This window comes from Notamacropus eugenii, chromosome 5 (assembly GCF_028372415.1).
Source record: "Notamacropus eugenii isolate mMacEug1 chromosome 5, mMacEug1.pri_v2, whole genome shotgun sequence".
NCBI classification, from domain to species: Eukaryota; Metazoa; Chordata; class Mammalia; order Diprotodontia; family Macropodidae; genus Notamacropus; species Notamacropus eugenii.
Window position 1 is genome coordinate 71,988,231 of NC_092876.1, and position 72,089 is coordinate 72,060,319.

Below are 72,089 nucleotides of genomic sequence, written 5' to 3' on the forward strand. Positions count from 1 at the left end.
AACAGGGTAGTGTAGAAAATGGGCAGAGCTGAGAGGAAACAGAGGCATGAGCCTCTTGTTTCTTTTGCGCAAAACCTCTCTGCCTTCAGTCATCCTCCCCATATATTTCTGTTCCAGTCTCAGAGGGTGAGACCCTTCCTTTTCCAAGTTAAACTCCCCTTGTATCATTGGTCCCAACCCTTCCCATCTTCTTTGGATGCTTGTTCCATCACTTATGTCTCTGTCTCTTTCTTTTCTATTTACTCACTGTCCACAAACACAATCAGATCTCCCTTATCCTAAAAAACAAAAATAAAAATAAAAACAAGAAAACAACCCTTCCTTTTAACCCTTCAAGCTCTCTTGTTGCCTCTAGGGTCCCTTTCATTGCCAAACTCCTGTAAATAATAGTCAACACCCATTTCTTTAGCTCTTTAGCTCCCCTCCCTCCCCATTCCCTTGCAATCTGATTTCTGACTGCATTCCTTGACTGAATCACTCAATTGAAAATGCTGAATTGTTTGATAAAAATGGTCTTTTGGTCAGTCTTCATCTTCCCTCACCTTTCTGCAGCTTGAGGTTGTGCTGGTGAGATCTAGTGGTTCTGGATACTCTCCCTTTTCTTGGCTTCCACAATGTTTCTCTTAATTCTCTGTCTTTCCATCTCTCTCTCTCTCTCTCTCTCTCTCTCTCTCTCTCTCTCTCTCTCTCTCTCTCTCTCTCTCTCTCTCTCTCTCCTTCCCTCATTCTCTAAACACTTTTTCTCAGTCTTCTTTGCTGAATCTCCATTCATCTCCCACTGTCTTTTAAGGTTCTGTCCTGGGTCATCTTCTCTCTCTACCTCCTTATCCATAACATCATCATTTCCTTTGTATTCAATTCTCTCTATTCAAAGACCTTCTTACCCAACATCTCTACATATAAGCTTTTCCCTCAGCTCTAGGGTCTCATCTCTAGATACCTATTGGGCGTCTTCACCCAGAAATCCTGCCTCCACCTCAAACTCAACACATAAAAGAACCAAATCAATTATATTCCCCTAACCCCAGCCCTCCTTCCAACCTTCTTATTTCCATTGAGTATGCCAGTATTTTGCCAGTCACCTAGGTTCAAAACCTCAGAATCTTTTTTGACCTTATATGTTACCTTTGAGGCATCTAGGTGGCTCAGTGGATAGAGCCCTGGGCCTGAAATCAGGAAGATCTGAGTTCAAAGATGGTCTTTGAAAGCTAGCTGTGTGAGTCTAGGGAAGTTACCTAACTTCTGTCTGCCTCAGTTCTTTCACCTGTAAAATGGAGACCATCACAGTATGTACATCCTAGAGTTATTGTGAAGATGAAATGAGATAATACTTGTAAAGTACCCAGCATGGTGCCTGGCACATAGTAGGCCCTAATTAAGTGTTTCCTTCCTTCCTTCCCTCCCTCATCCTTGCCAACCCTTATTGATTCTCTTTTCTCCAATGATATAACCATTGCCTTATTTCAAGTTCTAATCACCTCTCACCAGGACCCTGGCACTAACCTCCTTAATAATAGTATCCATACATCCAGCACCTCCCCTTTCCTATCCATCCTTCACATGGCTACTAAACAAATCTTCCTAAAGAACAGTTCCTACTGTGTGACTCCTCTGCTCAAACTTTCCATGGCTCCCCAGGCCTTTAGGGTAAAATAAAAAACAACTCTTTAGTCTGTCATTGGAGCCCTCCATAATTTAGGTCCAACCTGCCTTTCCAGTCTTCTTCCACATTAGTGCTCTCCATGAATTTCTATTTTCCCACTACGGATTGGACTATAATGGCTATCGCATGAACTCAACATTCCATTTCCTTCCTTAATGCATTTTCCCATGCTGCCTCCATGCCTGCAGGATGCTCTTTCCTCATCAGTACCTCTCAAGATCCTTCTTACTTCAGAGTGCATCTCATGTGGCTCCTTTTCCATAAGGAACCATCCTTGGTCCCAACCCCCACTCCTTTAGTGAAAATGTTTCTTCTCCCTCCATTTTTCCTGAAGCCTTTTATGTGGCTGTCTCCTTTCCCTCATCAAATGATACCTTGTATTATGCCTGTCCATGTACATGTTGTCCTTCCCACTGCCAAGTAAAATATAAGCTTCCTGAGAGAGGGGACCATCCCTTTTTTCATCTGTATATCCCCAGTGCCCAATACAATTATTTATATGTGCAATTCACTTAAAAAGGAAGGAAACAAGCATTTATTAAGTACCTACTGTGTGCCAGGCACTTTATAAAAAAATTATCTCCTTGATCCTGGGAGGGAGGTGCCATTATTATCCTCATTTTACAATTGAGAAAACTGAGGCAGACAGAAATTAAGTGACTTGCCCATAGTCACATAGCTAGAAAATGTCTGAGGTCAAATTTGAACTCAGGTCTTCCTAACTTAAGCACTGTAGTCACTATACCACTTAGCTGCCTTGATATATGTGTTGAATTGAAGTGATAGTTCAAGTAGAGGAATAATCAGGAATTGGTCTGATAATAATCACCCCTCAACTAGGTTCTATTATTTCCTGCACTATTAACTTGATGTGTGACGCTGGGTAAATCATTTCCCTCTTCTATCCTCCTCTGCCAAAGGGGAGAGTTGAGCTAGATGGTCTCTTCCAGTTCTGACATTCCATGAGCTTTGAATTCCATTCTTGGGAAAAAACGACACAGGCATGTCTGTTCCTGTACCCTGCTAGGGGCAGCTAGGTGGTGCAGTGAATAGAGCACCAGTACAGGAGTCAGGAGGATCTGAGTTCAAATCTCCCCTCAGACACTTGACACTCACTAGCTGGGTGACCTTGGGCAAGTCACTTAACTCCAATTGCCTCATCCTGGGTCATCTCCAGTCATCCTGATGAATATCTGGTCACTGGATTCAGATGGCTCTGGAGGAGAAGTGTCACTGGATTCAGATGGCTCTGGAGGAGAAGTGAGGCTGGTGATCTGCACAGCCCTCCCTCACTCAAAACAAAGTCAAGTACAAGTCATGTCATTATTTCTCTGATGGCATGGTCTTCTTTGGCAACGAAGGATGAACACACAAACTTCCCTGACCCCCCTATCTCCATGGTTCTGTGTATGCACCAAGTATCTTAGAAGGGCCTCAGAATGGGAGGGAAGTGGGAGTTTTTGGTCCTAAGAAAAATTAGCCACTGGAGCGTTCACGTTTCAATAATTGAACCAGTCATAGAGAAAGCTTTAATGCAATTTTAATGAAACCCTTCTCTGTTTCATATGGAAAGCAACTATACCTGGCCCAAAAGCCTGGTCCACCCAACCTTTTTCCCTCCACTTAGGCCCAGCGCTCCTGGGCTCCCCGTACCTAGCCCTCCTCTCAGGCTCCATCAGAGGGGCCATCAACCAGGCCACTCAAACCTTCATCAGAAGCAGTAGCCAACAGGGAAATGATTCTGAAGGAAGGAGGGGGCATGATTCTGGTCTAGAGCCTTCCAGACCTTACCACCACAGCAGTTGTGGTGAGGACATGACCCTATGCATTCAGTCAAGCAGCAAAACACATGAACTCCAGGGCTGGGGTGACTGTTGGTTCACTCAGTCACTACAGTTTGATTGCAGTGAAAGCTATTTGACCGAATTAACCATTGTGGGGCTGAAATGACTCATGCCGTTATTAACCAGATTGTCCAATGGATTCACCTAGGAGGCAGCATGGCAGCCATGCTGATGGAACACAGAATTTAGAGTCAAAGGACTCGGGTCAGAATCCCAGTTCCACCATTTATTATCCGTGCAACTCTGGTCACGAAGCTTTCTTTTTCTGGGCCTGAGATTTCTCGTCTGTAAAACGAGAAGGTTTAGAACAAATGATATGAAAGGTCCCCTCTAACATCGGCCACAACCGTTCCTCCTACTGATGGCTATCAACCACAGACCCTGAAGGGGTGAAAGAGACCAGAGTTCTACCGGGGTTGGGAGGAAAACAAACACATCTGGAAGGAAGCCGGACAGTAACGGGGGGGGCCACTTAAAGCAAAGAGAAGCATCTGTAGCAACGTGGCCGAGGGGAACAGGGAACTACGCGGCTCACACGGCCGAGTAGGGGGGCGGGGCCAGATCCTTGGCAGGCATTGCCACAGCTTCCTCATAGGTCGGCAGGAGCACCTAGGAGGAAGAGATAGATGGATGATAAATGCAAGGAAGCTGGGACTCATTCTGGGCCTCTGCTCCCCAGCTGGGTCCCAGCACCAGAAATTCCTAGAGAATCCTAGGATCTCAGAGTGTCGAGGGACTCTAGAAACCCCATATGTGATCAGGGGTGTTCTCTCCAACACCAACACCAACTTCCTCCAAAAGTCATTATATGACCTCTTCTTGAAGACCTCAACTCACAGGGAACTCATTACCTTTCAAGGTAGCCTGTTACATTGTCAGTCAGTTAACAAGCATTGCTTAAGTGCCCACCACATACCCACAAAATTTTTCTTTGTGTTATGCCTCACTATAAGTTCTTTCTATTTCTGCCCTCTAGGGCCAGGCAGAATAAATCAAATCCCTCTTCCATGAAGATAACCCTTAACTACTTAGGGACCTCAGTCTTGTCTTTTCTCTAGTCTCCTCTCTTCCAAGAGAAAAAAAACTCACTTCCTAAAACTAATAGACATATAACTTGTCCTATTTTAGTTGTGGTTCAGTTATTTCAGTTCATTCAGTTGTTTCCGAGTCTTCCTGACCCCATTTGGGGTTTTCTTGGCAGATTTACTGTTGTGCTTGCAATTTCCTTCTCCAACTCAGTTTATAGATGAGGAAACTGAGACAAAAAACAGGGTTAGTGACTTGTCCAGGGTCACACTAAGCTACTAAGTGCCTGAGGTTGGATTTAGACTCAGGCAGTCTTGACTCCAGACCCTGTACTGTGTGCACTATGGCACCACCTAGCTGTCCAAACTTGTCTGAGATTTCCTTCATTATCTTGCCCTCCTTCCTCTGAATATCTACCTTGTCAAAAATCTATCCTAAAATGTGTTGGCCAGAACTAAAAATACTCCAGAAGTGGTCTGACCAGAGCAGAAGAGAGATGACTAGCAACTGTTCACTTCTATATTGGGGATGCCTGAATTTCATTTACTCTTACAGCTGCAAAGTCCCAGCTGACTCATAACAAACTCTTGTGAACCACCAAAAAAAAAACCCCAATCTTTTCCCCATGAACTGCTTTCTAGTCACCTCCACCCTGAGAAATCTATTATTAGTGCACTTGAATTTGTTTCTTTTGTTTGATAGAAAAGTCTTCCTTCAATTGTTCTGAAATCTGCCTTCCCCCTCCCCCATGTCTCCCCATTGCTCCCAGGTCTGCACTCTCTGAAGTCAAGGAAAATAAGTCTAATCTTAGATACATATATGTATATATACATATGTGTGTGCATGGAGGCACATGTGTGTATTTACACATACATGTATGTATACACCTATATACATAAATATGTGTATATATGTGCAGTTCATTTTAAAACAATAGTAATTCAAGTGTAGAATCTTGCATTTTCCCCATTAAATTCCATTTTATCAGCTTTGTCCCATGCATTCCAACCTGTTGAGACCTGGGAGTAAACATATAGGCTATTGCTTAAATCTTTATGTCACCAGCAGATTGAATAACCAGGTCAACTATTTATTCATCCAAATAATTGATTTTCAAAATTGAAAACAGGACCCAGGAAGTCCTTATTAAGAAAGGATCCTCAGTTATTTGACCTGGGGTCAATATTAGACAGTTCAGTGTAGTGGAAAATCATTGGCTTGAAAGGCAGATTTCCTTCTAGTGCTGTGATCTGTGAATTTGCAAAGGCTGATTTCAAGTATTTGAAGGACAAACCAGGGAGTAATGGATGGAAGCTCCAGAGAGGGAGATTTAGATGAGAGATCAGTCAGGAAAATCTTCACAATTAGAAGTATCCAGCTATATGATTCAGTGGATAAAGCACTGGACCTGGAGTCACAAAGTTGTTGCTGTTGAGTGGTTTTTCAGTTGTCTGATTTTTTGTGACCTCATTTGGGGTTTTCTTGGCAGAGATACTGGAGTGCTTTGCTATTCCTTTTCCAGCTCATTTTACAGATGAGGAAACTGAGGCAAACTGAGGGTGAAGTGACTTGTCCAGGGTTACCCAGCTAGTAGGTGTCTGAGGCCAGATTTGAATTCAGGTCTTCCTGATTGCACGTCTAGTGTTCTAGGTACTGTCACTTGGCTGCCCCAAAGGGAAGAGGACATTAAAAATGTAGGTGGGTCCAGTGCCTTTTGAGAGACAAATGGAAACACTGGTTGAATTTTGTTTTAAGACTAACTTCAGGGGCACCGAGGTGACACAGTGGATAGAGCACTGGCCCTGGAGTCAGGAGGACCTGAGTTCAAATTTGCCCTCAGATACTAGCTGTATGACCCTGGGCAAGTCACTTAACCCTAATTGCCTCAAAAAATTTATATTAACTTCAGCTTCCCAGCACTCACTCTCTCCCTTCCCCTAAGGTTCCTGAAGGTCAAATTTAGAAGACGTAGAACTAGCCATTTCCATGCCAAGGATAAGCAGCACCAAACCTGCCCTCAATTCAGTTGAAGTAGGATAGGGAGAAGAGACTGAGGCCACTGGCATAAGGGAGGGAAGGAGGAGGAGACCAGACTTGGGAGGAGCTTAGTTAGCCAGCAGTCACTGAGAGGAGGAAATTGCTACCAGGTAGCAACCCATTTTGCTAATTTTTTTCTTGCTAATCAAGTTCCAGTCACCATATTGTTTTTACATTGCTACAGATTTGAAAGTATTAAAACACCCCTCAAATATTTCTACCCTAAAGCAAAACCCTCCTTGTCCCACCCTAGTTGTAGCTTAAGCTAAATGCTCACCTTGTGGAAGATGTTGGTATTGACTTTGTCCTCAACTCTATTTAGGGATTTTATGTACTTATAGCATCTCCAAACACATTTGAACATGTAGACCTGAAAAAAATTGACTGGAGTTCAGAGTATGAATCATAAAACCCCACATCCTGCTGGGGATGGGATGGAGAGGGAACACATTCAGTACCTAAGACCTCGGTGTAATCGATTTTATTGGATCAACACTGTTCTAAATAGGACTGACCCAGAATACTAAGAGACTTCTTTGGTTCCCTGGGATGGTGGGAGACAGAGGGAGGAAAGAAAGTCAAAAGGAGAAGCAGAGGCAAGGAGTTACAATGATAAATTTTCCCAGTTTCAGTAATTTGCCATGAGCTATCCTTGGGCCCCACCAGCCCAGACCCCTGGGACTCAGAATTCTATAATGTGCACCCTAAGCAGCTGTGGCAGAGAGGGAGGGGCAAGGCAAAGGGGAACATTACATACCTTCAAGATAAGGACAATGATGAATGCAATGGAGAATCCAATCATCAGCTTGACAAATTGGTCTTGAGTTATGCCTTCTCGACTTGGGAGATAATTCTGCAACAGTCACAGGGACAGATGTCATTGACTGTTATTTAGGGAACCATCTGACAACCTGAACTGAGCCACCATCACTTCTAACCCAGGATCTTGGCCATGCCTAAGCACCTTAGAGGTGGATGTCTATTTCATCTCCACCCTAAGTAGCTCAGGCCAAGGTCAACACTAAAATCCTCCAGCAAAAGCACTCACCATATGGTTCATGGACTTAAAGTTGAGGTACGTAGGGACCTCCATGTAGGAGCTGCAGAGGGTCAGGATGCTGAGACAGAAATCCAGCAACTGCAGAGCCATGAGGGGGACTTTGAAGGGCCCTTTCTGGAGAAGGAAGGAAGAAGAGAAAGGAACGAAGGTTGACGTTACTTGACAGACTAATCCAGGACCAGGAATGAACTCTAGGCACATAGTAGAAACTCAGCAAATGCATGCTGAAATGGTTCAAAGATGAATCAATAAAGAATTTGACTGTACTTAAACATTGTATTTCTTTGAATCTTGTTCTACTTGCATGTTCATTTAAAAACAGTGATAAGATGCTATGCTTTCTTGTTGTTGTTTTAATGAAGAATTGCTTTTTAGAGAGGAAGCATAACTGGTTTGGAAAATATTGTTTTCTCATTTCTCCTGGCTATGGGAAGGCTACCTTTTTGAATTTTGAGGCCAATGGAGCAGCTAGGTAGGATGCTGGACTTGGAGTCAAGAAATCCTGAACTCAAATCTTATATCAGACACTTAATAGCTGGTGTCATGGAGGCAGAAATGGCTCAGTGAGTTCACTGAGATCTGAGACCTGAGTTCAAATCCAGCCTCAGACACCTACTGGCTGTGTGACCCTGGGCAAGTCATTTAACTTCTGTTTGCCTCACTGCGCTGGAGAAGGAAATGGCAAACCACTCCAGTGCCTTTGCCAAGAAATCTCCATGGGCAGTATTGGTGTCCATGGGGTCACAAAGAGTTGGACATAACTGAACAACAATAAAAATGGACATAATAATCCCTACTTCTCAGCATTGTTGGAAGGATAAAATGAAATAATATTGATAATGCACTTTACAGATCTGAAACACTATATAAATGCTAGCTAACTGTTGCTACCATGGCTCAGGAGCTCCTGTCTGTCAGATAATAATAGAAAGGGAAGACATAGCACTTAACAAGGAAATAATCAGCTCAGTTTTACTAACCTACACCTAAAAAGCAGTAACAAAACCTGGCAGGTAGTGACCCAAGCCTATAATCTCTACTATTAGGCAGTCTCTTCCATCTCTGCCTCCCCATCTTCTCTTTGGGGGGGGCTACAAATCCCCAGTTCCTTTTACCGATCCTTAGGGGACCTAGGTTTCCAGGGTTCTCAAAATTTTGATCAGTCTTCTCTGGATGTGATGCTGTTGGCCAATGTTGTTCTAAATCATAATAGCTAACATTTAGACAGGACCTACTACATGCCAGGCACTGTGCCAGGCACTTTCTATAATTTGATCCTCACAACAACCCTGAGAGGATGGCACTATTATTATATCCATTTCACAGATGAGGAAACTGAGACAAGGGTTAAATGACTTGCCCAGGGTCACACAACTAGTACATCTCTGAGGTCACATTTGAACTCGGGTCTTTCTGACTCCAGGTCCTACACTCAGTGTAGTATAGAGCCCTCTATCTGCCCCACATCTTCTAAATGCCATTGGTGCCTAAGATTCAATCCAATACACACCAGATATGGTTGATGCTGCACCTCTACCATTGTTACATGAGATCACGTTAGCTTTTATTACTTCCATATCACACTGTTGACTCATAAGGAGGTTATAGGCATCTAAAACCCCAAGTTTTATGATTACTGTTTAACCACACACCACTTCCCCCCTTCCTACCCCTTCAATTCTATACTTGTGCAGCCGATTTTTTTCTTAACCCAAATGTCAAGCTTCACATCTATCCCTATTAAATTTCCTGTCATTAGAAGCAGCCCATCATTCTAGCCTGCCAAAGTCTTTTTGCATCCTAATTCTGTTATCTAACATGTTAGCTGTCCCTGCTGGCTTTGGACCATCCAAAGATCTGACAAACAGACCATCAATGCCTCCATCAAAGGGACAGTTGAAAATGTTGAGCAGAAAAGAGCTGAGCCATGACGCTCACCCCTGCTCGCCTCAATGCCAGACTCCACCTGACTGCTTAATTAAGGCATTTTTAAAGAAGAGTTTGAAGAACAAGGATTGAAAAAAGGGTGCATGCTTTATAATCTGCTGGGACTATCTCACACTATGATTTTGTGGTCTGACATTTTCTGTTCTAGTGTTCTATGGTCTGAGCTTAAAACCTTCCCAGTCTAAGGGAAGTCTATGGACTGTATGAGTCCATAGAAATGGACTTTCAAAGTGGCCTTCAATTAGCCAGAAAATTCAGATCGTCAGGGCAATTGATTCCCCCAAAGATTCTGATAGTTCAAAACATCTGAAATTTAAGAGAAGTGGGCTTACGTCTAACCTATGGTTTTTCTCTTTTCATTCACTACCCACACCAACTTTTCAGGAAGATTTTAATTCACCCACTTGCCAGTGACTGCCCTGCTGGCTAGTTACTTTGCTCATTAACCCTATCCCTTCCATCTGACTGCATCCCACCTGCCTTGCTATAGAACCAGAGACATCTGTCCTGTATTTTTTTTGTTCAACCAGGATCCCCACCCACACAGAGCTCCTAGCTCTATAACTTGCCCAGAATTGAGTTCAGGTAAGGAATCCTTAGGCAAAAATCTGAGAGTTGCACGCCTAGCCCTAGCCTGATCCTCTGCATAATACTGAGGATTTCTGTGAACCACAGAGAATGAATTTTTCTGGTATTAAAAAGTATGCATTTGCATTTCCCTTTTTTTGTTGGAAAGGTGGGAGTCTATGGACATGGAATATTACATGTACTGTCCAATTAAGTCAAGGTTTTGGCTTTTGTTTAAATACGTTTCCCCTTTGTCCCAAAGGAAGACTCCACTGGAAGATGGAGAGGAAACAGTACATTTTGAAAACTATGATATTAAAACAAAAGGCATAGCTAAAACTTTGAAGATGGTTTTTCAAATAGAAAATATAAGATGATAAAAATTCCTATGAATTAATACTGTTTAAACACATTTGAATGCTGTTGATGAGAAGGCCGATTTTCTGCTTTATAAAGTAGGTAAGTATACCACACATATGGCTTCCTCCAGGAAGGACATCTCAACCAAAAAAAAAAAAAAAAGGTTCTATTTCATTTAGAAAGACCAGCAAAAAATGCTTTCCCAATTTGCCATTCCCTTCTCCAGCTTATCTTACAGATAAAGAAACTGAGGCAAACAGGGTCAAGTTACTTTCTCAGGGTCACACAGTCAGTAAAGGTCTGAGGCTGGATTTGAACTTAAATTCTCCTGACTCCAGGCCAGCACTCTATTCACTGAGCACATTTACCATTTTACCAGTGTTATCATAAAGCATTCCTACTGATTCCAAAGACCCGAGGATAAGCATCAGTCAGAAGAGGATGGAAAGGTGGGTATGGGTAGGCTGTAACATATAAACAGTAAGAACTCCAAAATGGGACAAGATTAAACAGTAACTAATTAATTACATATCAATAAAATTAATTAAATAGTGTCATCAAGGATAAACATGGTCTGGTCAGGTGGAAAGAGCAACGGTGAACAGAGCACTCCACTGATAGCCTTGTGACCTCTGAAAAAATGGAGGAAGGGCTCCAAAATACCAAGTGGATCCCCTGGGACAAATGTTGGGGATGACATAGATAACAGTTGAGCTGTATAGGAAAAGTAGGCATATGGGAGTTTCAATCTGCATCATTGATGGGAATTTCCAATCAATGAATCTCCAGTGGAGTAGTGAGCCCAAAGAAATCATAGAAGAAAACTTTTACCAAAGAGAAAAAAATTTTTTTAAATAAAAAAGGAAAATGTGCTCTCACCAAAAGTCACATTATGAAGTCTTGTGCCCCCACGAAAATATATCCTGTGTGTTTAAGCTGCCTGCCTCACCGACCTCAGTCCTGTCATCATCCCGACCTCTAGCTATGGTCCAGAACTCCAGGCATAAACTGGTCTAGGAGGCTGGTTACTCACCATTCGACTACGGGAACCAAACTTCAGATAGGCAGGGAGTTCAATGTAGGAACCCAGCAGCGTGAGGAGACACAGGAGAAAATCCATGATTTGCAGAGACAAGAAGGGCAAAAGATGTCGCTCCCGGTTCTAAAGAAAATTTTAAAAAAAAAGAGTTTTCCAACTGCCAGTCTTTCCTTCTTGAAGAACAGATGCTTCCAGTCCTCACAAGAATACCACCAAGGAAGGAAGGAAGGGCATCAATTAACTGACTGATCATGAAGGAACCTTGAGTCTACAGAAGGGAAGGCCTCTCAACTTCTAGAAAGATCGAGTGCCTCTGGATGCCCAGCATGGAAGCAATGGATACATTGGAAAGAACACTCAGATCCCACATCTGAAACTTTCTGAGTAATCTTGGTAGTCATTCTGGACCTCAGTTTCCTCATATGTAAAATGATGGGTTGGAACAAGAAGGGATTTGGGGATCTCTTCCAACTCTCAATCTACAACCTCGTGATACTTATCACCAAGCCATGGAAATGGTCTGCAAAATTTAGTCTATTGCCAGTTCTTTTAGGCAAAAAGATTTTGGAGGGGGGTTTTGACCTGAATCATCCTAGGGATGGATCACTGTCAAGTCTGCAAATGCCTGTGACACTGCTCATTTATTGCCCCGAGCCCTTTCTGACCTCTTTTTCCACTTGGCAGACCTAGAACCAGCCTAGGCATCCAGGGCCATGATGTCACCCTGGTTGGGACAGAGTCAACCTCGGCCCCTGCCCTACATCATTCCTTCTTCCTCTTTCTGTGTTGTTCTTCTCCTCCATCTCCCAGAGTTACCTCATTTTAGAGTCTCAGTATCTTTTGCTGCTAAATATACTTGTGTCCAAAGTGAAAAGAGTAAAAGGACCTAGATTCTAATCCCAGTTCTGCCCTTTGGGCAAGTCTAAACCTCTCTCACTTGGTTCCCTCATCTACAAAATGAAGTGATTGGACTGTGATTTTTAAGGGCCCTCTCAGCTCTAAATCAGTGATCTTATGATCCTGTGAAACCACCCAAGCCTTCTAATTGTTCTTTGGTCATCTTTTAAGTTATGTCTGACTCTTCATGACCCCATTTGGGGTTTTCTTGGCATAGATGCTAGAGTAGTTTGCCATTTCCTTCTCCAGCTCATTTTACAAATGAGGAAACTGAGGTAACCAGGGTTAAGTCACTTGTCCAGGATCACGCAGCTAGTAAATGTCTGAGGCCAAATTTGAACTCAGGAAGATGAGATTTCCTGACTCCTGAACTGACACTCTATCCACACCAATATCTAGCTGCTCTGGAACCAACACAGGCCTTCTACCATCAAACCCTAAAATGATCTGTCCTTCTTGTTCCAGGCCCAAAGCCTTCATCCTTTTGGTTCCCTGGTATCATCCAATAATACTGCTAAAAAGCAACTTATCTCATGGTTGCTGCTAAAGTATGAGTAATAAGTAGATTATAAGTATTTTCCCTCCCAGAATTCTGTGTGTTTGTTAACCCAAAGGGATGACTATCTAACGGTCTAATCTCAAGCAATGTGACAGACAGCTTGAAATTATCTGATGGTAAGGGGAGCTGACTGTTTGATCCCTACTCCCTTTGGACTCCCTTTTTCAGGACCTCTCTCCCCACTGATGTCCTCTGAGGTACATTGTTTATTGGCTCTGTGTGTTTCCTGGGTTGCAAAGGCAGAGAGGAGAGATAGTTCCTCTTTCCAATGATGCTGAGTCAAAAGTCCCATGATGAGGCCCCACAGATGCAACAGAACACCAGCCCATTGTCAGTCTCTCCTCCATTTCCGGAGCATGAGATAGGAGCTTATCTATTCTTCCCCCTAGAAGTCTCGTGGCCAAAGAGAGGGGGCAAGTAGAGTCTGTGTGATGGGAAAGAAACCTTGGCCTTGCCTCCGTGGCCTGAGGGCCTGAGCCCTAGGCCAGGGGAGGTCCGCAGATAAGGGGGTATAGTCAAAGCACCACTAACCCACTATGTCATCTTAACCTAGCTATTTCTCTTCCTGAGTCTCAGATTTGTCCTCTGTCCAGTAAGGATAATAATCCCAGATCACAGGGTCATTGTGAGGGATTCAATGAGATTAGCTATGAAAGGGTTCTAAAAATTATTGGTGCTAGATATGTGTAAGGGCCTAGTGTTATTAAGATTAATGATTATCCCAGTCTTTTGATGAATTCCCACCATAAACTCATGACCAGGATGCCACTAAAGCTATCCAAGACCAATAAAGACAGAAAATGACTCTTGGGTCCAGTGGTACAGAGACTTTTTGAAGATTTGCTGGTGGACCCTTGGTCTAGGGCCATATCTTGGTGAGCCCCCAAATAATCCATTGCAGGTTGCTAGGCCTGTGCCAACAGGGTAGCTACAGAGAACTGGATTCCCACAGGAATATGGCTACTTCCTCCCCAGTGGGATCTAAGTGGTGGCTCAGTGGTCAGATATAACAGTGGCCCCAAAAGAAGCTTTCACACCAATCCCCAAATTGTTATTTTCATGGTGCTGTGTAGACATCCTTTAACACAGCTGTCTGCCTATAATTGCATCCTTAGGTCTTTTTCAGAATTTGGTTCATTCTAAACATGCCCCATTTCCGTTACTTGCCCATCCTTGGCCAAGTCTACAGCACCCAGGAAGTCAAGAACATTTCTCTTTTTGAGCTTTTGTGTGCCTGCTCTTTCCTCTTCAGTGTCCCAGCTCCCTGACAAGTATCTAGTGTCCCCAGAGGACATTGGTGGGACCGACCCAGGTCTGTCTGACTCCAAAATAATCCCTCCTACTCTCTTTCTTCCTCCCACAAAAACTTTCTTCTTGGTGGCTCTACTCTCAGTAATTGCCAGGAAACTAAGGCTCCCCTTAAGAAACTCACTCACATTTACAGAGAAATGAATAACAGTTTCCTGTGCTGTCCCACCCAAGGAGGTTTGCTTTGCAATAGAGAACACATGTCTTAATTCAAAGAAATGAATTTCCATTGATAGGATTTCAAGCATTCTGGTGGGCCAGCAGAAAAGAAAATTTGGAGTTAATGTGGCAAGGGCAGGGGGGATGGGGGTTCCCAGAAAGATAAAAAGCATTTTAGCAATTATTTTCTCATTTTGATCTCCACAACAACCCCCTAAGGCAGGCAAGGCAAGCATTACTTTATCCATTTTAAAGATGAGTAAAACTGAGGCTCAGAGGGAGAAAGTTAGTTGACCAAGGTCACAGGAAAAGTAAGGAGTTGAACCCTGGTCTACCGACTTCAAAACTCCTGTTTTTTGCACTATTTTAGTGCCTCTTAGTCAGTTAGATGAGATAGTAGGTAGAAGTAGGAGCTTGAAGATAAGAGAGCTTAACTTTAGATCCCACCTTAGACACTTAGAAGCTGTGTAACCTGGACAAGTCATTTAACCTCTGTCTGCCTCAGTTTCCTCCTCTGTAAAATGGAAATAAACAGCAGCCACTTCCCAGGATTATTGTGAGGATGAAATGAGGCATTACATTTAAAGTGCTTTGCAAATTTTAAGTTATATAGATACTAGCTATTAGTATTTCTTTGCACTCTATAGATAATCATCTATTGGATGTATCTACTTATCTATGTGAATTCTCAAATAATCCATTGTAGATCCACTCAGGTTACCAGCTCTGTAGTAAGAGGAGGCCACAGAGAAGGAGATTCCCTCAGAAAGATGGCAACTTAATCCTCAATGAGATCCAAAGTGGTTAAATATAATGGCGGCCCCCAGAGCCACCCAGCAGAGAATGGAGACTTGGAGTCATCTGTGCTTCCTACATGCACAGACACACACACACACATACACACACACACACACACACACACACACACACACACACACACACACACACACACTTTCCCCAGAATCGATGAACCTTTGAAGCCAGTGGGTTCTGCTCCACCGTGAGCTCTCCAGGTAAGTAAGCTTCTGAGCTGTCCAGCTCATCAGCAGGATAGAGAGGGGTTTCTGGTCCAGTGTTAATGGGTTGTACCACTGGCTGCCTCTTACCTTGAGTACGCCATAGAGCAGGCTCACACTGATGATGAAGAGCATGACGATGAGCAGGAAGCTGGAGGCAATGTCCGCTGCAAACCAAGGGAAAGGACAGTCAGGAGTCTGGAGTCAGAAAACCTGGATGCCAGTGAGGGTGCTGCCTCTTTCTAGCTCCGGGATCCATAGCTCAGCAATCTAATCCCTCTCCTCCTCAGTCTTTTTTCATGTGTCTAGGTTTTCTTCTAGTTCTGCATTTCTGTTCTGATCTGATTTGACCTGATCCAAGATGAGCAAGGTCAGGGAGTAAAAAGCATTAAGAGATCTAGGTTCTATTACTACTTTAATGTGTGACTTTGGGGGAGTCACTTCCTCTCTTTGAGACTCAGTTTCCTCACCTGTAAAATGAGAGTTGGAACTGAATCATCTCTAAGATTCCCTCTCTAACTATTAAATTGGTCCAATTAATCAACAAGCACTTACTGCACACCAGCCACTTCACTAGCCATTGGGGATACAGAGACCAAGGGAGAGATCATGCGCATAGAAAGGGTCTTTGAGGTCCCTTCCAGTGCTAGAGCTCTGATCTTTGGTATGTACAAACTACACAGGGGGCAGTGAGATGGTATCAGAAAGTACTGAGTTCAAATGCAGCCTCAGACACTTAATAGCTGGGTGACCCTAGGCAAGTCACTTGATCTCTGCTTTCCTCATCCGTAAAATGAGGATGATGATAATAGCAACTACCTCCCGGGTTGTTGTGAAATCTCAAATGAGATAATATTTGTAAAAAATTTAAAAATCACTTAGCACAGTGCCTGGCATATACTAGGCACTACTTAAATGGATGCTATTATTATTGTTATTAAATACAAGACAATTGTGAGGAGGGTGAGAGACACTTGTAGCTGGGTTTTAAAGGAAATGAGATTCTAAGAGTCCAAGATGAGGAGGGAGGGCACTTCAGACATGGAGAACAGCCAGAGCAAAGACGCAGAGATGGGAGATGGAAGGTCATGGTGCTCAATAGTGAAAAGAGCTGGCTTGCAAACTTTCTGTCACTGGAAGTAGATCACCCAGAAAATTCGTGAATGACAACAGCTGGTGAATGCCCCAGGACCCATGACTCCTGGCCCCAAGGACTGACTAGGCTGCCCCCCAGACAGCCCTAGCTCAGGTACTGTTCCTCCTCCTCATCCTCCTCTTCCTGCTCCTCCCGCTCCTCCTCCTCCTCCCTCAACCTCCACCTCTCTTCCCCAGGGACATACCAATCTTGTAGTAGGATGTCTGTAGGATTTTGCAGTATCCTTTGCCAGTAGCCACCTCCACTGAGTGCTCAATGAGAAGCAGCACACTCATCACCTAAAGAAGGCAGAACAGAGCTAGTTGGGGGAAACGAGGTCACTGAGCACCCACTTCTAACTGGATCAGCCCTTTAGAAGCCAGTGGTGACCACAAACTCAGAACATGGAGTGATGGATCAAAGTAGGAAAAATGAGGGGAGAGGGAGGGGAACTCCAGTGGTGGCAGATCTAAGAGCCCTGGATAGCCTTGGAGTCTCAGTACCCCCACCCAGTGCCCATGACAGCCCAAAGCACAACTGAATCCAATTCAACATTTATTAAGTTGTATTTGGAGTCATCCCAGCTCTATCACTTGAATCAATCAATCAGCATTTATTAAGTGCCTACCATCATCCAGGCCCTATGTTAATCAATGGGGTGCAAGTACAAAGGAGAGGTAGGCTTGTTGTTAAGCAACCTACATTGTACTGGAAGAATACAACATGTCTGAGGGTAAGTAAATGTAAGGTGTATGTGTGTGTGTGTGTGTGTGTGTGTGTGTGTGTGTGTGTTTATGGGAGAATGGGGCTAGCAGCAACATCTGAGCCATCATGAAAAGTTATTTGAGGGATGTGGCACTTTGAGCCAAGTACTTCTCACCTATACAACCCAGGCCAAGTCAACTCTCCTCTTTGAGACTCAGTTTCCTCATTTGTCAAATAATTATGCCAGTGCTGTGTGTTATCCAGCATAAAGCTTCAGTGTCATTATAAAGGGGTTAGACTGAGTGACTTCTTCTAGTTCCAAGGATCTAGCTGTGGCCCGTCCCAATCAGCGTCCTGCCTGAAATGAACACCGTCCTCCAGGTGTGGTCTCACCAGAGCAGAAGAGAGTGGGGCTATGGCCTCCTTCCTTCTGGAAACCGCTCCTATGCACAAGCCTCAGTTTATCTCAGTTAGCTCAACTTAGTCTCTTGGGCTACCATGTCACATTTCTTCCCCCATTTCTTCCTCAGATCACAGTTTGTTTCTAATTTTCAGAAAAGTTTGTCTATTTCAGTGAAGACTTGGAATTGCAGAACACAGAATATCAGGGTTGGGAGGGCCTTTAGAACACAGGATGGCAGGGCTAGGAGGGCCTTTAGAACACAGGATGTCAGAGCTGGGAGGACCGTTAGAGCACAGAATGTCGGAGGTGGGAAGGTCTTAGAACAGAGAATGTTGGAACACAAACCATAGAATGTTAGAACTGGAAGTCACCTAAGAATCTAGAATGTCAAAATTGTAATACACCTGAGAATATGGAATGTTCAAGCTGGAAAGGACCTTGAGACCCCATCGACTGGGGCAGAGAGCAGAAGTTTTATTTTCATTTATTTAGTTCAGCTCCCTCAGTTTGTAGATGTGGACACTGAATCCCAGAACGAGGAAGCAATTTGCCCAAAGTCACACGAAGTCAGCCACTGAGCCAGGAAAAGGTCTCAGGGCCCCAAATGTCTCCTCTAGGGAGTTTTTAACCAAAAAGCATTTATGAAGTGCTTCCTGTATACCAGGGACTGTGCTAGGTATTGGAGATACAAAAACAAAGGCCCCCTAGGTCTGGGACCTCTTTAGAGCTTACATTCTGATGGAGGAAATGACACCTACACCTCTGAGCACACACAAGACCCTTCCAAGGCTGATCCAAGCAGGTAACTTGGATGGAAAGGTTCCAGCAGCAGGAGGAGGAGAACTTCACGGCCCCCTTCCCTTTCATTAGGCCCCTACAATGGTTGGCTCTCCAGGGAATGCCTCCCTGCTCTGAAGCCTCTTCTCCCCAAACTGTCCTGAAATTGTTCCCCTAGACACGTTAAAATCCTGCCAAGGATCTTGATTTCCAACCACAGAAACATCCACGCACAGAGACCATTTCCCTTCCTTTCAAAAAGGAGGTGGTAACCATATCATTTTCTTCCCTAGCAGGAAAAGCTGGGCTAACTGGGGCAGAAGGAAAGGCTGATGAGAGAGAAAGAAGTGAGGCCGGAACACGAGGATGTCATGAACTTGTCACCTGCAGGCCCAGAGTCCCTGACCCTTCACTAGACAATCCAGATGTTTCTTCAAAGGAAGAGAGTTCTTCCAGTTCTGAAATCCTTCCTTCTAAGGTTCTTCTCTGAATTGTGTCCTAAGGCCCCTCCCAGCTCTGACATTCTGTGTTCTAAGAGGTCTCCCTGTTCTGACATTCTGTGTTCTAAGGGCCCTCTCAGCTTTGACATCCTGTGTTCTTAGGGGTCTCCCTGTTCTGACATTTCCTGTTCTAAGGCGCCTTCCAGCTCTGACATCCTGTGTTCTCTGTTCTAAGGTCTCCTCCTTCCCCTGATGTTCTGTGTTCTTACCATTTTCCATTACAGGCTTCTTGCTCATCCTCAAACCAAATCCATTATCTGGACACTTTCTCTGGCTCTCCCCTAGGCCTGGAATATCCTTCATCTTCATCTCCCCTTCCTGACTTTCTTCAGCTAAAATCCCACTTTCTACCTGAAGCTTCCTAATTAATCCCTCTTAATTCCAGTGCCTTCCCTCAGGTGATTATCTCCAAATTTATCCAGCCTCTAGCTAGTTTGTCTACAGGTGCTTGCAAGTTTCCCTCTCCTCCATTAGACTGTGAGTTCCTTGAGGCAGAGACCTTTGACCTTTCTTTGCACATAGTAAGCACTTAAGAAATGTGTATTAATTGACTGACTGCCAGTATTACAAGGTCTCTTTCAACTCCTGCCTTCTTAATACTAAAGATGTAGGCTGATTTAGAACCGAAAGGAAACTCAGAAAGGACTTCATTTTACTTGTTAGACACAGAGACTGGGGCAGTGTCTCCCTGGCACCTGCTGAGGCACAAGATACACCACCTGGCCAGTGTGAGCATTCTCTCCTAGAAAGATGGGTACTGGCTAGGAACAGACAGTCTTCTCTTGTCTGCCATAACCAGGATGGAAAAACCCACAGAGCCATCCCAAGCTTTGGCTCAGACCCCAGGCTCATCAATCCTTCTTCTGATGGTCAATTCCATTTGCCAAGTCCCTGGAAAGTGTGAACATTAATATTCTAGTCACTAGAAAAGTATACAAACTCATGGATTTGATGTGTTAGTGTAACAAAGGATTTTAAAGAGCTTTATATCCAAACTCCCCCATTGTACATATAAAGAACCTGAGACCCAGAAAGGAAAAATAGCTTGGCCAAGGTCACCTGAAAAGGACCTTAGGATAGCTGACATTAGAATAACTAACTTAGAATACCAAACATTTATATGGCACTTTAATTGGCAAAGCAATTTACATAGAACATCTACTTGAGTGGATGCTGCTTTTATCCCCATTTTACAGATGACGAATTTGAGGTTAACCTCTCTCCGTTAAGGACTTGCCCAGGGTCACACAAGTAGTAAATACTGGAGGCTAGATTTGAACTCAGGTCTTCTTCCTTCTAAGCCCAGCATCCTATCCACTTCAGTGCCTAATATCAAACATCAAAGCTAGGCAGGGTCATAGAAATTATCTCATCCAACACCCTCATTTTGTAGATGGGGAAACTGAAGCTTAGAAAGAGAAAAGGAGTTAGTTACAGACCCAGGACTCAGGTCCCCTAACCCTGCTCCAGGGATATTTCTATTCATTCTAAATTAGCAAAAGAATTGGGGTTGGAATCCGTGTCTCTGAGCTCCAAGACCAGGATTTATGCCTCTCCACTGCTGCCTTTGTCTATGCCTCATGCTCCCTCTTACCTGGCCCTCTAGGATTCTAGAGGATCAAATGAGATAATAAGTCTAAAGAACTTGGTGCAATGCCCATGTAAATGCTTTGTTCCTTTTCCCTTCCTCCCTCTTCCCTTATCAGTGAATAAATCATAAATTAGTCTTCTTGTTTACAATTCACTCTCTTTGGAGTTTACTGAACATAGATTAGCTCTGCAAAGCTCAATCACTCCTAGGGCCATTTCCAGAATTCTCAGACCTGAGCATTTAATGGGACCTTCCTTGATCCTATTGGAGGCTTTCTGTCCAAGAGGCAAAGTCTGGGCATCTGCTGTCTTTACCACCCCCTATCTCCCCAGCACCACCTATGGACCCAAGAGCCTACTGAGTGAGTGGACAATGGGCTCCCTGGGAAGAGAAACTTTGGACAAGGCAGGGGCAAAAGCTGGTATTCTAGAACCCTGAAGGATTAAAGAATCAAAGATTCCTGGAGTTTAAGGACATGTCAGAGGCCATCAAAGACTGCCTATACATGACCTAGAATTCATTCTACCATCTTCCTGATAGGGGCCATCCAGGTTTTCCTTGAAGACCTCTAATGATGGGGAACTTATTACCTCCAAAGCATCTTTCCTCACTTTTGAACAGCTCTCATTTGATAAGAAGTTTTTTCTTTTATAGAACCCAAATCTCTACAAATTCTGCTAATCCTTGTTCTCTCAGTCACAGTTACAGAGGACTGCTGATGAATCATGCTAACTCCCCCTCCCATAGAGAAGTAATGGGTGCAGAGTACAGGTGGAAGTGATTACTTTTGTAGACATTGCTAATGTGAGAATTTGTTTTGCCTGACTAAAAATATCTGTAATAAGTTTTGTTTTCCTTGCTTTCTCAATGAATGGAGGAGGGGCAGGTAAGAGAAAGAGAGAGAGATTTCAGAACTGAAAATGAAATAACATTGAATTTTAAAAATACAGTAAAGAACAGCAAAAGAATCCTTGTTTTATCTTACACAGTCAAACAAATCAAGTCTAAAACCTCTTCCATAAGACAGCCCTCCAAATACTTGAACACAGCCATCATGTGCCCCCTGAGCCTTCTCTTTGGAATCACAAACTTCTAGTAATTCATAATTAGCTCTCAGCCTACCCCACCCCCCCCCCTCAAGGATCTTAGTGACATGAACTGTTGTCCCGCCTGGCTTCCTCCATCCTATAGTCATTATAATTAATTTTACTTTTTATCCAAACCATAGGACTTTGCATTTATTCTGGTTAAATTTCATGTTAGGAGATTCAGCCTATCATTTCAGCCCATTGGGACCTTTTTAGGTTCTGACCCTGCCAGCCATCTATGCAAGCCATCACTCACAGCTTTGGGTCATCTGCAAATCTGATGAGGGTAGCATCTATGTTTTCTTCCAAGGCTTTGGTCAAAAGGATAAACAGCCCAGGATCAGAGGTAGATCCATGATGCTTTGTGCTTGAAATTCCCTTCCCAGGTGGACACCAGTCATCACAACTCTTTGGGCTTTGGGTACGTAACCTCATCTGAGCCTTAACAGATGTCTGACAGTCCTTTACCTTCCACTTTTATCAACTGTCCTGTGGAATTCCCCACTGTGACCATTTCAAACTATTGTTTCTCTCTTCTCACCACCAACTACATCTTGATTTTCCATGCTTAAAGCAAGAGACCCATTGTCTTACTTTAATGAGAAGACTGAGGTCCTTTGATGTGAGTTCCTTCAGCTATCCATCATTCCTCAAATCCTCAGCAGCATCACCCACTCTCCTTACCTGAGATTATCCTTCAGTAAGCCTGACTTCTCTACCTATTCCCTTGATCCTCCTTCTCCTCCTTCTTCTTCTTCTTTATGTAGTACTTAGCATAGAGCCCAGCACATGGTAGGCACTTAATTCCTTCTTTATTGACTTGTCTTAGTAGCTATGAGACCTTGTCATTTCACCTCTCTCTTCTCAGTTTCCTCATTCATAAAATGGAAGAATGAGATTTAACGCTCACTAAGGTCCCTTCCAGTACAAGTACCTTATATTCTAATGGGGCAGGTGGTATTCTATAAGATGCTGCACACATGAGGGACAGGTCTTAACAGTTCTTCCCTCTTATCTATGCATCCTACAATCTTCAAATATTTGAAACGCTGTTATGTGGAAGAAGAATTATCCAATCAACCAGTCACACACATTTATGAAGCACCTACCCTGTTCCAGTCATTGTTAGCCACTAGAGATACAAAAACAAAAGTGAAACAGTCCTTGCTCTCAGGATGCTTATATTCTATCAGGAAAGACAATGTGTACATAAACAGTATATCCAAAAAAATGTAAAATAAATGTGATGTAGTTTATATAACACGGATTGTATTATGTGTAATTCATATTACATTATTTATAATAAATAGCTATGTAATTATATGTATTATGTACATTATAATTATACATTGTATACAATTTATATCACATATAATTTACATCGCATTATTTATATCACATGCAATTCATATTACATTATTTATAGCACATATAATATGGCATTATGTATATTATATGTAATTCACATTATATTATCTATATTACATGTGACTCATTGCATTATTTATATTGCACATAATTCATGTTACATTATTCATATCACATGTAGTTTATATCATATTACTTATGTAACATAATTCATGTTACGTTATTTATATTGGATGTAATTTATATTGTATTGATATATCACATGTAGTTTATGTTATATTATTACACATATACATGAGGGGAGGTTCAAGCAGCTGGGAATGGGTGCTCATGTAGAAGGGAGTAGATAGTCTGAGGGACCTTTGAAGGAAACCAGAGAGTCTAGGATGTAGAGTGGAGAAAGGAGCACATTCTAGGCATGGCCATAGCTTGGACAAAAGCACAGAGATGAGAGACGAGAGTCATGTGTGAGGAAAGACAGAAAGACCAAGGCAGCTGGATCATTGAGTGTGTGAAGGGGAGTCATGTGTAATAAGGCTGCAAAGGTAGGTTAGCGCCAGGTTGTGTTGAATTTTAAATGTCAAACCACGGCCCTGGCGTTTGATGCTGGAAGCACTAGGGGCCACGAGAGATTTTGGAGCAGGGGAATGGCCCAGTCAGACTTGGGCTTGAACAGCAATTCCACAGGACTTCTGGGAAGCAGGAGTCTGACAGAAAATGGTCCTCTGCCTAATTGTGGCCATTACCCACCCATCACATCTTTCTCAAAGAGACCCTGTCAAAGGGTCCATTTTTAGCCTCTGGAAAGCACCTTACTTTCCCAGTTTGCAGGTGTTGGGGGTGGGGGGCCAAGGCAGAGCAAATTGAAAACATCAATGATTCTCTGTGGGTACTGAGATTCTTTGTTTCCCAGGCCCTTTGTTTCCTCTCCCCACCTTCACTGTTCCTACTAATAGATAGGCAAGCTCCCTGAAAGGAGGCATCAGTGAGTACAACAGTCGGCGTAAGTTAGGTTTGATCTAGGCCTGATCTCCTCTTCCCCTCAGCTTTCAAGTAGGAGATCAGCCGTACATAGAGGGAGAATAAATGACCACCTAAGTCAACAAAGGCATGGTACTCGGTGCCTTGAACATGGTGGAGCTTAGTCAATGCTTATTGAAGGGATAGATGAATAAATTTAAAGTCATAGAGCCTAGGTCTGAATTCCTGTTTATACACAACTAAAAGTTCAACCTTTGGCAAGTCATTTCCTCTCTGGGTAAAATGAAGACAAAAATAGTGATGGAGCTGTGACAGGGAAGTATAAACATTAAGGAGTTATAGAAACATAAGTTGTGATTTTTGCAGTGTCATTGGAGGAATAATTGGAAGGTCCTCATGTGCCAAAATAGCCCCCTCCTCTGGGGAGCCTTCCCTAACCACCTCCTGAAAAGGTTTCTCACCTTCTTTGTGTTTTCCTAGAGCCGCTTTCTGATACCTCCTTTATGGGCACAACTTACCTTGTATCAACCATCCTTATCTACTTGCCTATCTGACTACCTCTCCCTCCACCCCAATAGATAGGATTAAGTTACTTTTAAATTTGTATTCCTAGGGCCTTACATACTGTAGACACAAAAAAAAAACCCATGTATTAAATCCATGTTTCTCTGTCTCAGTTTCTCTGGCTCTGTCTCTCTGACTCTATGTCTCTATGCATCTCTCTCTTTGTCTCTGTCTCTGTATCTTTCTGTTTGTTTCTCTCTCTCTGTCTGTAACACACACACACACACACACACACACACACACACACACACACACACACACCTTCCATTAACTGAAGTTAAACTGAAATCCCACCTACTACAGGAAGCCTATCCCAAATTTCTTAATTCTAGTGCCTACCCTCTCTTAATCAGCTCCTCTTTTATATAGCTTTTCTGCTTATGTAGCCCTTATTTGTTTGCTGTTGTCTCCCCCATTAGACTATGAGCTCCCTGAGGGCAAGGACTCCTTTTGTACAATGCTTGGCAAAAAGAAAGTGTTTAATAAGTCTTTACAAACACATACGCATATACCCACCATCGAGCGTGAAAGTGAAAATTCTAGTATCTAATCAGTCAGTCCTTGCCTTCTGTCTCCAGAATCTAGTTCCAAATAAAATAAAAAGCAGTTGCCTGGGAAGATAGCCCATTAATCTCTTAGTTCCCAATGGGCCTATATTGTGCATTCCTAGAGCATGTCAGTGATGTGATTATCCTGCAAACTACCCTACTCCCCATAGGACAAAGAGTTTCCCCCCAATTCCTCTTAAGATCAGAAACAAACGCAAGAAATCAGTCTTTGTCCACCCATGTAGCAGCAGCATGAATGCCATGTTTCCATCACTTAAGTGGAGTCAGCATGGTTTATGGGAAAAAGTGTTCTACTTACTGAGTTTCAGTTTCCTTTTCAGTAAAGTGAGGGTGTGAACCTCAGTGACCTCTAAGGTCTCTCCCAGCTCTAAATTTATGAACCTACGATTTGATGGATTTTCCCATGGATCCACAGGGCAATCAGATCCTAAGAAGCAAAGTAGCTGTCTTGGGAAAACCAAAGAATAACAGCTTTAATCCCTAGTGTGACCTTGGGCCAAGCAGCCCCCACCACACTAGGGAGAAGGGGCAGAAAACTCCCTGGAGATCACATTTTGAGGGGCTAACTCAGAGCCCCAAACTTATTATCTCTAGATTTAGCTCAGTTCCTTAAGAATATTCACAGAAATTGGGCAGAGACCACTAACATTCAGGGATCACTGGAGGAAGCACTCACATCCATGAAATCAGATGTCCATTGGAGTACGTCATACTGTATCAGGTAAACCCTCTACACTCCTCAGGAGGGAGACTCAGAAAACTGGAAGGAGACATCAGAGATCAAGACCAATCTCCTCATTTTACAGATGAGGAAACTAAGAATGGACTTAAGGTACCACAGAGAAAGGCAGAAGCAGAATGAGAACCCAGAATTCCTGACCCTCAGACCAATGGTCTTTACAGGAAAAGCTTCACCCAATGGAAGCGCCCATGTAAGATGAAGGAGGACCACTGATCTGGCCAGGAAAAGTGGCAACAGCAATAAATATGAAGCAACAAGCAGAAGTAGCAAGATGGATCTGTTTTGACTTTTACAACAAGCATAAATTCAGCCAAGGAACGCCAATTACTTCACACACACACCCCCATCCTTTTTTTTCCCCATAAGGATCAAATAAGCAGCAAAGTACAGTGGATAAAACATAGTCTGGGAGTCATGAGACCTGGGTTCAAATCTCCTCTCAACCACTAATCTTCTCCCTCCACTCTGGGATTTTCAAATAAATCACTAATCTTCTCTGGCACTCGGTTTCCTTAATTGTCAAATGAAGGGAGTTGGACTAGATAATCTCTAAGGCCCCTTCCAGCTCTGAAATTATGTTCTAAAGTCTCCTCAGTTCTGACATTCTGTGCTCTAAAGGCTCTCCCAACTCTGACATCCTGTGTTCTAATAATCTAATCTAATAAGTCATAGATGTGGAGCTGCAAGGGACTTAAAAGACTTCTGGTTGAACACTTTCATTTTACTGATGAAAAAACTGAGGACTTGGGAAGTTAAGTGACTTGTCTAAGGTCATAGAGATACTAAGTGTCAGAGGTCAAATTTGAACTCAGGTCCTCTGACTCCAGAGCACATATTCACTCAATTGTCCCATGCCACATGTCTAGCATCATTATACTGTACATTTGCAGAGAATTTCATCACTTAAGTATTTTCATATACAGCCTCTCCTCTGATCTTCACAATGCCAAAAGTACTCCCCACTTTACAGATAAACAAACGGAGGTCCAGAGACCCTATGAACCTAGATTTAGCGCTGGAAACTACTTGAGATGTCATTTAGTGCAATCCTCCCCTCAGTTTTTACAAATGAGGAAACTGAGGCCCTTGGGATAAAGTAAAAACAATAACACAATAAAATAATATTAATAATAACTAGCATTTATCTAGCACCTACTATGTGCCAGGCACTGTGCTAAGAGCCTTAGAAATATTATCTCATTTAATCCTCACAACAACCCTGGAAGACAGATGCTATTGTTTTCTGCATTTTTTAGTTGAAGAAATTGAAGTAGATAGAGGTTAAGTGACTTGCTCAGGGTCACACAACTATGAAGTGTTTGAGGCTAGATTTGAACTCAGGTCTTCCCAACTCCAGGCCCATCCTTAGCTGCCTCTACTAAGAGGCAGAGACAGGATTGGAACTCCAGCTCCAACTCCAGCATTCTCTCTGATATCGTATATCCCTTCTGTTCTCACAACTAACTACGCGGGGATCCCCTCATCTCCTACCTCACCCTTGTTTGTACAGAGAACAGACATTCACTTTACTTCCTCATCCTTGACTTACAAATATTCTTGCCTACCAAGAGTGTAAATGCTCACTCATTCAAAGCCATCTTCCAAGGGCCCTGACTATTTTCCATGAGGCAGCAGTACTGGAGAATTTATATATGTATATATACACATACATATACACATACACATACACATATGTATGTATGTATGTGTGTATATGTATATGTATGTGTATATGTATGTATATGTATATGTATATGTGTAGCCCTATATATAAGTAATAATAATTAAGAATAAGAATTTATAAAACACTTTTCTAATATCACCTCATTTTTATCCTCACCATATTTCTGAGAGGTAGATGTTACTATTATCCCCATTTTTACAGATGGGGAAACTGAGACAGACAGCAATTAATTTACTTGCTCAGAGTCATACAGCTAGTAATTGTCTGAGGCAGGATTTGAACTCTCTTCCCAACACCAGTGTGAGCCCTCTATCCACTAGCTGCCAGGGTGAAACTGATGGTCCCCCTCACCCTCCTGTTCCCTTTCCTCCACTCCCATTCTCACAGCCCTACCCAGAGCTTTGGGGTTGTCTGTGCTGGGGGACTCTTTAACTGAGCTGCCCCTGGGGAGGCCAATATTCAAAAGCAAGGCTGAAGGACGGACAGCGCCACATGTGATATTTCTCTTCTCCATGGTGTTGATACTCCTGCTCTCCCTACTTGTTCTTCCTATGTGCCAGGTGCAGCCAGGTGCGAGGGAGAAACAGGTTCTCTTCCTGAATTCAGGAGGTAAACACCTAGCCATGGACAGGAAGTACTGAGTCCTTTTGACATCAAACAGAGAAACCACACAAAAAAGAACAGATGAAAAGAGATCTTCCTGAGGAAGCACAGCAAATTTATGGTAAACCAAGGTCACCTAATGAATCCGCTCCCCCATCTCTTATCTATCAACAAGTATTTACTAAGCACTTACTATATGTCAGGCACTAAACTAAAGACTGAGGATACAAAGAAAGAGAAAAAAAGTCCCTTGCCTCACAAACTAACGTTCTAAAATTTTAGAAAGATACTTTGTATACAAATTGTAACAGTGCAGTCTGGATGGAAGATGGCCTTAGAGGAGAAGATATTGGTAACACTATCAGTCAGTCAATAGACATTTAAGAAGAGTTTTCTATGTGTCAAACATTGTGCTAAACACTAGAAATAGAAAGGCAGAAGATCCTGGAGTCTCCTTGAGAGCACGTATTTTTTCTATTGATAGAGACAACATGGGAACAACTATTTACAAATAAAATATAGACAGGATAAATTGGTGATCATCACCATAGAGAAAGCACTAGAATTAAGAGGGATTGGGAAAGGCTTTCATTGGAAGGTATTCTCAGCATCTCCCAAACTACATTGGGGTCCTAAAGCGCAGGCTGGCCTCTCTCCCTCAGCCCCTTCCCCAGCAGGTCTCCTCTTATTCTCTTCATTGAGTCTTCTGTCTCCCAAATCTGGTTTCCCTTATTTTCAGATGCCTTCCCCTCCCGCCCCCTATCTCCCTGCCACAGGAAACCAGTAATAACTGTCTCGGGAGCTGAAATCAACACTAATACTATTGCCTTATTACTGGATAATCTTTCCAATTTCCCAGGTCCTCTTGTTCCAAGATCCAGCCTGTTCCTCCAAGAAGTCTGCATTCCTTCCTTCCGTCCAGCCAGACCACAGCCTCCAGATGCCTGAGAGGTTTAGGCCCCTCCTAATCCAAAGAGTTTCCCCCTGACTAAAATCTCCTTTCCTTTTGTAGTTTTCCCTCTCTGGCCCTCTCCATATTCTCCCACCCCAGACACCTAAGTCTCAGACTCACAGTCAAGCAGACGGAGCCCTGATTCCCCAGGTCATGGTCATGCTCAGCCTGCCAGCCTGGTAACACTTTTTCATACTGCACATTGTAGTTGGAGTGGGGATAGGGGAATTCTCACAGTTTCTCATCAAGACCTGGAGAAGGCTCGCACATCAATTCCATGCTCTGGAAGGCTCTTGGCCAATTGTTTGACACATAATCAAGACACGAAGAGGAAATGGGAATAAGTTAATGCCAGAGAGATTCAACCAGGATCTCTGGGATAATGGAATTTAAACTGCAGATGAGACAAGAGAGGATCCAGCCCAGGAAGGTGACAGTCTCATTGTCTTCTGCCCTGGTCAAAGGCCAGTTGGAGTATTGGGGTCAGTTATGGGCACATTTTAGGAAGGACATTGGAGAGTTTTCAAAGGGAGACAAGTCAATCAATAAGTATATATCAAATATTATGGTTACAAAGAAAAAACAGGGAGGAAAGGAAGAAGGGAGGAGGGAAGGAAGGAAGGAAAGAAGGAAGGAAGGAAGGAAGGAAGGAAGGAAGGAAGGAAGGAAGGAAGGAAGGAAGGAAGGAAGGGAGGGAGGGAGGGAGGGAGGGAGGAGATGGGAGGGAAGGAGGGAAAGGAGAAAAGAAGGAAGAAAAGAGAGAGGGAAAGAGAGGAGGGAAGGAAAAGAGGGAGGAAGAGAGGGCAACAGCTCAAAAAAAAAAAGGAAGAAAAGCTTTTAAAGTTCCTGCCTTCAAGACACTTTATATTCTAACAGGGGAGATACCTATGCATACAGATAATTGCATCTAAGAGAATCTCAAGATCTTTCCATAGGAGTGTCTGTCAAAAAGTCTAGTGATGTTTAGCCTAGAGAAAGGATAACTGAGAGGAGGGTGGACATGGTAGCTGTCTTCAAGGATTTGAAGAATTATCAGAACAGGGGTTAACCTTACTCTGCTTGAGCCCCTGAGGGTAAAACTAGGAACACTGGATGAAAGGTTTAGGGAGACCAATTTCCTTTCCATGTAGAGAAGAATCATTAGAGCCATCCACAAGTAGGATGGATTGCCCCCCAACAGGTACTGGGTTCTCTCTTCCTGGAGATTTTCAAACAAAGGCTGAAAGATTACTTCTTGGGAATGTACAGAGGGGACTCGTATTCAAGTATGTATTGTGCTGGACCACCCTGGGGCCCTTCCAACTCAGACATGCTTTGATACTGGCATACAGAAAGGGCTTCTGACATTGATGTCTATAAGAAGTGGAATAATCATCAAAATGCAATTGATAATGATAATAAGTATTATCTCATAGCCACCCTGGGAGGCAAATGTAATTATTCTCCTCATTTTACAGATGAAGAAACAGACGAAGAAGAGTGACTTGACTTGCCCGTCACTCCACAACTAGTAAGTGTCTGAGACCATATTCGAACTTGGGTCTTCCTGACTCTGTGCTACCCACTGTCCCTCCCAGAAGTCATTGCTTTTAATCACCGATCTAGCAATTTGACTCTTTCAGGCACCTTACCCACAGAAACAGGTGACCATCCTAGACACATTTCTTGGGGTATGAGTGAATGAATAAATTCATGGATGGAGGGATAAGTGAATGACACATTTATTAAGCACTTACTATGTGCTAAACACTGGGGAGAAAGAACAAGGAAGTCAGATAGTCCCTGCTCTCAGGGGGCTCACATTCTGATGGAGTAGACAACATATACAGAAGGTTTGGGCAGAAAGTCAGATGCAGAAGTCCTTAGGGCACATTTGCAAAGCAGATGATAAAGCCTTCCCTTTTGCAGCCTTTCCACTAATAAAATTCTATCAGTTTATGACATTGGATGAATTGATTGGATTTGTTATTACTTTTTGACATTTGCCAGGGACATTGCCATAGACCAGACAGGCTAGAACATTCCTCTAAACTTCCTCCCCAAGCTCTCAAAGGTCATAAACCTTTTCTCCAGGTGGCTAGGACCCAGGCTTGGCCCCAGACTCAGGCCAAGAGGAGGGATTTATTGTACAAAGGGTGATGCACTTTTACAGGAAGTCCTAGGGGAAGAGTGCGTCATCTCTCACACTGGCTTTACATATTGCCCAGAATACGTTCCTGGTTCCAGGCTAGTGCCCCCCAGGTTTAAAATAAAGCCCTGACTTCCTGTGTATATGTATCACTGTGTGAGGTGTTGGGGAGAATTGGGAGGGGGAGGGAGGAGGAACATAAGAACTCCCAACAATAATCCCATAACTGACACCTGGGTATATGTGGAAGGAATATTAGATGTGGAGTCTGGATAGTTTTTCCATTTACTAATTATGTAACTTTGAACAGTTCATTTAATCTCTCTGTACCTCAGTTTCCCCATCTATAAAATGAAAGTGTTAGAAAAAATAATAATGTCTTTGGTGGAGGACTCTAGATGTGGAACACTACTCATACTGTCAAAAGAAGTAAATGGACTGGCCAGTTTGGTTTGTTGCTGAGGTTGTTCTGTTGTACCTGTTAGAATCTGGCCTTTCTTCAGAATAACTATGGAGAGAAAGATGATTTCCCAGGATTCCACAAGCTACTGATGTTATAAAATCAGGGGGTGTGTGGATTGTTCAATTGGGGAGAAAGAGGAGAGAGTCCAAGGAATTCAAGTCACAGTTGTCCTCCATCTTGACTCCATGTGGATTTTGCAGCGTCAAGCGTTCTACTCCTTGAAGATTCTGAAAGGTGCCAGTGGGGTCCTGTCACTACTTAAAGCTGAGCACCCTCTGAACAATGATTTAGATATGATGGACTCCATTTTTCCCTCCTTGACTCTAGAGTTAGCTAGGATGTTGCTCCTCTAACTGTACTATTCCCCCAATATCACTTCAACTTCTAATCCATGTGTAAGAAAGGCACCCAGCAGAGGAAGCCTCTCGAGCTGCTACATTTAGAAGCATTTCCATTGGCTGTTGTTATTTCCAATAAACTCTTGGCCAGTCCTTTCATAACACCCTTCTCTTTCCTTGCACTTTTTCAGCCTTTCCTTGCCTATTCTTTATTCCATTGATATATAAAGAAATGAACAGTCCATAATCCTTGTGTCATGTTCAGTGTCAGAGGCAGTGGTAGAGGCTGGGAAGAGGGAAGTTTAGAACAAAGGGGAAGATGCCTCAAAGATAGATAGGATGGGAAAAGAGGAGAAAAATGATTTCTTCTCCAGGAGATCACATGTATTCCTTAGCCAGTTGAAACTAATATGCAGAGAGGGAGCACTTTGCCTCTTCTCTCACTGAGATTTTTCTTCTGTATGCTGAAATTTCTCCCATTTTCACCCATCTTCTTTTTTTCCCCACCTGAATACTAAGATAAGGCAGCCCAGTGCTCATCAAAGCTCACCCTCACTCTAATGCCCTCTATCCCATTCCCTCTTATCACCAGGACTGTTGTCTATCCACCATTCCCTCTCTCCCTCTTCTCTTTAATATATCTCTCTCTGTTGCTCTTTTCCCTCTTCCTAGAAATATTTTCAGAATTCATATGTCAGGGTTGTTTAAAAAAAACTCTTTCCCTTGGTTTTCCTGTTCTTTAAAGCTCTAGTCTTGTCTTTCTAACAGAATCTCAAAGTTAAAAAGAATTCAGAGATCACCTAGTCCAATCTGTATATGCAATAGGAATATAATATCAGTGTATAATTGGCATATAAAACAGAAATATAATATCTATCAACAGACATTTACTATCTGTCCATTTATTTAGTGCCTACTTGTGGCAGATGGGGAGCTAGGTCCTGGGGAAATGTATTCTTTATTGAAGAATTCTGGTGATGGGGAAGCCAACTTTTTCCAAGATAGTTCACTTGACTATACCCAACTCTAATTGTTAGAAAATTCCCACTCTCCTCAATCTGACCCATTGCTTGGGTGGAAGTGGCATCACTTCTGCCCCCTTGGGCCAAACAGAATCAGTCAAACCCCTTCCCACTTAACTGCTTTTCAAATACTCAGATAAGTCCCCTCTAAGTCTTCCAAGACAAATATTGCTCTCCTTGTAGGGTAGGGTGTCCAGTCTCTTCAACACATTAATAGTGTTGCCCCACTATGCTTGTGATCCTCTTCTTCACTACTAAACTTCTAGACCAAACTTTTGGGATCCATAAACTTGGTTTCTTAACATTTTGATAACTATACTTCAACATAACTGGTCTATTTTGTTAACCTATAGATTTTATTTTAAGAATTTAAAGGCATCATTCTGAGAAGGGATACATAAACTTCACCAGATGCTCAAATAAGTCCACAACACACAAAAGTTTAAGAACCAGGTTCCAGAGAGATTTTTTGTTAAAGGCCTCCAGTGTCTCACCTCCTACACCACTCCCTAGACCTCTGAAATCTGACTTTCTTCCTTGCCATTCCACTGAAGATAATCTTTCCAAGGTCACTGATGATGTCCTAAGTGCCAGATCCAAAGGCCTAGTCATCTTCTTTGATGTCTCTGCAGTACTGGATGGTGTTGACCTCACCAGTCCTCAATAGTCTTTCATCCCTTGGCTTCTGTGACAGTATTGAGTATCTGCCTACATCTCTGTCCATTCATTCACAGTCCTCTATAGTGATTCCCTCTCCTGACTCCTAAACATTGGTATTTCCCAAGACTTGGCCCTATATCCTCTTCTTTATTCTCTCTACTCACCTCCTTGTTTATTTCATCCACTCTTATGATTTTAATTAACACCTCTATGCATGTAATAATAATCACTGGGATTTTTATAGGGCTTTTAACATGATAAAGAATTTAACCTGCATACACTCTTTTGAATCTCACCAATAACCCTAAGGATAGGTACTATATCTATATTAATCATAGTAAATAACTGAGGTAGGATTTGAACCCAAGCCCAGCACCATGCTGCTTCTATTAAGCTGTGTGTTTGTGTGTATGTGTGTAAAAACAGAGACAGAAAAAGAGACAAAAAAAGAGATGGGGGAAAGAAGAGGGGGAAGGAGAGAGAAGAGAAGAGGAGAGATTAAAAGAAAAGGGAGAGGAGAGGAGAGGAGAGTATGCCACAACCTCTCCACAGAGCTCCATGCCCGTGTCTCTAATTGCCTGCCGAACATGTCCACCTGGATATCTTGCGAATACCACAGACTCTACATGCTCAAAGTTGAATTCATCTTTCCCCACTAAAACTGCTGTCCCTCCAAATACCTCTATTACTATTAACAGTTCCAACATCCTCCAAGTCACCCAAGCTGAAATTCTTCATTGCATCTCCCTTGGGTGTCTCCCTTCTTTACACATCAGACCTGGCACAGAATAAATGCATAATAAATGCTCATTGATTTGACAATTTTCACCCACCCCACTCCCCATAGACAACCAGTTGCCAGGTCTTTTGGGTTTCACCTCTTCTGTATCTCCTGTGCTCCTTCCTACTTCTCCATTCACACATCACCATAGCCTTAGCTCAAGCTTCCAGAACTGCTCACCCAAATTCAAGAGCCTCCGTGCTTCTCTCCCTGCCTTCTATAATCCATACTCCACACAGCCACCAAAGGAATCTTTCCAAAGCAGAAATCAGATCCTATCCCTCTCTTGCTCAACAATCTTCATTGGCTCCCCATTGTTTACCAAATAAAATAGAGATTCTTTGGATTGGCATTTAAGTCCTTCCACAGCCTTGGCTCCTAACTGCCTTCCCAGTCATAATTCACAGGACTTCCCTTCACACACTGTATGTTCTATTCAAACTGAGCTGTTAGACAGTCCTGATTTCATTCTGCCCTCTCCCATTTTCACGTACAAGCCAGCTTCAGGACCAGAATGGGATCTCATCCCCACCCTCATCTCTCCATTTCAGATCATTCAAGACCCCAACTCAGATCCTTCATCCTCCATAAAACCTCCCATAGTCTCTTTAATTAAAAATGATCCCTTCCTACTTGAGAGGCAACTAGAGGGATGTTGAGTAGCATATTGGGCTTGAAGTCAGAAAGACCTGGGTTCAAATCCTGCCTCAGACATTTACTCCACTATATGTTGCTGGGAAATCATTTAACTTTCATCAGCCTCAGTGACTTCATCTGTATAATGGGGTTAACAATAGCTAACACCTGTCTTATAGGGTTGTTGGGAGATAATATATGTAGAAGAGTCTATGTGGGACACTGGATAGGGTGTTGGACGTGGAGTCAAGAAGAACTGAATTCATATTTAGCCTTAAACGCTTTACTGGCTACATGATTCTGGGAAGGTCATTTAACCAACTCTGTGCCTCAGTTTTCTCATCCATAAAATGGAGATAGTCATAGCACCTAACTCCCAAAGTTGTTATGAGGATCAAATGAGATAATTATGAAAGTAAAGCTCTGTATAAATGTGAGCTATTATTACCATCCAGGGAGCAATGAAAGCCTTAAAGGGTTATATAAATTCTAGCTATTATTATTCACTGCCTTCCTCTTTCTCAATGACTTCTTGCAGATAAGGACTATGATTTTTCCTCTTTATATCCCCAACATTTCATATAGTGCCTTGTAGTAACTGAGTCCCAGGGAGCTTCCTGAGTGAAAGGAAAAAGGAAACATATATTTATTTAGTACCTATTATGTGCCAGAAATATGTGCTAAACATTTTACAAACATTATCTCAGTTGGGAAGTTAAGTGACTTGCCTGCGTCATACAGTTAGTGAATGTCAGAGGTGAAATCTGAACCCAAGTCTTCATTACTCCAAGCCCAAATTTCTAGCTATATTTGAATGCTTCTTCCTCTTGCACATAGTAGGCCAGCACACATGTTCCTTGATTTTCCATTTGCCCTTGTTCTTCCTCATCCCTCACCCTAGCCAATCTCCAACAATCAGAACACATAAAATGCATCTACCCATCCCTGGAAATATATGAAGACAAACATTATGCTCTGCCCCCTCTCCCACCCAAGTCTCATATTTTCCAGTCTATATTCTCCCCATCTATGTGAAACCTTGGAGCCTGGGGTATAATAAGGATTCAGTGTCCACAATGCTCTTTCACAAGAGATACAGGGCACACGCATAACACTTTCATCTTCCACTTCCTAGCCTTTGCAATGCTTTCTTCTATGGTCAGAATATTTCCCCTACTCGTTCCCACTTCTTGGAATTCTTAGCTCCAGCCAAGGTTGAGCTGCAAGCCCATTTCTCACACAAGGTCTTTCCTGATCCCTCCAGTGGTTAAGAACTCTCCCCCTCTTCCCATCTTGAAAATTTACTTTGTATAAATATTTTGTACATGCATCATCTCATCACCTCTAGCTGTCAAAGTGATTTTTTTTGGCTTTTAATTAAATGTTAATTTTCTCTCCCTTTCCCCTGCCTCTTCTGTTGGAAAAGAAAATCAAAATCCTTGTAACAAATATTCATAGTCAATCAAAAACTAATTCCTACATTGGCCATGTCCATATACATATATCATTCTGCATCCTGAGTCCTTCACCGATCTGTCAGAAGAGAAAAAAGCAATCTTTTTCATCGGTCTTCTGGAATTGTGGTTGGTCATTGCTTTGCTCAGAGTTCTGAAGTCCTTCAAAATTGTTTGCCTTCATGATGTTATTATCATATAAATTGTTCTGGTTCTGGTCACTCTGCTTCAGCCCATGCAAGTCATTCCAGGTTTGTCTGAAACTGTCCCTTTCATCGTTTCCTTTGACACAATAGTATTTCATTTCTTTCACATGACCTAGTTTGCTCAATCATTCTCCGGTTGATAGGCATCTTTTCTTTTACCCTTTATGATATATAATTTACTCTTGTATATTTAGATGTGTATGAAATATCTATAACTGTTAGTGAAAGGTATTTACTATAATAGAGAAAAGCAGTATTAATGCATCTTGGCACCATGGTTAATAAATGTATACAACTCATTTGCCTGTGCATGGCTTCAGGATGCATATGTCCATAGTACTAAATTTTCATGAGTGTATTTTTATTGTGTTGTAAATTCTTAATCAACCTGTCTTACTAGGTTATATTCAATTTTCATGTTCAACAGTGACACCGATCTTTTACTTGCTGTATGATCGAGAAGGTTCTCATAAGGCATGTTGTGTTTTAAATTGAATACAATGAGGATAGAGATGAATCATATCCCCAGCTTGAAAAATAAAGATTGTTTCTAGTTCTTTGCCACAAGGTGACTTTCCTAAATTGTAGGTCTGATAAACAACTTAGAAAGATGTAAGAACTTGATCGATGTGATAACCATACATGATTTCAGAAGACTTGTTAGCCATCTCCTGACAAAGAAAGGAACACTCATTGCGAAGAATGAGAAATATATTTCCAAACACAGTCAATGTGGGAATTTATTTTTTTTAACTTTGAATATTTGTTACAAGAGTTTTAGATGTGTTTCTTTTTCCGATTTGCATCAAACATTGACTTTTCCATATACCCATCAGAAGGTACAGGAAGTTTGCTGAGTGTAGACTTTCATTTTCAGTTTTTAGAAGTGGGGGAAGGGAAAAATGGGGAGGGGGAAGAGAATTTAAACACTTATTAATTTTTTAAAATATTTTTAATGTAGGTCTGACCACATCATTCCCCTTCTCAGTGAACTCCAATGAAATCCTATTACAACCAGGATCAAATATAAATTGCTCTATTGACATTGAAAGCCTTTCACAAAGCGGCCTCTTCCTACCTCACTAATCTTCATACTCTTGGCTCCTTTCCACATGACCTACAATCCAGCTCTGGTCCTCCTGCTGTTCCTCAAACACAACACTCCATTCTCTTAGCACCATGCCTTTGCACTAGTGCCTGGAATATTCTCCCTCCTCACCTCCATCCTTTAGTTTCCCTGGCTCCCTGCAAGACTCAGTTTAAGTGTTTAATAAATGTTGATTGATTGATTGATAAATTGATTGATAAATTGAAATCTCACCTTCTGCAGACAACCCTTCCTGGTTCTCTTAGCTGCTAATGCTTCTGTGCTCAGATTCCCTTCCATTTACTCTGTATATAGCTTGTGTGTGTGCATACATGGAGCTGTGAGCACCAATAGCGTGTGAGCTCCTTGAAGGTAATTTTTGCCTTTCTTTGTATCCCTAATGCTTAGCACAGTCCCTGGCACATAGCAAAAGTTTAATAAATGCTTGTTAGGTTTTTGAACAGAACCAGGGTGAGAACTTGTTTTACTTGACTGTCTCTTTGTTAGAAAGGTTTTCAATTTTGTTCCTCACCCCAAGGGAAGAGAGAAGTAAGAAAAAATAGATTTTTGTTCCTTGAAAAAAGTCTAATTAAAAAATTTAATTTAAAAAATGCTTGTCGAGTGACTGATTGATGGTACAGATTCACTCAGAAGCACAAGAACCTGGCCTTGAGTCCCTGACACAGGACACATAGGCCAATTTCAAACAGTGGGGAATCCAGGAAGGACCCAGAGGTTATGAAAACTTCCAGGGAATCTGGTCTAGAATAGAAGCTGCTTGAGGGAAATAAGGGGGCACAGAGAAGGAGGCAGGAACACACTGCACCTACAATCTGTCTCTGATCTTCCTTGATGGGCCACCCCACTAGGAAGAAGAATTCAAAGTAGAGCAGCTTCGCCCTCTCCCCATCATTTCTTTGGTTGCTCCCCTGATCATTATCATTGCAAAAAAGAGTTGAGCAAGAGATAGAAAGGAAGCACCCAAAGTGGCAAGATGGGGGAGAGTCCTTTCTCCTGGGCACATAGGGCGTGCCTGAGGGGGCTGCTGATTTCCGCTATGCTAGGCTAAAATAAGGGCATTGGCTGCCAGCAGATGCAAGACTGTTGCCCCTGCCAAACAGACAGAAGTTATTTTTATCCCACAAACATCAACTTTCAAATGTCACTCAGGAAGCTGCCCAGAGGCTGTCGGGCTTTAGTTTCTACCTTCCCCAAAGTACGTTCTTTTAGTTCCCATAGATTGTTCAGTCTACTCATTCAGTCATTCAAGAAACCCTGGGCACTGGTTGTATTCAAATCTTTATTGAGCACAAAGAGAGACAGGCAGATCACACCTGGGCTGAGATAACAGAATTATAGGACAGGGTGAGGCACCTGCCATTTGGAAGAACAGACCACGAGGTTTAGAGAAAGAGAACGATTTTAGTTACAACCATAGGAAATATGGAACACTTGGGGGATATTTCATAGATGGGAAGCCCTGAAGATCTGGGGCAAGCAGAAACATTTGATATTCAGGCTCCATCCTCACCATGAATGCTGAGTTTCTGTTCCTGAGACTTTAGAGACAAAGTTCCTGCCATGGTGCCCAGCATTGCAAAGGGTCCATTAGAGCGTGTCAGCTCTAGGATTATCCAGGGTGGAGGGCAAGATAAATAAAGTGAATCCACACAGTGAGGCAGAAGGGGCACTGATCTGGGGACCAAAAGAACGGGGTTCTCATACTCCTCACCTTATCATTCTGCAGAATCTAGAACAAACCGTTCGCTTCTCTAGGTTTCAATTCCCTTGTTTGTATGAAGAATGTGATGGCAAAGGTTCTTTCCAGCTCAGACATTCTAATTATCCATATTTTAAAGCGCCTGATACCCTATACTTCAATGTTCCATGTTCTAAAGGCCCTCTCAGCTCTGACATCCTGTGTTCTAAGAGCCCTACCAACTCTGATATTCTGGGTTTTAAGATTGCAATGAAATCACCTTTTTTCTGATCATAATAGAAATGCCGCCGCCGCCGCCACCATCATCATCATCATTAGAATTAACACTTACAGAGTACTTTAAGGTTTACAAAACACTTCCATAAATATTCTCTCATCTTTATCCTCAGAATAACCCTGGCAGATAGGTGCTCTCATTATTCCCATTTTAGAAATGAGGAAACTGAGGCAGATAGAGGTTAAGTAACTTGCCCAAGATCACTCAGGTAGTAACATAGCTGAGCCGGAATTCTAACTCTAGTCTGTACACTTTCCACCACACCATCTGATCTCTCATGTCACTATCTTGCTCAGGTGATCCAGGATGCAGACCCAGGTCTTCTGATTTCAGGCTGGTGGTTCTTCACTTTCCCCTGCTGTGATATCTCTCTGTGAAGCAGCTCCATTCAGCTCCCTTCCCCTCCCTTGTGTCTTAATGCCTCACTGTAGGACACACCAGCCAGGCCTGCCTTCCCTGAACAGTGCCTCATGCTTGAAGATGATATCCTTCCCCCTCTCCCATCCCCCCAATCCCCACCCACCCCCACCCCCACCCCTGCCCACTTTGCCTCACAGGAGATCTAGGAGTATTGGGCACAAGTTTCAAAGATGTATATTTAAGCTTGATATCATTAAAAAATACAACAAAACACTTCCTAACATTTAGCACTGTCCAAAATTGGGAGGAGATGTTGGATGATCATTGAAGTATAGATTTCAAGCCAGAATAGCCCTGTGGGAAGGATCTGCCTCCAGTAACAGAAGATCCACGTTCAAAGCCTGCTTCTGCCTCTTTCTCATGGGTGACCACAGGCACTAAGTCACTTCAGCTTTAGGAGGCTCAACTTCCTCATCTCCAACACAAGAGTTGATCTCTTCTCTGACTAACCCTAAACTTCATTTGACAGATAAGGAAGGGAGGAAATAAGTATATATTAAACCCCTACTGTGTGCCAAGTACTGTGTCAAACTCTTTATAAAAATTATGTCATTTGATCCTCACAACAGCCCTGTAAAATAGGTGCTATTATCACCATCCTTTTCATTTTCCAGTTGAAGAAACTGAAGCATGTATAGGTGAAGGTTCACACAGCTAGTAAGCGTCTGAGGCAAGATTTGATCTCAGGTGTTCCTGACTCTAGACTCAGTGGAGAAAGCGCTGAGCCACCTAAGCAAGGCCCAGAGAGGTTAATTAACTAGACCAATGGTCACACAAGGTTGTAAGCAGGAAAGCTGTAGAGAGTCTTGTGACTCCAATACATTGATCCCCCTTCAAGCATGGGTTGGATTAGGTGACCTCTGAGGCGCCTTTCTGCTTGCCATTCTGCTACCATAACAGTGACTCACATTTAGGGACTTGGCGACCCTTTCTTGACAGTAGGGCAGCTATCAGTCCATCCTCATTTCACAGGAGGGCAGCTGGGTCTCAGGAAGGCCACGTACTTTGCCGGAAGTCACACAGCTAACAAGGAGACAGGATTCAAGTGCAAGCCTTTGATGACCAGGGCATTGCATGGTCTCTCTTTTGTCTTAGACCAAAGCAATGAATTTCTAGGGCATTATGGGCAGCACCTCAGGAGCCCAGGGGAGACAATGATTTTAGTCTCCGCTCTGCCAGCACCCCTCGCATCTTGTCTGAAATGATGTTACTGTCATCTGATTCGAAATGGAAGTTAACCTGATTTGGAAACACACACACACACGCACACACACGCACACACACACGCACACACACGCACACACACACACACACACACACACACACACACACACACCAGGCTCTGTTCTGCAGAAACCTCCCCAGTCCTATTGTCCCCCTACAGCAAAGCCTTGCCCAGTCCCAAGGCATTGGAGGTGACTCCCTTCCTTCACTGATCTCCCCAGAGGTAGATTAATGAATTAATTCTTCCTGACAGATCTTCCTCAATAGTCGGTGTGGGTAAAATGAGTAATCTGAGCAGATCCTGACAGTCTTACAGAGGCTCATTGCCTCTAAGTATCCATGAACACATTTCAGGGACCAAAGTCCTCCTTCCATAAGACTTAGATTTAAAATATTGGACATTTTAACCCATCTGGCCACAAATAGGTGACCTTCCATACCAGTGTCCTTTAGGGTCACAAATCTAGAGTTGAAAGGGGCCTCAGAGATCATCTAATCCAATTCCCTCATTTTATAGTTAAGGAAACTGATGCCCAGGCAGTTTAATTGATTTGCCTCAAGTCACAAAGCCACAAAGTATCAGAGACAAACCTTGAAGTCAGGCTTTCTGACTCCAGAGCTATTCGTCTTTCCACTGCATGTACCACACTGCCTCCAACAATCATGTAGTTGGTCTGACTCAGAGATCTTCCAGTTACACCTCCTGGTCAGGTGTTGAGAATACTCCATGTCAGGGGCCACAGTTGGCAAAGAGAAGACTCCAAGTTGCATTATGATTGGGTACCAGCAGGCAAACCTGGATATAGATAGCAATTCATCTGAAGAACAATCTGGGGGTTTTAGGGGACCACAAGTTCACTATGAGTCAACTGTATGATATGGCATCCAAAAAAGCCAATGCCATCTTGGGCTACATTCAGAGAGGCATGGCTTCCAGGAACAAGGGGGCAATATTCCATTCCCTCCACACCCCATCACTTGCCCTTGAAAGACTACGTTTGGCCTATGGATTGTGTTCAGATCTGGGTACCACTTTTTAGGAAGGATGATAAGCTAAGGAAAACCTAGGGAAAATCAACTAGGATGGTGAAAGGTCTCAAGATGGTGCCCTATTGGGACTGGTTGAAGGAAATTAGAGTATTTAGAATGGAAAAGAGAAGATATAGGGGAGGACATGGTAACTGCATTCAAGAATATGAAGGGCTATTGTGAGAAAGAGGGGAGAACTTTGCTCTGCTTGGAAAAACCAGGAATAATGGGGGAAAGTTATAGAAAAGCAGATTTAGGATCCATCAAAAGAAAAGCTTACTTTACTTTACTCCAGAAGTAAAGGGGGTCTCTCCAGAGAGAGTCACTTCCCCTCATCAGCAGTCTTCAAGCGAAAGTAGATAGCTACCCCTTGGGAATTTTGTAGAAGGGATGCTAGATCAAGCACAGAGTTGGGCTGGGTGACCACTGAGGTCCTTTCCAATTCAGTTCTAGATTGTGTGTCCCCCAGGCAGACTGAGCCAACCATAATTACCCAAATGAGCCAGGAAAACCATACCCTCTCCAGATCACAGGGCTTAGTCTCTGTAGACCCAAGGGACCTTGTCTTGTGGTAATGGCTGCACAAATGACTGGTCTGTTGCTCCCGGGAGGGTAACATTCATGAGTAATAACGGCTAGGCAGAGTCTTGAGTACGTGACTGAGTGTGGGTGACTTGAGCTCTAAACAAGATGGAAACATCTGGAATGACTGCATTTTATTTCCATCCAGTTGCCTGCTGCTGTGTCAGCCCAGCACAGGTGAGTACATACACATCTGTCACCTTTGGGAGCACTCTGAAAATGTTCCAGGTTTGTGAATGTCAGCCACCGCACTTATGGGATATTTCCAGGGAATAGATGTAACTCAAGAAGGTTGCCCCATGGGTCAGATGACCATTCACACCCAGAGTCCTGGTCTTTGTCTCTTTCTTGGACTATTGCAACAGCCTCCAGTCTAATCTCCTGCTTCCTGCTGTACCTTTCCAACCCAACCCATAGAGACACTAGAGAGCTCTTCACAAACTTTCCAACTCTCAGTTTCCTCATCTTAAAATTGGAGATGATAATAGCACTGTCTCACAAAAGATCAAATCAGATTTATATATTTATAAATGTATGTATATGTATATGTGTGTGTGTATGTGTGTGTATATAAATACACATATATACATATACACATGGATACATACATATGCACACATACATATATACATATATATGCGTGTGTGAAATGTTTTGCAAGCCTTACAATGCCATATAAAGGTAAGCTATTATAATTCTTCAGGATCTGGTCACCCTCAGCCTTATCTCATCTATCCCCACTCTAGACTTCATTCTTCTGTCCACTTGGGTCCATCACTATTGCTCCAATATTCCAGTTTTGTTCCTGCCTTTGCCCCATTACTTGTACCATTCCTCCATTCCAGGATGCCTCTCTTTCTCACCATCCTTATCCACTCTTTACCTTCTGAACCTTTAAACATCAGTTCGCCACCTACCCCTATCCTGAAGCTTTTCTGGACCACCACAACAAGTAGTGATCTCTTATATGAACTCCTACAGCACGTAATTATACAGGGCTTCCTATCTTCTCTTTCCTATTCTTCCTCTGTTTTGTCCCCTGCTTAGACTACAGTCCCTTTGAGGGGAGGATTCATCTCCATATGACCAATGGAGCCTTACCCTTGCATTGCCATTGAGCCCTTTCAGTCCTGTCTGACTCTTTGTGACCCCATTTGGGATTTCCTTGACAAAGACACTCAAGTGGTTCTCTGTTTGCTACTGTAGCTCATTTTTGATAGATAAGAAACTGAGGCAAACAAGGTCAAGCGATTTGTCCAGAGTCACACAACTAGTATCTGAGGCCAGATTTCGAACTCACGAAGATGAGTGTTCTGGTTCCAAGCCCAGGGCTCTATCCATTACACCACTTAGCTGCCCAATCACCCCCAACGGCTTTGACCAAACATGATCTTGGGGACCCCTCCCTGTCCTGGTTGCCCTCATCAGGACTTGATAAATGTCATCAATGTCCTTCCTAATTACCTTTAATACATGGATTCATAGACTTAGAGATTCAGAGCTGGAAGGATCTCAGAAATCATTTAATCCAACTACTTCATTTTGCAGATAATGAAACTGAGGCCAGGAGAAGTGAATGACTTGCCAGGGGTCACAATGGGGCAAATGATAAAGCCAGAGCTAGAATCAAGACCTGCTGCCTTCAAATTCATCTTATTTTTTTTCCATTAAAGCTGAAAAGAATCTCATTCTGCTCAAGGAGCTCAGGGCTCTTCCTACACCCCCCCCCCAAAAAAATGCATTTCTACGTTGAACAGTTCTCTCCAATTTTCCCTCCTCAACTCTCTATGCCCAGGTAATTAGAACCCTCATTTTCCCCTGCTGGCCTCCTCCTAGGATGCTTAGGTACAGATGATAAAACTGTGATGGAAACCAATACCAAACACTTTCCCTTCAAGTCGAAATGCACTGTCTCCTTACAGGTCTCCTTTCTTCCCTGGGGCTGAGCTGATGGCGGGTCCTGTCATCTCTGAAGCATTAAGGAGAGCAAAGCCACGAAGAATAGGAAGGCAGGACCAAAGTAAAATGGCCAGGAAACAAGTTTGGAAGAAGTGAAACCTAGTAGAGAGAATGTTCTTTGGCAGCTTAGCAACAGCGAAGGAGGTCTCTGGAGAAAAAAAAGATGGTCCAAGACCAGCTCCATCCACCTATAGATTGCACATCCATCCCCAGCTGGGATGCCCATCTAGATCGGGAAGGGACCTCATAGATCATCTAGTCCAATCTCCCCATCTTGCAGATGAGGAAACTGAGCCCCCAGGAGGAAGGGAAGTCATCTGCTCAGGGTCACATGAATAGTAAGTGGACTCAAACAAAAACCAGGCATCTTTTGGAGCTAGAAGAGACACCAAAGATCCAAGTCCAACACAGAACATGACTTTTAAAAGGCCTCAACATGAACTGATGGCCAACTCAGGACTAAAACTGAGACTTACCAGCCCAATCATCTTATCTCCTCCCATCCCTCCTCTGGCCCAGCACCATATCAACTTCTGTGCTAATGCAGTGGGTATGAGATACATATAGGCTGTTAGAGGTAGTGGTAGACAAGTTCCAGTGACAAGTTTCTGAGGGTCCACCCCAACTTGTAGAAGAGGAGTTGTCCTCAGGTCCCAAAGAAAGACAGGCGGCTTCCCATCTGACCCTGGATTCAGGGAAGTATAAGGGGTATCACTTACCACATGGTAGATGCCCAGGGCTGTGGTGGCAATCCTGACATTGAAGCAATAGCAGATGCGCTGGGTTGGGATGATTCTGATGGCCATGGTCACTAGCTGCCCAGCCTGGCAGTGCCCCGCTTGTCTTTCTGCTGGGCTTCTCACAAGGTCTGCTGAAGGCGAAAGAGGCAGCCTAAACTCCAGTGCAAAGAAAGGAGAAGTCACCTCCCTACCCCACCCCACCCCAGCCCCTTTCCACTTCCTTCCTCTTTGGAGGCTGAGGCCAGCCTGCTGAGATGGGGTTTCAAGACAGTGGGGTTTATGCCCAATCCAATACAATTCAACTGTCCATGAAGTTTCTGAGTCTACCTACTATGTGCCAGGCACTGAGCCAGGATGCTGAGACAAAAATGATATGGTCCCTTCTCTCAAGGAGTTTATATTCTATAGGGGAGAAACAAGGCATACACAGACAAGGAAATGCACAATATATACAAAGTCATGTCAAAGGACACCAACAACTAAGGATCAGGAAAAGCCCCATATATAAAGTGACCCTTGAGTTTAGCTTTGAAGAGAACTAAGGGACCTAGGAGGTGAAGGTGAGGAGGAGTGAATACCCAGGCATGAGTCACGACCTGTGCAAAGATCTTGAGGTGGGAGATGGAAAAAATATGTAAAAGGAACCAACAAGAGGGACAGTTTGGCTGGACTGAAATGTGAGTAAAGGTGAGGAATGTGTGAAAACCCCAGAAAGATATGCTGTGTTGTGAAACACAAGGAGTTGGGAATTTTATTCCTGAGTAGGGGAAGGCCATCATCAAAACTGTGCTTTAGGAATATCAGTTTGGCAGCTGGTTAGAGGATGAACTGGCAAAAGAAGAGACTTGAAATGGAGAAAAGGGATGAATGAAAAAGAATTTATTAAGTATTTACAACAAGCCAAGCATTGTACTAAGTGAGGGAGCAAGGATAGGGAAGTAGCAGGATATAAATACAAAGATTGTCCTTGATCTCCAGGGGTTTACTTTCTAATGGGAAGAAATGGTGTATAAAGGGGAGTAGTGACCCGGAGGCGTGTTTTTGTTTGGAAAGTTGCAAGTATGGTGAATGGAGGGCTTAGTTTTTTGAAGAAGCTTTATGTGCCAAATGAGACTCTGGGAAGCCACTAAGGAGCACCTCCCTCCCCTTTGAAAATCCAGGTGTTGGTGCTTCCTCTCTGGTAACTATGTGTGTATGTAACGGTCAGACAGTTGGATCTATCTGTTGATTTATGATGTACGTATTGCTTATGGCAGACAATTGGAAGTATGTCTGTTGATTTTGATTTCTCTATATTTTCTCTGAAGTTCAAGGTGCCAACTTTTCCCCCTGAACTAAGTGAATGATAATTGAACTTGATTAAAGTGATTGTTGACCCCTCAAAAGAAATAAGTATGGTGAATGTAGTCTAAGAGGAGTAGATTGATTCAGAATTTCCAGTAGCAGTGGCAATATTAATTTGACCATGATTGTAGAATTGAAAGAGGTGGGCATGGGCATGGGAACAGAGGGTACTAGCAGAGAGCAGATGTTGATGAGAAGGCACCCCAGGAGTACAAGAACAACTGGAACCACCTAGATATAGTGGGTCACTCCCCATTGCATAGGGGAGGTCTGGAGCTACAAGGGTTAAGTTCTCCAGGGTATGGTCTCTGGTCCCAATTCAGCTCCCCTCACCCCCACCCAGCAAGGTAACTGGTAAGGTCATGCTCAGGAGTAAAAGAGCAGACTTCTTAAGGGATCATCCTGGAGGATGCTGATATTTTACAGATGCATGGTAATTCTCTTGGTGAAATGAAGTTAAATGTGAATTACCCTGAAGCACAGTTCAATATAGCAGGCCTGACCTGGGATCTGTGTGGCCCCATGAAACATGAAAGGGAGCATTCTTTTGTAACACCAGTCCCCAAACCCATTGGTATGGGACCCTCCTTGTTGGAAGAGATCCATACTCTGAGTCTGGGTGACAGATAGGATAAAACTGGGGGAGGGGGAAGAGCTCCTGCTCCTCAGTCTTCTTTGAGTCTCTGGACTTTGCCCACTTCTGGCTTCCAGTTTCAAGAGAGAAGTTAGAAGAGGCCAACCTCACTTCATGTTGCTGAAAGAAAAGACTGAGAAAAAGTCAACACGAGAGGAGCTGGAAGACTCCACTATGTCCCCATCCCCAGCTTACCACACTGGAGACCTGGGGGAACTTTCCTTTGGGTGATATCTGGGACACTATCTTCCTGACTTAGTCTCACTCTGTCTCTGTCTCTGTGTCTCTCAGTCTCTCCTCCTTCCTCCACCCCCACTTTGTCTCTCGTTCTCTGTCTCAGTCTATCTGTGGGTCTGTCTCTGTTGAATGTAATTATCTCACTCCCAATTGGACAGCTCCTTTTCTCTGTGTTGTCTGGTATATATTCTCCTATGTATACTTTCTCTGTGTTTTTTTTTATTTGCTATTGATTTGAATGAATGTGTTTTCTTTGATAATTGCTTTGTGTATTTATTGTGGAACTGGTATTCAGAAGGAAGGGAGTCAAATCTCCTTCCCTCCAATACTGAAATAATAATTAGAAGTTAGCTCAAATCTAAAATTCACATACCCTAAACCAGGACTATTTAAAGGAGTAAACAGATTTACTTCTAGCCCAGGACCTCCTCTCTCTGAGGAAAGCAGAGTGGTGACCTCTGCCCCTAACTTCCTGCTTCCTCTTCTGGCAGGAATTAAAGTCTCTCTTGGGTAGGGTTGGAGAAGAAGAGACTCAAGACATCAATTTTGCCTCCTTCCCTTCCAGTACACAGGACCACCCCTGTGCCACATGGGAGGGAAAGCCCTCACAACGTGAGCCCCTCACTATACTGTAGTATCTCAGAAATCTACAGGAGTACAGTTGGCATGGGAAGCAAGGAATTGTCAGGCACCAAGACTATGGAGAGGCAAAGGAGATGGCCACCTGGCCATCCCAGTTCCATTGGTATGGGACTCTCATTAGTGGGGGAGATCCATGGAAGGCAACCTACACAGGGGAACACAACAAGGGAGAAATAAAACCTTTAAAAAATAAATTCATATTTTAATGCCAAAACATTACACCGTCCATCACCCAAAGGGATTTCTTTGGTGATAAAATTAAATCCCATGTGCTACAAGAAATAATTATAATAATAATGTTGACATTTATATTATTATGCCTTCCACATCATGATTTTCCCCACTGTGGTTTTGATACATGGTGGGTCAACACAAGAAATTAAATGGGAATTTGGGGGGAGTTTTGCGGAAGCCACAGAAGACATACAAAGGCCAGCAGATGACATAGAAAAAGTCTGGAAACTCAGAAATGCATCAAATATATGTATAGTGTTGTATAATATAGCCTGTGACCTAATATGTAACCTAAATTTTACAATAACATGCTGTACACACCCCATAAAGGAAAATGAACTATGAAAAAAAATTCAGACTTCTTCTCTGATATGAGGGGAGGGCCAAAAAACTTTTATGGGATTTTCCAGATTTCAGAGGCAGGGGGCAGGGGAAGGGGGGCCATTCCCCTAACCTTGCCTCCCCACCCTACATGGGAGAGATAACTGTAGGCACACATTCTCTCATTTGAGTATCACAACTTCAGGAGGCAGGCGCTATTATTGTTATTACATTTTACAAATGAAGAAACAGAGTCTCCAAGAGTTTAGGTAAATTGTCCCAGGTTATATAGGGTCAGGGAGCTGTCTTAGGTGGAATTCAGAGCCATACCTCCCTGACTCCCATATGCTCTCCACTGCAATACACTAATCTCTCCAGGGTGTGGCTTAAAGCCTTAGGTGGAAAATAATAAACAGCAGCTGCCATTCTGGAACTTGGAAAAAGCTGTAAAAATGCCTTTTTCTGGCTGTGTCCAAAAAAAGGCTGGAGATAGAGATGGATCGTGATGGAAGGGGAGGGGGGACCCAAGGAGGCCAGCTTGCTTGAAACACAAAAGAGGAGTGAAGAGGAGTCATGTGTAATAAACCTGAGAGTCAGGCTGGCGCCAGATAGCGAATGGCTTGAAATGCCAGATGGAGGATTTGATCTAAAGGCAATAGAGAATCACTGGAGTTTCTTGAGGAAGCATGCTAAGTGGCCCAGTGGATAGTGGATAGAGCCTCTGTCTTCCTCAGTTTCCCCATAAAATAGCGACAACACTAGCATCCACCTTCCAGGGTTATTGTGAGGATCACATGAGATAATATTTGTAAAAGTGCTTGGCAAACCTTAAAGCATTGCATAAATACTGGTTTTGATTATTAATTTATTAATTAATTAACAAAGAGTATGATATGGTCAGGTCTATGCTCTTAGATTTCTGTTTTGCTGCTAATTTGGACAAATATATTTCTTTACTATTGGGGGAGAGGGAGAATATCAATTTGGTGGATTGTGGAAGATGGATCTAGAGGCAGAAAGACTAATTAGGAGGATGGTAACCAAGTTAGAGGTGAGTTGGAAGAAGATCTCAATTCTCTAGAGGCTGTTGAAGAAGGATTGCTGCCACTGATCCCAAGCAGAATTTACCTATAAATGACAAACAGCTCCTTATCTTGATGGAACCCGTTACCTTGGCAAAACCCTTCATTTGTTCTGTTCCTCACAACCTTAGATTGAAGTGGGGAGTGCATGAATATTGGAGCCACTTTCCAGATGAGGAAACTGAGACTGGGGGCATTAAAGGCTTTCTTGCACAATCTTTCTGCAGAAAAATGCAGATAAACATTTGGAGAAAGGGGGAAAGGAGCCCCCAGCACACGAAAGAAAAAAATTAGGACTGAATCATGCCCAAGCACCTTAGCTAGAGGAGGAAGGAGAATCCTGAGGGATGTGCTGTGGGCACATGGTGGTTCACAGCTCATACACCGGGAGCATACCCAGACTGACTGCCCAATGGTGCACCCAGGATAGTCCTCCTCACTCAGAAGCCTGTACTATCATCCCTTCCATGGCTAAAGGCTATTCATTCAGCCAGGGATTCTCTCTGGGGGCCTTTCTTTCCCTGCTTCCCTATTCCTCCACCTCAGCTCCTTGGGCACATCTGGATCGAGGGATCAGGAACATGAATGAAAAAGCCCCTTAGAGTGGGCCTGAACTCCAGGTTGGCTGCCTTGAAGGCCCCTTGTTTCTCCCCTGGCCCCTCGTTCACAGAGACCCCCTTGTATGAGAGGAAGCTAGGACGTACTGTAACCAGGCTAGGAGCAGCCAGGGAGCAAACATGCCTGAGCCAGCCCCTGTCACTCACCCCCAGTGACTGAGGGCCATTATCCCTCCCAGCCCCACCCCCTGGCCCATCCCACCTTCCTGGCCCAGGAGAGTCCCAGAGGTATGAGGCCTGTACTGGGGACCTGGAGAAAGCAGCAGAGGTTGCCTGGAGGAAGCTGGCTGTTTCCCTGTCCTAAAAAACAGCCACAGGCTCTGATGTTCCACACACCCCCTCTGGTCCTGCCTCTCTTCATCAGTCACTTTCCAAAGCCACCTTGCCCACCTCCAGCTCTGGGCTCCTAGCAAAAGAGATCTCAGACTTTGAGCTAAAAGAAACTTAGATCGCATTTATCTAGTCCAACATTCTTAAGCTTTTGTACGTCCCAGTCCCTTTGGGAGGTCTGGTGAAGCCTCTGGACCCCCTCTCTGAACAAGGTTTTTAAACACATAAAATACATAGGATTACAAAGACAACAAATCATATTGAAATAAGTTTTTGAAATAAGTTCATGAATCCCAAATGAAGAACATCTGCTCTAGACTAAACTGCTCATTTTATGAAGGAGTAAACTGAGACTCAGGAAAGTTAAATGCTTGAACATTTAACCTGAGTGCAGGTCCTCAAACTACAAACTCATCGCCCATGCTGCTACCTTTTGCTTCCTGAACAGGAAGCTACCATAGAGATGGCCTAGTCAAAGCCCCTCATTTTACAGAAGAGGAAACAGAGAGAGGGGAGAAGGGAAGGGACCCCAACATCACCCTAGCTATTCAGTCTTAAAGTCATGGAGCAAAGCCTGGTGCCCTCTCTTTCAGACCTGTCCCCTCACACATTGGGAGGTGCAAGATCTGAAGGAGATGCCCAAGAGGACAAAGACCCCCCCAAGACAAGGGTGGGAGAATGGAAAAGCCCAGGAAACCTGAAATCAGGCAGAGGGGAGGAAAGAGCAGAAACGTCCAAGGGACTGCCCATGGGATCTCATAATAAGAACAATTCCCATTTGGAGAAGTCTTTAAGGCTCATGGAGCCATTTCTTCACAATACCCTTGGCAAAGTAGAGAGAGGCCAGTTCTGGGGGTTTGGAGAGATGAAAGGCACCTGCAGCAGAGCAGACAGACAGGCAAGGTCCCTGAGAACAGGGGCAAGTAAGTTGTAATAGAAAGAACATTGAACTGGGAGACAGGGGACCTAGGACAAACTGAATGGGAAGGAAAGTGGAAACCATGGCATACAAGGATCAATGGAAAGAACTGGGGGTGTTTATCCTTTTTTTCTAATTTATTAACTTATCTTTAGTTTTCAATATTCATTTTCATTAGTTTTAAATTTTCTCCCCCTCCCTCTCCAAGACAGTATGCAATAAGATATGACTCTATACATACATTTCTATTAAACACATTTTCACATCAGCCATGCTACATAGAAGAATTATAATGAATGGGAGAAACCATGAGCAAGAAAAACAAAACAAAATAAAAAAGAAAAGCATCTGCTTCACACTCCATAGTTCTTTCTCTGAATGTGGATGGCATTTTGCATCATGAGTCCTTTGGAATTGTTTTAGGTCCTTGCATTGCTGAGAAGAGCTAAGTCTATCAAAGTCAGATCAAAGTTTATCAAATAGCACAACGTGGATGCTTCTGTGAACAGTGTTCTCCTGGTTCTGCTCATTTCACTCAGCATCAGTTCATACAAATCTTTATAGGATTTTCTGAAGTCTGTCTGCTCATCATTTTTTACATTCATATGCCACAACTTGTTCAGTCATTCCCCAATTGATGGGCAATTTCCAGTTCTTGGCCACCACAAAAAGAGTTACTATAAATATCTTTGTACATGTGGGTCCTTTTGCTGGGGATGTTTGTCTTAAAGAAGAGAAGGATGAGAGGGAACAGGAGAGCTATAGTCAAATGTCTGCCCTGTTCAATATTGTTTCTCCATAACATACATTAAAACAAAACCCCACCAGAACTTCATGTAATCTCATTGTTACAACACTCCATCAGTCTTCTAAGATGGTCATCAATGACATATGCAAGTGCTTGGAGTCATTTGTCAGATGTCTGATGACATCAGACACTACCATGCCAGAGAAAGTAAAGGAAAGTTCAGGAGGTTTTCATCACACATCCCTTTGGTGGTCTCTTTTGCCCAAGACCGCAGGTAGCACAAAGACATCCTAGTACACAAGACTTCTCCAGGAACAGAGATTCTGAGATACTTCCATTCTAGAATTACCAAAATAAAAATGAAATGGGCAGACCTAAAATGAAAGATGGCAGAGTGAACTGAACATTTTTTTTTCTGAGCTCTCCCAACATATTCCTCTAAACAATTTTTAAAAGGATGTCAACTAAATTCTAATCAGGAAAACCAACAACAATAAAAAACCATAGTGAGTCATTTTTCCAGCCCAGGGCAGCTTAAAAGGAAAAAAAGAGAGATCTGTGGACACTGGAGTAGAGGCTGGTCAGAAGCAAGTTGTGGTAGAAGCAGCACTGGCTGTGGACCTTAGAGGCAGTTGTGACAGCATCAATGGTGTACAAGAAACCTCCAGCATACAAGGATAGCAAGGGAACTGAACATCTAGTCCAAAAGAGATTCCATGTGACCCCAGTGCTAACTGGGCACAAAATCAGTAACAATCTTGCAGCTCTGTTGCCCATTACCTGGTTCCATGTCCCAGTTCCAGGGTGAAGAGTAGTTATGATCACCAGGAAACCGAGACCCTATCATGTAAGAACTAGAACACAGATCAGGAGAGCAGGGACCAGATCCCTCCCTGGATCACATCACTTTGAAAGCTCCCAAAAACTTGATGGCACCCACTTTGTCATAAAAGCAGCAGAAGCTCATAAAAGAGAGAAACTAAGTCTAGACATTCACCAGGCACACATCCAGAGGTGAACAGAGTCCATCTCTAACATAAAGTCCAAAATCAAGAAATAGGATGGGAAAAAAATCAAATAAAAAAACATAAAAAGTTACCATGAGAACAGGGAAGTTCAAGACACAAACTCAGAAGAAGATCATGACTTTTAAACATCTATAAGTAAATCCTTGAAGAAAAAAAGATTGGACACAAGCCCAACAAGAATTCCTAGAAGAGCTAAAGAAAGCAATAAAATTATTTTAAAAATCAAATAAGAGTAGTAGAGAAAAAGTTTGGAAAAGCAACTAAAGCTATGAAAGAAATTTGTGAAAAGAGAAGTAACAACTTGGTAAAAGAAGCACACAAAAAATACTGAAGAAAATAACTCCCTAAAAACCAGAATTGGCCAAATAGTAAAAGAGAAAATCTCACTGAAGAAAACAACTTCTTATAGTTTACCTGTCAGATCTATGGAGAAGGGAAGAATTTATGACCAAACAAGAGATAGAGAACATTATGAAATGCAAAATGGATGATTTTGATTATTCTAAAATGAAAAGGATTTGCACAAACAGTCAATGCAACTACTATTAGAAGGGAGGCAGAAAGCTGGGAAACAATTTTTACAGACAGTGTCTCTGATAAAGTCTCATATCTAAAATATATAGAGAACTGAGTCAAATTTATAAGAATATAAGTCATTCCCCATTTGATAAATGGTCAAAGGATATGAAAAGGCAGTTTTCATATAAAGAAATTAAAACCATCGATAGTCATACGAAAAAAATGCCCTAAATCACTATTGATTAGAGAAATGCAAATCAAAACAACTCTGAGGTAACACATCATACCTATCAGGTTGACTAACATCACAAAAGAGGAAAATGATGGATATTGGAGAAGATATGGGAAAATCAGAACCCTAATGCGTTATCAGTAAAGTTGTGAATTGATCCAACTGAATCCAACTAATTCTGCAGAGAAATTTGGAACTATGCCTAAAGGGTTATAAAACTGCATACCCTTGGACTCAGCAATACCACTTCTAGATCTGTATCCCAAAGAGATCATAAAAATAAGAAAAAGACCCCCATGTACAAAAATATTTATAGTAGCTCTTTGTGGTGGCCAAGATTTGGAAATTGAGGGGATGCCCATCAATTGGGGAATGTCTGAACAAGTTGTGAAATATGAATGTAATGGAACACTATTGTGCTATAAGAAATGATGAGCAGGCAGACTTCAGAAAAACCTAGGAAGACTTATGTGAACTCATGCAAAATGAAGTGAGCAGAACCAGAAGAACATTATACACAGCAAAAGCCAGATTGTATGTCACTAACTTTCATAGACTTAGCTCTTCTCAGCAATGCAAGGATCTAAGACAACTCCAAAAGATTCATGATGGAAAATGCTGTCCATATCCAGACAAAAAACTATAGAATCTGAATGCAGATAGAAGCCTATTGTTTGCTTTCTGTTGTTATTTTCTTTTGTCTTTATTGTGGTTCTTCTCGTTGGTCCTAATTCTTATTTACAACATAACTAACATGAAAATATGTCTAATATGAATGTATATGTAAAGTCTTTGCTCTACAGATTGCTCACCGTCTTGGGGAAAGGGGAGGGGAGGGATTGGAATTTGGAAGAATTGGAAGAATTATAAGAATTGGAAATTGAGGGGATGCTCATCACTTGGGGAATGGCTGAACGGGTTGTGGCATATGATTATGATGGAATGAAATGATGAGTGGAATCATTTTTAAAAACCCCACATGGCAAGACCTTTATGAACTGATGCAACGAAAAGTGAGAAGAATCACAGTAACAGCAATGCTGCAAAGATGATCAGCTGTGAAAGTCTTGGTTAATCAATTGATACAATAATCCAAAACAAGTCCCAAAAACTCGTGATGAAAAAATACCACCCACCTCCAGAGGGAGAGCTGATGAATTCTGAGTACAAATTGAAATAAAATATTCTCACTTTCTATTTTTGGGGGGAGGGGAGGTTGTTGATATGACTAATATGGAAATATGTCTTTCATGTTTTTGCATGATTTTACTGTATGACTGATATGTTTACTTGCTTTATCAGTGGATGGGAGAGGGAAGTGGGGAAGGGAGAGAATTTGGAACTCAAAATTTATAAAGGAAAGAGTTTTTTTAAAAAGGCCTTTCCAACTCTACCCTTCCAAAGTTGGACTTGATGGTCACTAAGGGCCCTTCAGAGTCTATGATCCTTTGAGTGATGAATGAATGGGGTGAACCAGGAGGGGTTTTCTGGAGATGAGGTGGGACTTGGTGTGTGTTCATCCTTCGTTGTCAAAGAAGACCATGCCATCAGAGAAATAATGACATGACTTGCACTTGACTTTGAGAGAGGAGGGCTGTGCAGGTCACCAGCCTCACTTCTTCTCCAGAGTCATCTGAATCCAGTAACCAGATATTCATCAGGATGACTGGAGGTGACCCAGGAGGAGGCAATTGGGGTTAAGTGACTTCCCCAAGGTCACTCAGCTAGTGAGTGTCAAGTGTCTGAGGTGAGATTTGAACTCAGGTCCTCCCGATTCCTGCAGTGGTGCTCTATCCACTGTACCACCTAAGTGCCCCTATATCTTAGCTTAAAAGGAGAAACAAAGCATTTAGTAAGTATCTACTATGTTCCAGGCTAAGTTCCTTACAAAGATTATCTCATTTGATTCTCACAACTATCTTGAGAAGTAAGCATGTTGTCCTCATTTTATAGTCAAATGGAAGTTAAGTGACTTGCCCAGGGTCACACCACTAGTAAGTGTCTGAGGCTGGATTTAAAGTCAGGTATTCCTGACTCCAGTCTCAGCAATTTATCTCTTGCACCACATAGCTTTTGTTGTTCAGTTGTTTTAGTTGTGTCCGAATCTTGGTGACCCCATTTACAGTTTTCTTAGCAAAGATCCTGAAATGGTTTGCCATTTCCCTTTCCAGTTAATTTTGCAGATAAGGAAACTGAGGCAAACAGGGTAAAGTAACTAGCCGAGGGTCACACAGCTGGTGTGTGAGGTCAGATTTGAATTTGGGAAGATGAGTGTTCCTGATTCCAGGCATGGCACTGTTTGCATGGTACAATAGAAAAGAGCTGAGATCAGAATTAGAGGATCTGGCTTTGAATCATCGATCTGAAATTCACTAACTGTATAACTTTGGGGAAGTCATAACCTCCTGTGGGCCTCAGTCCCTCATCTGTAAACTTAAGAAGTGGAGCTCTATCTCCTAGAAGGCCTCACGGAAGGAGGGAGATGGGGGGAGTGGGAGTCAAAAAAAAAAAAAGGAAGTAAGGAGGGTATCCTTGGTAAAAACAACAGGAGTTAAGCCCTAAAGACTTCCCTCCCCTGGCAGAGAAGTAATGGACTTAAGATGCAGAATTAAACATTAGATATTGGGCATAGTCAATAAAGGAGTTGGTTTTTCCTGTTACAAGTTTATTTGTTACAAGAATTTTTTCCTCTAATGAAGAAATGAGGTTGGAGGGAGAGAAAATTAATACTTGCTCATTGAAAAACAGCTTAATTAAAACAAAAAGAACTGGAGGTGAGAATGAACAGAGTAGGATGTGTTTGGTGAACATCTTGCACCCATTTAGACCAGATCAGTGAGAGTCAGGAAAGAATGTCACAGAAGCTTGAGTGGAGATGGTGAGGGTGGGGCAAATCTCAGAGGCCTTGAATACCAGAGGGAGGAGTTGTGATGTGAGTTAACAGGACTTTGTTAGTAGATGGTGAAACAAATACAAGAATCTGAGTCAGAAAACCTGAATTCAAGTCCTAAATCTCTCTACCTGCCATCTGTGTCACCTCAAAGAAACCTGCCTCTAAGCCTCAGTTTTCTCATCTGTAAGATGAGAATAATTATATTCAAATGACTACAAATCTCACAGAATTGTGAGGGTTATATTAAAGACAACATGTAAAATACATTCTAAACAGCTAAGTGACATTTAAATTCCGTTATTATGGCTATTATTAAGATATTGTTTGTATGCAAATTGTAAATTATTCTTAGATAAAAGAGGAAATGCCCTTCTGGCTTCTTCAGGAGAAACCTCTGGGGTCCAGAGATAATGTTACTTGTGTGAGATGTTATACCAGGGCCTGCCTCCTTGGCCTTAACTTTTCTTCCACAAGAGAGCCTCCATTCTTGGTTCCATCAATAGCTGCTTGCTCTGGTTTCTGTAGGCAGCTCCCTCTCCTCCCAACCTAGGCTCCTTGGGTCAAAGTCTCACCCTGCTGGAAGGTCACTCATTCTGCCTCTTATTCCTGAAAGGGGAAAATTGCAAAATCCCAAAGTCATAACCACCAGCCTTGGCAGTCCATGCAAATAGAAAGGGACTGAAACTTTGGGTCTGGTTTCCTCCAGCACTGCCCAACCTGCCTTACTCCCTATCAGGGCTGATGCAAGCCCCTTCCTCTGGTCTTTGTTCAAGGCATCCAAATGCCCTCTCTGCTGCTGTTCCCCGCCCTGCTTAACCACCCACTGGGAGTGTTCAGACTCCAGGATGAGTGACATGGAGGTAACTAAAAGCACAGAGGCTCAGACAGGAGTCTGTATATCTCAGAGAAATCCCAGATTTACACGATCCATGATGGCCATCTCCCTGCCTCAACTCAGGCATTCATAGGCTCAATTCATTCATAGACTTAGTGCTGGAAGGAACTTCAGAAGTCAGGTAGCCTACCCTATCCTTTGCTTTTCACACATGAGGAAACTGAGGCCCAGTAAAATGGCCCAGGGTCACACATGCAGTAAAAAAAAAAAAAAGAGAGAATTTGAACCCAGATCCTCTCACTCCAAATCCAGCAGTTTCCTATGATATCACACTTCTCTTAATTAACCTAATTCAGTTTTATAAGGAACTTATGCTAAGAGCTGTGGTCCTTGGTTCTGGGGTTGCAAATGCAAAAACTAAACATTTCCTGACCTCAAGGACCTTGCATTCTACTGTCATAAGAGCTTAGAGCTGGGAGGAGCATCAGGGAACATCTGATCCAATCCATTCCAGAGCTGTATTCTCCCTGTCCCACCACCCACGTACTTGAGGAGGGCTCAGCCAGTGTCTGTTTGAACAGTTCCAGTAGGACTTGGGGTTTAAAAACTAAGGGGTACTCCCATTGGGAAACAGCTAAACAAAGGATGGAACATAGATGCTATGGAGTATTGTTGTGGCATAAACAATTACAAAGTGGATGGTTTCACAAAAAAACTGGGAAGGCCTCTGTGAACTAAGATATGAGATAGATCAACGAAAAGAAGCAAAAAAATAATGCATGCAATGACAACAGCATTGTTGATAAAAAAAATCAAAAATTGGAAAGAGCTTAACCTTCTGATCAATGCAAGTATAAACCACAAGTCGAGAAAATTGAAAATGAAACATAGCACTCATCGCCCGCCAGAGAGGTGATAGACATAAAATTCCAACAAGGACATATAATTTCAGATATAGTCATTGTGGGATCGGGGTGTTTGAGCTACACATGTTTATGATGACGGTTTTACTTTTAATGGTTGTAGGAGATCATGAGAAAGACAGATTATAAATATGCATAAAAATAAGCTAATTCATACATTTTAAAGCTTTTGCTTGATGCCCCACGTGGTGAGTTAGTGGAAGAAGGATAAAGGATGCCACAATGACTACCAATCTTTGGCCTTGCACTCAGTCCTTTCATCCCATCTCCCCTTCCCCAGGGAAAGCAGCAAGTGTCAGGGATTGTGGTGACTGCAGTAATCACTAGCCCTCCTGCAGATAAAAGGTCACAAAGGCCCTAAATTAGAAACCAGATCTAGTCAAAACTGCTTCTTAGGCAACTCACAAGTCTAAGGATAACATGGAAGTAAAAACCAAGGGTTGCTTTAGGACAATCTGCCTGCACACCATCGGTAGTGTTGCAAAATGGTTGTTTTTCTCTAAAGATCTTCCTCTTTGAAGGCTTTCCCTTTGACTTCAGTGATTCTACCACAGCCTGGCTCAGACAGTCCTGTCCAGGACCAGGCTGGGGGAAGAGGGGGTGGGGCAGTACATTCATTGGATCCCCACCTTACCCTGCTACATTGGGGATTCTGTGGGAATAGATATTCCAGAAATAGGAACCAATCCTGGGCCTCTCTGCCCTGAGAAACAGGGAAGCTGTGGTCAGATGCTAAGGCAGAACTAAAATGCTGGAGTTCAGATCTGAAATTAGACATGGGACAAAATAGGGAACTTCCCTCCCCAAACTCTGTGTCTCACAGCAGTTCCTTTTCCATGACATCTCCCTTTACTTTTTAAAAAATTAATTTAAATTTTCAAAAGAACCCGTATGTATGGCAGCTCTTTTCGTGGTGGTAAAAAAAAATTGGAAATTGAGAGGATGTTCATCAATTGGGGAATGGCTGAACAAAATATAGTATATGACTGTGATGGAAGACTACTGTGCTATAAGAAATTATAAGAAAAAAATGTTTTCAAAAAAACCTGAGAAGATTTATATGAATGCATGCAAAGTGAAGTAAGAAGAACCAAAAGAACATTGTACATAGTAACAGCAACATTGTATAATGTTCAATTATGAATGACAACTATTCTGAGAAACACAATAATCCAAGATGATTCCAAAAGACTCATGAAGAAAAATGTTATCTACTTTCAGAGAAAGAACTGATAGAGTCTACATGCAGATTGAAATATATTCTTTTTTTTACTTTATTTTTCTTGGGGGTTTTTGGTGTATTTTCTTTTGCAACATGGCTAATATGGAAAAATGTTTTGCATGACTTCATATGTATTATGTATATCGAACTGCTTGACTTCTCAAGGAGGAAGGAGAGAAGAGAAGGAAGAAAAGAATTTGAAACTCAAAATTTTAAAAAATGAATGTCAAAAAATTTACTTGTAACTGAGAAATGTTTAATGAAACAAAAATATATCAAAAACAAAAGAATAAACTTTCATTTTTATAATGAATATATCATCAACAAACATATCCCAACATTCAGAGAATAGAAAAGATTGTATATGGAACAATAAACTTTTATGTCAGTTTGTTTCTAAAAACATACATTGACTTTAACATGATAATAACAAAATTGCTATCTGTCTGTCTCCTCCAGAACTTCTGTATTTTTATCCTGTGTACTTTTAATATTTTATTGATACTTTCTTCTCTTTCTTTCTTCTTTCCTTTCTTTATGCCTTCTTCTCTTTATTCCTTTCTGCATCTCTGTGACTCTGTACCTCTAGACCATGTCGAAGTTTGTATTAGAGTCATGAAAGGGAAGAGAAGAGAAAGTAAGTTCAGAAATGTGTTAGGTTTTTGGTCCAGGATGACCTATTCCTGAGGCTTCTGTTAGAGGAGAAATGAGGACCCACTTGGGTCTTAAAACATCTTTCTTCCGACTTTTCTGCCCTCATGACTCCCCCATGCAGATCCACCAACTAGCATCCCCCAGAATAAGAGGCAAGTCTCTGAAGAGTTGGGGCCAGAGTTGAACATTAAAAGCTAGCTATCCTTCACAAACTTATAGGTAACAAATTCCTCTACTACAAATACAAATATTTGGGTTTTTTTAATATCCTTGAGAACATGACAAATAAACTATATTGGAAACAAAACATCATCCCAAACAAAACTGTTATCCACACTGATTCAGACAAAATATTGACATAAAAATTAAGAATGTTTTTGGTAGATAGTGCCACACCAAACTCGGAATAAAGAGCTCTCGATATATAGAGACTAAGTGGAAGAAACCAAGGTTAGGTGGGAACAGGATGATATGAACCACCATCTCCATCATCCTTGTCTGCTTTTGGAGTTGTCCCAAAGATGTTTTTCTTAAGCTACAGAAGAAGAGCTAGTTTTCCAAAGTTTTTATTCAATTACAAAAAAACCAATCAATTTACTAAAAGTCTGTTGAGAGCTAAATAAAAGAAAAATAGGATAGCACCTTATTACAGGGCCTTGTTTTTCTAAACTTAGTCAAAAAAGATGAGACTGGGATAATACTATGCAAATCTGTGATTTCAAAAGCATAGGTGATCTCCACTAATCAAAGTAATTCAGTCAGCCCAGAAAGCAATTTGGAATTATACCCTAAAAGTTACTAAATTAACCCATCAATATCACTACTAGTTCCATATCCCCAGATAAATCAAAGAAAGAGACCCATGTGTACACAAATATTAATAGGAATTCTTTTTGTGGTGGCAAAGAGCTGGAATCTAAGGGAATGCCCAACAACTTGGGAGTTTTTGTTGTCCTGCCATTTTTCAGTCCTGTCCAACTCTTCATGACCCCATTTGGAGTTTTCTTGGCAAAGATGCTAGAGTGGTTTGCCATTTCCTCCTCCAACTCATTTTGCAAATGAGGAAACTGAGGCAAACATGGTTAAATGGCAGGGTTCAGGGCAAGTGCCCAGGGTCACACAACTAGTAAGCATCTGAGGCCAGATTTGAACTCAGGGAGATGAATTTTCCTGACTCCAGGCCAGGAGCTCTATCCACTGCATCATCTAGATGCCCAATTGTGGAACAGCTGAACAAATTGTGGTATATGGATATAGTAGAATATTGCCATCCTATAAGAAATTATACGGGAAATGGTTTCAAAGAAACCTGGGAAGATTCATATGGACTGATACAGAGTGAAGCAAGCAGTACCAAGAGAACAATTTATACAGTAACAACCACATTGTAAAGACAAACAACTTTAAAAGACTTAAGAGCTCTAATCAACATAATAATCAACCATAATTCCAGAGGACCCATGATGAAACACACTACCTACATCCCAACAGAGAGATGATGGACTAAAAGTGAAAATTGAGACATATACATTTGGATAAGGCTAGTGTGGGAATTTATTTTACTTGACTATATGCATTTGTTGCAAGGAATTTTTTTTTCTTTCTCAGTGGGAAGAGGGAAGATGAGAAGAAGAGAGAAAAAAGTTAATTTTTAAAATTAATACCACAGTGAGGCTTTGGAGACAGACTATAGCAGAGGTAGGTGGTAGAATATCATTATCTTTATTTTGAGATGACAAAATTGAAACAACTTGCCCAAAGATACACAGCTAGCAGGTGGGAAAGCTAGGACTCCAACCCAGGTCTTCTGACAACAAATCTAAAGTTCTTTCCACCCTTCTGCCCCTTGTGAGAAGGGAGAGGTTCTAAGTAGGTAAGAGCAAAATGAGGGCACTGGATGCCCAGGAATCCAAGAGAAATAAGAGGGGGATGGAAAGCAAAATGGGATGGAGACTGGAGGTGTGGGAAAAACGCAACCAAAGACAAATCTCTACTTCACAGTTTTACCTCTGACAGCCCTGCCTAAAACAACTTTGCCATTCTCCCCAGATCTGGCCCAGAACTTATTTACACACCTGAGAACATTACTTCCCAGATGTCCAACCTCAGAACTCCCAGACATTCTTAACCCTGGGTTATTCTCATCTGGGTACATCTTGTATCATAACTCCCCCAATCCCAAGAGAGCATAAGAAAGGACCTGAATGTCCTTGATGAGTTCATGTTTCCTATCTCAGATGAAATGCATCTGAGGGTACTGAAAAAAAAACAGGACAGATATGATTACTGAATTGATGTTGAAGACCTTTAAAAGATAAGAATGAGTCCCCAATTGATAAATGGTCAAAGGATATGAACAGGCAATTTTCAGAGGAAGAAATTAAAGCTATCTATAATCATATGAAAAAGTGCTCTAAATCACTATTGATTAGAGAGATGCAAATCAAAACAACTCTGAGGTACCACATCACACCTATAAGATTGGCAAACATGACAGAACAAGAAAATGATAAATGCTGGAGAGGATGTGGGAGAGTTGGAACACTAATTCATTGTTGGTGGAGCTGCGAGCGCATCCAACCATTCTGGAGAGCAATTTGGAACTATGCCCAAAGGGCTACAAAAATGTGCATACCCTTTGACCCAGCAATATCGCTACTAGGACTGTATCCCCAAGAGATCATAAAAATGGGAAAGGGTCCCACATGTACAAAAATATTTATAGCAGCACTCTATGTAGTTGCCAAAAACTGGAAGTCAAGGGGATGTCCATCAATTGGGGAATGGCTGAATAAATTATGGTATATGAATGTAATGGAGTACTACTGTGCCATAAGAAATGATGAACAAGAAGACTTCAGAGAGGCCTGGAAGGACTTATATGACCTGATGCTGAGTGAAAGGAGCAGAACCAGGAGAACTTTGTGCACAGCAACGACCACAGTGTGTGAGAGTTTTTTCTGGTAGATTTGGAATTTTGTAATAACGCAAAAACTTCTTATAAAAAAAAAAATCCCAAAGGTGGTTCTCAAGGCAAAATGCCTTCCACACTCAGAGAAAGAAATATGGAAGTCACTCACAAAATGTAGCAGATCATGTTTGTGTATGTGTATGTGTTTGTGTATCATGTTCTGATTTGTTATACGATTTCTTTCATTTATTTTAGTCTGACTACATAGCATGACTATAGTGAAAATACACTCAATAGGAAAGTATATGTAGAATCTATACAGAATTGTATGCAGTCATGGGGAGGGAGGGGGGTAGTGGGGGGTAGGTGAGGGGGATAAAATCTCAATTGTATGGCAGTGATTGTTAAACATGAAAAAATAAAAATAAATAAATAAATAAAAATAAAAGATAAGAATGAGAAATATACCACAAGAATGGAGAAAGACAAATGTTGCCCTGATTTCCAAGAAGAGGAGAAGGGTGGAGTCTATAAACTATAGGTCAGTGGGTTTGACTTTAATTCTTGGCAAAATTCTAGAAGGGATAGTGAGTGAAAATTCAGAAAAGAAGCAGTGATCACCAGGAGTCAGTGTGGGTTTGTCAGGGGCAGGTCATGCAAAAGGGGGGAAGAAAGAAGAATTCATATCAGACTCACTTTACTTCCTTTTTTGACAGAACTACCAGATAGGTAGATCAGAAGAATGGTCCTATGGCTTACCTTAATTTCAGCAAAGCATCTCATGCTTTTCTTAAGGGCAAAATGGGGAAATGTGGGCTACACACATTTAGGTAGGTATACTTGGGCATGTTCAGAATTGGTTGAATGACCACCAATGAACCATACTCCTCACTACACTTTTTGCTCACTCTCTGGGCTATTCCATCTTCCCACTGGCTTTGGGTACTCTCCTTCCCCTGCTGCTCCTTCTCCCCCTTCCCACAACCTATCCAACAACCTTTTAGTGTTTTGTCTTTCCTAATAAAACGTAAGCTTCTTCAGAGTAAGGACCATCTCATTTTTTTAATACTTAGCACAGTAGCTGATCTTTTGAAGTCAATCAGACAATAAACATTTATTAAGCACCTACCATTCATGCCAGGTACCATGCTAACCCCTGAGAATACAAAGAAAGGCAAAAGACAGTCCCTGCCCTCAAGAAGTTCATAGTCTAATGGAAGAAACGATATGCAAACAACTGTAGGCAAGCAAGCTAGAGACAAGATGAATTTGGAAATAATCAACAGAAGACAAGTACTAGCATTAAGAGGCAAACAGGAAAGGCTTCTTGTGGAAGGTGAGATTGTGTGTGTGTGTGTGCGCGCGCGCGCGTGTGTATGTTCATCCTTCGTTGCCGAAGAAGATCATACCATCAGAGAAATGATGACATGACTTGCACTTGACTTTGTTTTGAGTGAGGGAGGGCTGTGCAGCCTCACTTCTCCTCCAGAGCTATCTGAATCCAGTGACCAGATATTCATCAGGATGACTGAAGATGACCCAGGATGAGGCAGTTGGGGTTAAGTGACTTGCCCAAGGTCACACAGCTAGTGAGTGTCAAGTGTCTGAGGGGAGACTTGAACTCAGGTCCTCCTGCACTGGTGCTCTATTCACTGCATCACCTAGCTGCCCAAGGTAAGATTTTAGCTGGGGCTTGAAGGAAGTCAGATGGCAGAGATGAGTATGGAAAGAATCCAGGCATGGAAGGCAGCCAATGTCGGTAACTTAATAAATGCTTTATCAATTGTAAGCACTTAATAAATGTTTTAGCTATCTATTTATCTGTGACCAGACCCAAAGAGCAATCATTCATTGTTCTTTGCCTCTTGGAAAAAAAGCGCCCTAGTAGAATGCTCCCAGGATTTGTATTTGAGATTTTGCTATTTGACCTTTTTGTCAGAGACTTAGATGGTTTCTCTCATTTGCAGATGACAAAGCTGGGAAGGACAAATGGATGATTACCAGGCTTCAAAAGAGCTTGAGAGGCTAGAATATTGCACTGGATCTAATCAGGTGAAATGTAGTAGAAGAAAAACACAAAGTCGTACATTTGTATTTAAAATCAACATCACAAGTACAAGATGGGGGGCAGGGTATGGCTCGATAGCAGTTTGTCTGAACATATAGGAGGCCTGAATGAACTGAAAGTTCTAGATGAGTCAATAGTGTGATATGGCAGCCAAGAAAGCATTTGCAATGTAGGATTAAATATAGATCCTCTGCTTGGCATTCATTGCTCCTCGAGACCTCACCCCTTCCTGTCTTTCTACACTTCTTAGACATCACTCCCCTTCATGTACTTTGGTGCAGTCATACTGGTCTGCTTACAGCTCCTTGCACACAATCCTTCATTCACATCTTTGTGCTTGTACCTGGCTGTCCCCCTCTCCTCATCTCCACCTCTTAGATTCCCCAGGTTTCTTCAAAATACGGCTCAAAAAGGAAGTGACCTTTCCTGCTCTCCTCAGGTACTGATACTTTCTCTCTGAAGTTGCCTTATATCTACTTTGCATGTATCTTTATATAGATACAGAATATACAAATGTAGAAATGTGTGTTCATCCTTCATTGCCGAAGAAGACCATCCATCAGAGAAATGATGACATGACTTGCACTTGACTTTGTTTTTTTTGAGTGAGGGAGGATCTGTGCAAGTCACCAGCCTCACTTCTCCTCCAGAGCCATCTGAATCCAGCGACCAGATATTCAACATGATGACTGGAGATGACCCAGGAGGAGACAACTGGGGTTATGTGACTTGCCTGAGGTCACACAGCTTGTGAGTGTCAAGTGTCTGAGGGGAGATTTGAACTCAGGTCCTCCTGATTCCTGCACTGGTGCTCTATCCACTGCACCACCTAGAGCCGCAAAGGATCTTAGAGACCTTCTAGCCCTCATTTAACATATGAAAAAACTGAAGCCCATAGAGGGAGAATGACTTGCCCAAGTTCACATAGGTAGTAATCACCAGAGATAGAATGCAGGTCCTCTGCCTCCAGACCCATTGCTCCTGCTACTCTGCCATATTGCCTCCTTTGTTTGCTCATAGTTATGTCCCTGGGTCCAGTCCCTTTACCCAGACTAAAATCTCCTTTAGGGCCCCTTCTGGGATGTCCCTGTTGGTATCAAATGACAATCCTGGACACCTATTCTGTTCAGGGCCTTGTGTTTGATATTGAGAGGGCTCACAGATGAGACCCTACCCTCAGGAATCTTACAGTCTAATGGGAGACACAGGAAAAGAAAAGGAAAAGGAAACCTAGACAAATAGAACAGCTTTGAAAGTTAGATGTCAATTTTGTTACGCATTAAGAAGGAAAAGCAAGTTACATCTAATAGAGGTTTATATTTTCACGGACAATCCTTTCTGTGCTCCTTTGTACATGGAAATGTTTATTTCATTTAACATTCGTTAGGTTCAGAAAAAAAGAAAGGAAAAAAAGATAGAGAGAATTAACTATACAAAGTAACCTGTACTTGGGGGAGCTAGGTGGTATTGTGGATAGAGTCTGCTGTCAGGAAAACCTGAGCTCAAATCCAGCCTCAGACACTCACTAACTGTGTGATCCAGAGCAAGTCACTTAACCTCTGTTTGCCTCATGTTCCTCAGCTGTAAAATGGGAATAATATGAGCATCTACCTCCCAGGGTTGCTATGGGGATTGACCAAGATAACAGTTGTAAAGTGATTGGCTTAATGCCTAGCACACACTTAATCAATGCTTCCTTCCTTCCCATGCTAAGTTTCCAGCGAACAAGTGCCCCCTGGAGAGGTAGAGACAAGTACACCGGTATGAGCAGGAGGCCTCCCTGGAGAAATTTGAAAAGCGTTAGAATGAAAGAAGAAGGGATTGGGATGGGGAGGAAAGGGCAGCAGAAACAGACCTAGGAAAGATAGAGGCAGATTTAGGGGGTACGGCAACTTTCTGGATCCAGGTAGAGCAGAGTCTCAGAAGGGAATTACTAGAGGGAGGGGTTGTACTCTGACTTCAAGAGCCTGAAAGGTGCAAGCACTGAGCCTAGGCCTGAGCAAACAGTGGATGCTCAGGAATTACTTGTGGATTATCAATCAGCTTTTGGGAGAGGGAGGAAGGGGATGGTGCTAACACTAAAGTATAATCAGCCCAGCACAGAGAACTATTCAGGGTTGGCCGTGCCCTGGAAAGGTCTCTGAGAACTTTCCAATGGAAAGTTACTTGCACCTGTGATAAACACAATGAACCCATTAGAGGGAAGCCTTGAGAACTGTACTTTGATGAATGAGGAAGGCAGAGAAAAGCACCTGGCCTAACTCCCACATGGGCGATGGTTTGTTTACCCTCTTGATATGGAGTAGAAGCCAATCATCCCTGCTCACCTGGACCAGAACATTCTTTGTTCTGAAGTCTCTTCCAGTTCTAACGAACGAAGCCCCTCTCCCTTGGATAGTCTATATTCTAAAGGCCCTCCCAGCTCTGTCATTCTCTGTTCTAAAGGTCCTCCCAGCTCTGACATTCTGTGTTCTAGTAACCCTCCCAGCACTGACATACTGTCTAGTAATCCTCCCAGCCCTGACATTCTGTGTTCCAAGGTCTCTCCCAGTTCTGACATTCTCTGTTCTAAAGGCCCTCCCAGCTCTAACACTCTGTGTTCTAAGGGCCCTCCCAGCAGGGTTCCAAGGGCCTTCCCTGCTCCAACACTGTGCTGTAAGGGCCCTCCCTGCTCTGACATTCTGCAGTCTGATATTCTGTGCACTAAGAACATTTCTAGCCCTCATGTTTTATGTCCTAGATGGCAATATTCTACATTCGAAGGTCCTTCCTATCCCTTAAGTTTTGTGCTCTGACATTCTACCCTGTTAGGTGCTTCTATCTCTCACATTCCACATCCTAAAATCTTGAGTAAATCACTTGACTGCTTTCTGAATGTTTCCTCATCTGTGAAATGAGAAGATTAGCACTTCTAATGTCCCTCTCAGTTCTACATCTATGACCCTTTTAGCCCTAATGTTCCATGGGCCACATTTGGGGTCTATAAGAAGGACTGGTCCTCAGTTGCTATGGCATACCAACTGTAGCCACCCTCATCTCTCTCCCCAGACAAAGGGCCAAACCATCCTTATCCCACTGAGGCTGATCTCTTCCTGACAGCCCTAGTGACCCAAGGCCCTTGACCCATCTTCACCAGCTGGTCCCAGACATAGGCCAATATCTCTCCTACTCCAAACCTGAGCTTTCCTCCCCTAAATCATAAATAAACATACATATGTATTCTTGCAAAAAAAAACAAACTTCATCTTCCCTACCTTCTCCTTATGAGACAAGGAGGTCATTCCTTCACCAACACAGCCTACTTCCTGGAGACTTGCCTCTGTCAGGAGGGTGGGAATGAAGGGGAGAGGCAAAAGAAGAGAAAGTGCTAGAAGCAGAATCCCAATAATGATTCTAATAAGAATGATGATTACAGGTCATGAAAATAGCACTTTACAATTTGGAAAGAACTTAACATATAGTATTTGTTCAAGACAGCAACCCAGTGGGGTGGTTACTACAGCAATCACCCCCATTTTACAGATGAGAAACTGAGACTCCAAGAGATTAAATGATTTATTCTGTGCCATGCATCTATACAGGGGTTCTTACCCTGGGGTCCATGAACTTGCTTTTAAAAAATATTTTGATACCTGTGTTTCAATATAATTATTTTCTTTCTGATTCTATGTATTTTCTTTCATGCCTTTAAAAACATGATTCTAAGAAGGGATCCATAGACTTCCTTCACTATAAATGCCAAAGGGGTCTAGGGTCTAGTGTTAGATGAAGGATTTGAACTCAGGTCTTCCTGACTCAAAATCCATCACTCTATCCATGACTGTGAAAAAAAATGACAATCTAGGTGGGCCCTGCAAGAGACCTTTCCCAGACCCTCTTCATGATTTGTTTTGGTTGTTCAGTTATTTTGTTCATGTCTGACTCTTTGGGCCCCAGCTTGGGGTTTTCTTGGCAAAGATACTGAGATGGTTTGCCATGTCCTTCTCCAGATGAGGAACTAAGGCAAACAGGGTGAAGTGACTTGTCCAAGGTCACCTATCTAATAAGGATGTGAGGCCAGAACTGAATGAGGACAATGAGTCTTCTTGACTCTACCTCCAACACTCTATGCTCTACATCACGTGGCCGCCCCTCACAATGATAGTACTTTCCTATTCAGATCACCTTTCATTTATACCATATGCTTCCTGTAGCTATGATTTTTTTGCAAGTTATCTCTCTCCAAACATAAGTTTTTTGAGGACAGGAACTCTGCTTGCCTTCCTTTCTCCCTCCAGGGCTTAGCACAGTGCCTGGTACATAGTAAACGTTAAATCAATACTTGTTGACAGAGTGACTGACTGCCCATCTCTTTGCCACTGGGTCACCTTAGTCCTTTGGTCAATTTGGATTTTATCTAAACACTCTGACAGCCCTGGAGATTTCTAGAATCTTCTTCCTCTCTTTCCAGCCCCATCTGAGAGTTTGTTTTCCTATTTCTTATCAGCCTTTCCAATTGCCATCTCCTACCCACAACCTTCCCTGGGCTCAGGCTACTGGGGTAAGAGAGTCATGCCAACACAATTACCCACATCCTGGGTTCCACCTCCTCCAATCTGTCCCTCATGACCAGGAGAACCACCTCCCTGAGGTGTCTTCAGCAACCTTGAGCCCTGGGGAGGGTTCGTTCCCCTCCCTGATGCTGAATGACTGGCACCCTGTGGCACCCCTGAGGCCAGATGGTGAGGAAAGTCACACTCCAGTGCTTCCGCAATCTGTAAGTTTCTTGATATGGATCTTACCTCCGATGGCACATGTGAAACCATCCTTGTCTGCCAGCCCACCCTCAAGACTCTCCTCCCCATCCTCTCAGAGGGTGGACCAGCCACTGATATCCCTTCCATACTTAAATTCTGTGACTATTTTCTATGGTTTTCATTTTCTATGATTCTATTTTCTAAAGTCTCTTTCTCCTCTGACACTCTAAGGTCTAACTCCCAGCTCTAGTATTCTATGTTCTAAGGTACTTCCCATACTAAATGTTCTTTGTTCTGAAATCTCTTCCAGATGTAACATTCTATGTTCTAAGTCTATTACAAATTTTGACACTCTGTATTCTAAGGCCCCTTCCAATTCTGACATTCTGTATTCTAAGGTCCTTTCTATCTTTGATATTCTAAGTTCTGGAAGTTTTTTTTCCAGACCAGAATGAAGCATAGACAAGGTTTGAAAGCTACAGGTTGGACTTTTTATATGCTTTAAAAGAACAGTAAGCTGCTTATCATAGAAATAATGGTTTTAGGTACAATCTTTTTTTCTGTTCTACCATATATCTAACAATGCTTGTTTTATTTGATGTTTAAGTTCAGAATAAAAATAAATTTTAAATAGTAAATAAAGTTCCTTCTATCTCTAGCATTCAACACTTGAAGGCCCCCCCAGCCATGACATTTTGTGTTATAAGGCCCTTTTCAGATCTTGAGTTCTTTTCAACACAATTCTCAAATGAGATGAATTCTCCCTATTATCATTGCCAGAAACATTCATTTGACACTTAAAACAGACTGCCTTCTATCATGACTTTATTGTGTAGGGTGTGTGTGTGTGTGTGTGTGTGTGTGTGTGTGTGTGTGTCTACATGCATACACATCTGTGTGTGTCTGTATGGTCATGACTTTGAGCTCCCAGAAGGCCATGACTGTGAAAGACATCTACAGACAAGGAGAGCAAGCTGGGACTTCAGAAACCACAGAGAGATAATAAGAGAAGTTGAAGAAATGCAAAGCCAGGGGAGTCATGAGCACAGCTGGTAGGATGAAAGGAATCAGCTGAGCATCTGGGGAGATG

General features: G+C 42.5%; 1 protein-coding gene across 1 annotated transcript; it reads right to left on the reverse strand.

Annotated features, from left to right (window-relative positions):
* Nucleotides 1–3,186: 3,186 nt before the first annotated feature.
* On the reverse strand, nucleotides 3,187–46,030 carry LAPTM5 (lysosomal protein transmembrane 5). Its single transcript, XM_072609632.1, has 8 exons — nucleotides 45,850–46,030; nucleotides 16,823–16,916; nucleotides 15,573–15,649; nucleotides 11,538–11,666; nucleotides 7,619–7,744; nucleotides 7,328–7,423; nucleotides 6,848–6,940; nucleotides 3,187–4,116 (listed from the first exon to the last, which is right to left on the reverse strand). The coding sequence occupies exons 1-8, from the start codon at nucleotides 45,934–45,936 to the stop codon at nucleotides 4,039–4,041; spliced, it is 780 nt and encodes a 259-aa protein (XP_072465733.1). The 5' UTR covers nucleotides 45,937–46,030; the 3' UTR covers nucleotides 3,187–4,038.
* Between the last annotated feature and the right edge of the window lie 26,059 nt (nucleotides 46,031–72,089).

What these genes read in the sequence shown, in the direction of transcription:
- LAPTM5 (XM_072609632.1), bottom strand. Translation starts at nt 45,936, where the DNA reads ATGGCCATCAGAATCATCCCAACCCAGCGCATCTGCTATTGCTTCAAT. An exon ending in CCCTGGGCATCTACCATGTG is followed by an intron (nt 16,917 to 45,849) that starts GTAAGTGATACC and finishes TGCCTTCTTTAG; the next exon opens with GTGATGAGTGTGCTGCTTCT. An exon ending in TTAAGTCCATGAACCATATG is followed by an intron (nt 7,424 to 7,618) that starts GTGAGTGCTTTT and finishes TGACTGTTGCAG; the next exon opens with AATTATCTCCCAAGTCGAGA.